Genomic DNA, 72,089 nt, shown 5'->3' on the forward strand with positions numbered 1-72,089 from the left:
TCTAAATCAAATTTAGATATAACTTTAATTAATTAAGCCAGCAGAACGAGTTCAAATAATTCAATTATTACATGATAAAGTCCTAAGTCTATCCGGACATAAACATGCTTTAGCTACGTACAGACTCTTGTCACTTCGTGCGTACGTAGCACCCACAACTAATTGCACATAACAATAAATATCACCTAGGGGGTAGTTTCCCCCTCACAATGTTAGATAAGAGACTTACCTCGCTCCGAAGTTCCATAACCGGCTCCAACGCAATTCAAACACTTCAACCCGATGCCCGTCTCTTCAAAACTAGGTCAAACAACGTGCAAACCAATCAAAATATACCCCAATACATATAATTTAACAATTTATAATGATTCCCAGCTTCGCTCAAAAGCCAACAAAGTCAGCCCTCGGGCCCACACGCCCGAAAATAGCCTCGCATCTGCGGCCACCCCAGCTCAGTCTAATTGTTACTTCTGCGGCCCCAACGCCGCACCTTCGGGTTCGCACCTGTGGCCCTTTCCATGCAGGTGCGATTGCACCATATCCCCGTTGCCTCAGCCTTTCACTTCAGTCCAAACTCGATCCGTTTTCGATCCGATCCGCACCCAGGCCCCCCCGAGACCCCGTCCAAACATACCAACACATCCCAAAACATGACACGGACTTAGTCGAGGTTTTAAATCACACCAAACAACATCAAAACCACGAATCGATGATCTAATCCTTATTTAAACTTTTCAAACTTTCAAACTTCGACGAACGCATCCGATTTATATCAAAACATTCCGAAATGACCCCAAACTTTGCGCACAGGTCACAAATCATGATACGAACCTATTCCAAGGCTCAGAACTCCAAACAAATATTGATAACATAAAAATCCACTTCAAACCAAACTTATGAAATTTTAAAACTTCCAAATATGCCAACTTTTCATAATAAGCGCCGAAATGCTCTCGGGTGATCCGATACTCAACCCGTACATACTCCCAACTCTGAAATCATCATACAAACCTATTGGAACCTTCAAATCCTAATTCCGAGGTTGTTTACTCAAAATTCAAACCTTAGTCAATTCTTCCAACTTAAAGATTTCCAAATTAGAATTTTCTTTCCAAATCAACTCCGAACTTTCCGAAATTCAATTCCGACCACACGTACAAGTCATAATACCTGAAGTAAAGCTTTTTGAGGCCTCAAACCGCTAAACGATATGCTAGAGATCAAAACAACTGACCGGGTTGTTACAATTTCGTAGTAGCTTCTTGTGCCTATTCGTTAAAATCCTTCTTATTGTGTTTGGTCTGGTTGGTGAGAGCACTGAAAGCCCTTTTTATAGTGCCATTAGTGGCTTAGGGTTTCAAAAAAATTTCAAATTCAGTAGTAGAAGATGACGACTACTAGATGATGCAAGCATAGGCGAGTGAAAATCATAGTACAAATGGGGAAAATCGTTAGGGATTTTACCTGAGAGGAGGGAAGTTAACCGTTGAGGTATGAGAGACCACTGGTCAGAACCCTAATACCTAGAGGTCATTGCATTTGACCTCTGGGTGTCGAATATCAGCATTGAAACCATCTAGCATCTCAGGCTTGCTTTGATTTGAAAAGACAGAGGAGGAGGTCTGGCGAATTGAAATTTCACCTTTTTGGTCTGACTTCTTTGAATAGGGCTATTGAGATAAATGATGAAAATGGAAAGGGAGTGATGAGTTTCGTAGTACAGAGACAAAACGAATGGCCATGCATACCATGGATTTGAAAACCATAGATGATTTGAAGTTTCATCTTTTGGTTAGGTTTTTCGGATTTGGGGTTAAGAGTTTCAAAGGCAAAATGAGCAAAGATTCAGCGAGAGACAGGGGTAATAAGGCAGAAGTTACATTTTTTGGTCATGATTCATGACCTTGCACTAATTAGTGCAAGCTTTGGGTGATTGACGGGTCTGAGAGTTTGAGAGAGATGAGAGAAGAAGGGGAAAGGGGGCGGCTGAGTGTTTGGTATGAATGATTAGGTTTAAGGGTATTGAGGGTCATCTCTAGGTTTAAGAAAGAGAGATGGGATCTGGGCTGTTGGATCTATTGATCAACGATCCTGATAATTTGGGCATTAAAGAATTGAAATGTGAAAAAGTCATGGCCGTTGGATTGTTGGATTTGGACAGCTGAGATCAAGTCTAGTGGAGTACTAAAATATTTAAAAAAAATGGGGATAAAATGCGGGCCGTTGATCTGATAGATCAATGGTCCAGATTCATTGTGCTTTCTTTGTGAGTGAGAGAGGCGAGTGATGTGGCAGAATTCGATTGGCTTAGGGAGAGTGACCCGAATTGCCAAGATGGAAAGAGATGGGGTGTTTGGACTGGGTACTTTCTGGATTGGGCTTGTCTTTTGGGCTGAAATTGACTTAGATAATAACCACTTTTATTTTAATTAGGAATTACAATTGTAACCTTTTAGTTTTAACCCACTTTAAAATTAATTTAATTAAACTTAATTATTTTTAATAAAATATAGCAAAATTATAATTACCAAAAATACTACTAATTATTATAATTAATTATTTATGAAATACTTTGTCTTCTAAATTATAACACAAAATTTGAACATAATAATCATATTATTCAGAATTTGAGAAATAATTCATGAAATTAATTATAAAGCCCTGATGGTGTATTTTATAGATTTTCTCAATGATAAAAAGTAGTAAGTATATTTATAATTACATAATGTCAGTACTAGGTTATTAATTTCAAAACTAATTGTTAATCAATTTTGTAAAATAGGTATTTATTGATAGAAAATACTTTCAAAACATTCATTGTAAATTATTAAGTTTAAATAAATTAACTTTAAAAGGGAGGGTAAAGATTGGCCGTCAACAATAAACATTTTAAAAGAATATTGGGCAATGCATCCGTCATAATCTAGATGATGGTTCGTAACTCACTTACTTGATAGGATGCAAGTACGACCCTTAATTATCGTTCAAACATAAGAACTCTACTCCGGCCTTTATTTTATATTTGTCACCTATTTCCATTGGGATGCCCTGAACCCTTGTTAAGACGATAGAATTCAAACTCTAGAAAGTACCTTGCCACCAACTCATAAAAGAAGGATGTCTTACAAAATACCATTTATATACCTGTGTCTAGAAAGTAGTCTCAGACAGCACCGAAGCCCGATGCTCCATCGCACTCCTATCTTAGTGTTTACGACTAAACTTTGGACATATCTGTATCCTTTGGCTCTTACTACCAGACCAAAAATAGAAACCCATATTTGCACGACATAGTCTAACATGTGCACGACCGCACTAACGACACAGTGGCCGAGGCGACTCCACTCTACCTGTACTAACATGATCCTGACATTGATATTTGTGAGCCCTGCCTCGGCCTTACCTAAGAGCTCTGATAATGCACAAATTGTTGTCCAGACCTAGTCTGTCGCAAATTACCACCACTATGTACCCCTCTATAATCACTAACTTCCCTAGCCCTCTTAGTTCATTTAATAGCCTCATCGGGATCAAATCCTATAAATATTAATGGGAATCATTCCATGGACTCCAAAGGATGTGAACTTCCTGACCCTGCACCACTCTTCCCACATCCCGATCAAACAAAGCCGGTGGTGGAACATGTAAAGCTGATGATGCTGGAGCTTCCCTTATTCCCTTTAGTCCTGGCATAACCGAGGCTATCTAAGGATGTGACTCACTCTAGGCCTCAGACAGATCTGTCTCAATAGAGGGTGTACCTCTCACACCCTTGTCCAATCCTTCCTTATCATTCCCGCTAGTTGTAGCCCTTATGAAAAAAAACATCTTTGAACAACTTACGTTAACACATAAGTTAGACTCGACTTCCTATAATTCAGCTCTATTGCACGATCTAGAATATGAAAGGAAAGTAACCATCCTAAATGTCCCGCAACCTCCTGTTTATAAGTATGGTGCACAACACACCTATTAATAGGACTCTACTATACACGGCTTGCAGACTCCCTATGACAGACTTGCTTTGATACCAAGATTATCACACCCCAAAATGGAGGAGCAGGACAGGCACTCGGGCCTACCTCATCGAGCACAAACATAACGTACATCAATAACCATGCTATCATGCGTAAATGGGATGAAAACGCCACCATCAGATAATCTGATCAAAACATAAAAGAAAATTCGACAAAGGACGACCCAAAATGATATACAAGCTTATATATATAAGGCATACGGGCCTACAAGGCTGCCATGACCATCTGTACACATAACATCTGTCTACAAGCCTATAAGGAGTACATAAACATCATACGGTTGGGACATGACCCCGTCATACCTGTGAACATATATATAAGCATACAGACTCAAAGGCAACTCTGAAGCAAGTGGAGTGCACTGACATCTTCCACTAAGCTGATAACCTACTAAGGAGGATCGTCAACTTGTATATTTGGACTTACAGCACAATATACAACATCATATCTGAATGCCTCTAAGGGAGAATGATATGAAATGCATGATATTGACATCTTCCACTAAGCTGATAACCTACTAAGGAGGATCGTCAACTTGTATATTTGGACTTACAACACAATATACAACATCATATCTGAATGCCTCTAAGGGAGAATGATATGAAATACTATATATATATATATATATATATATATATATATATATATATATATATATATATATATATATATATATTATTAAAAACATGCGCTATGGGCATCATCATCATCATATAGTACCCGACCATAATAGGCTCGGTAAAAATATATCCGGCCATCATAAGGCTCGGTAGAATCGTATCCGGCCATGTGGAGCTCGGTAAAATCTAACTGATCAATGGTTGCATAATAAATGTCCCGCATACTATTATAAAGTATGCTGGACATATGGAATCACATTTTGAATCTCTCGGAGTGATGTAAGGCCGGTAACCTCCGAATACGTTATTAGAGCTAACTCGTCATCATGAATCTTACAAGAATCAGGATATACCAAAAATATTTGATAACAGAAGAATAAGAGAATCAACATCAGCATCAATAGATCTATAAGAAGGGAAACAATATAAGTACTGCTAGCTTTTGAGAGTGGAGTATCTTTGGAAGCTCGTTCGTTTACATTACGTACAATCAGAGTCGTGCAAAATAAAGAAAGGGATATGCTCACATACCTTTTTCATTTACTTAAAGACTCAACAAAACTTCCCATAGCACTTCAATCTACACCAACACAACATAACCTATGGTCAATGCCATAGACGAACTTAAAACGCATTTCTATGCTAGCAGCTCTCTTATAAAAAATTGGGCAGCACTTTTCATACATTTCCTTACTTTCCCGATTTCAAAACAACACCAAACAACAATAGTAACAATATCAATAACTAATCCCATCCATTCAGCCCCACAACAACGTAAGAACAATTCCAACAACTCAAGCAATAGTACAACAAGCGGCAAACTCGATTTACGATTAACAAAACTATGGATTGAAACCACTTTTCCTTCCAAAACATCTGAAAAACAGCAACCACAACATACTTAGTTTATTCCATAAATTTCCAGCCACAAACTATCATTAGGGGGCTTACAAAATAATTTCACACACAACAACAACAAAACTATGATTTTCAACCTTTATCTTACGGGTTTTCAATCATACGAGCTAGCCATAACTCCTACAAGATTAAATACATGTAGAGTTAGAGGTTCCTTACCTTCAAATAGATAGAACAACTCAAATTTGATATTACTTCACCATAAAGTATCCTTCCAATGTAGCCACAAGAACAAGGAAGAGAAACTATCAAGCACTTTGGGTTTCTTGGCACTAGAATCGCTTTGATGTACTTGAAATCACTTAGGGTTGATATGAAACCCTTGGGAGAGTATTTTTCAGAACCTATACCACTTACCCCCCCCCCCACGAGCTGGGACCACACAAAAATCAGCAACCACAAGAAAAATAAGAAACTCACTAGTACAACGGGATCTCCGACACTTAATTTGTGTTGTTTGTCCTTTGTTTGGGTCTTGGATCATGAGAGACCTTTGGGTGAAGGCTTGTAAGTGTCCAGGGTTTGGAGGGAGTGAAAACTAATGAGTGAAAATGAGCTGTAGGCGTCACACACACACACACACACACACACACACTTACACACACACACACACACACATACACACATATGTATATATATATCAAGATATTTCCACCACCTCAAGTGGGTCCCAACGGGGATGATTGTGTAGTCTCGCAAAAATACGAATATCTCTCTACTCCGATGTCGTATTGACGAACAGTTTAATGCGTTGAAAATTAGACTTTTAGACCTTATATTTCATAGATGGAACATCCTGTGAATCCAATTATATTGGGATAAATTCTCCGTGATATTAGACCCAAATTTCAGTAGAATTATAAAGGTAACTTGCGATAACATTTTTCGACTTTTATCATACAACTTGCTTGACTTCAAAATGTATGATACGAATATTATATAATTCAAATACCTTAAAACATGACCTCCTTAGCATATTAAGCACCCCTAGTTTTACCCCAAAAGTACGGGTTATAACATCTTTGATTTGTTTAACTTCCAACGCTCACGCTAATTCCTTAACACTTGTTTTAACCCGTCACTATCTTCGTAAAGGTCCTTAACCTTTCCGACTCATATTGATTCACATACGATGCATTCTAACATGAAATTATGGGGCTTAACACGAAGGGTGATTTAACATGGTATTCTCTTTTGTCTGAGCATTCGATTGACTCTTTTGAAATGCTTACAGATTCTTTCATTAAAGCTAATACTGGGGCAAGGAATGTCCATGCTAGGAACGCTGACATATTTAGAATCGCTCAAGGAGAATCTAAACTGTTACGAGAGTTTGTAATCTAATTTCAAAAGGAAACAATGTTTTTTCTGGTAGTACAGGATGAGTGGGCAGCTAAAACATTCACCAAAGGTCTCAATCCAATGAGCTCCGATGCCTCCAAGAAATTAAAGTAAAGCCTATTGGATTTTCAAGCAACCACACGGGCAAATGTCCACAATCATTATGAATCAAGAAACATAATTGAAGATGATCAACTGCATTCTTCAGTGTCATCCAAGGGTCACAATCGCGATTGGAATCAGGAAATATTCAAAACTGATTTAGATGCAGATCTAAGATCTTCCGAGAGTCGTTTACAGCCTTATGAAATAGATGATGGCGTGGATATAAAGGATTTCAATCATCAGATAGGTTTGTAATAGATAGAAGGACGGATCGAGATCGGAGTAGCAGAGTTTTGCAGGAGAATGAGCCATCGGGATCCAGGGATTCAGGACATCCTCGGTTGTCCGATTACAACTTCAATATTAGCTTGGTAGAATTGGTTTCTTCTTTGAGAAACATCAAGGAGGCTAGATTTTTTAAGCCAATTTGGTTGGATCCTAATCAAAGGGATCCTAATCTATGGTGTGAATTTCATGGAACGCATGGTCACCGAACTAGAGACTGCCGGCATCTTCGTGAAGAGGTAGAAACACTGTTAAAGAACAGTCATCTTAGAGAATTTTTGAGTAATTGGGCCATAAACAACTATGGGAGGAATCGAGATGCTACTGAACCAGCCAATTCGATTGCACGGTCACCTCATCTAACAATAAACATGATTATTGGTGGATTTGAAGTAAATTAGGTAACGTTTTTCGAAGGAAAGAAGACAAAGATATCGGTAACTCATGGCAAAAGACTCCGTGGAGTTTCAGAAAATGAGGAAATTACCTTTATGGAAGAAGATGCTGATGGCCTTATTTTACCGAACGACGACGCTCTAGTAATATCACTTATTATTTTAGATTTTAAAATTAAATATGTGTTGGTTGATCCAGGTAGTTCAGCCAATATAATCTAGTTGAGGGTTCTGGAATACGCAAAGTTAACCGAAAACATAGTTTCGGCAACAAAGCTGATATTTAGCTTAAAGGATAGATATTTATATGTATATCGCCTCGTGTTTTACTCGTGTTACGTGGATTTTAGATGTAAAATGTAATTTATGTTAATTTGTGGTATTTTTATATGTAGAAATCATCCAGAGGCAATATGGGGCGAGAGGTGCGAGATTAGAACCAAAACAGAGAAAAATGGGAAAATGTTGAATTCCAGCGCCACAGGTAGTGCCCCACACCACCTGTGGCGCCGTTTATAGAATGTTTAGGTGGCCAGGGCCAGGACCAGTGCCCCACGCTGCCCTGGACGCTGGTGACGGGAATTTCTTCAACTTTTCCCGGGATAAGGTTATTTCGGCCCTAAACCTACCCAACACGTATAAAAGCAAGACTAAGCCTATTTTGAGGAGGGAGACGCCACTTTGAAGGAAATATACACACGAGAAACATCGGAGAGCGAGGATATCTCAGTTTTCTTCATCCTTTCTTAGTATTTTCAATTATCCAACACTTGTGAAATTGTTGATATTATCATGAGTGGCTAAAACCCATAGTTCTGGGGTTGTGATTTAGCCATGAATATTGTTGTTTAACGTTGACTTAACCTTAATTATAATTCACCAATATATGGTTGTTTCTTTAATTCTGTGATTAATTGCTTAATTTTTTGGCCAGCAGTTAGGTTCTATTTATTATCTATGCTATGCTTGGGAAAGCCATATTTAGATTAGAAAAGAATTGAAGATAGCATGATCTTAACTCCGAGGGAGGCGGATTTTTTGTTAGGATAGAAATATACCTAGTCACCATGCTTAATTAAATATCGTAATCTTAATGCGTTCTTAATAGATTAATTTCATAGGAATATAGGCGTTAATTTATTTTGAATAGACGAGTAATATTTTGGGAGAAGGCTACGAGAGCAATTGTTCGATTAATTAGCAACCATGAGTGAATTGTATGAAAGGGAGAGTTAACTAGAACACAATAGGATTGGTTAATCGATCACAATCCTAGAATATTCGTCTCTACTGAATACACAACAACTTATTTGCTGCTTGGTAATTTAGTTACTAGTTAGAATTATTGCTTAGTATAATCACACTTTTGAACTCTGAAATACTTGACTGAATAATAATTTTGGTGAAACTAGTGGGTAGTTAATACAAGTCTCTGTGGGTTCGACACTCGAATTATCAATTTATTACTTGTATGACCACGTATACTTGCGTGTGCGTTTGGGAGCAACAAGTTTTTGACACCGTTGCCGGGGAGTTAAAAATTGACAACTTTCTAATTTTAGCTTTAATTGTTTATTTCGTCAAGTCTAACGTTACTTGACTGTTGCTCTGCTCTCGGGGACCTTGATTGAATGTGAAGGGTTAGAAGCCAGGACTGTCACGATCTAATTTTCCTATAAGCCGTAATGGTGCCCAGCGTCGCCGCTAGGCAAGCCAACTGTGAACTAACCATGTACCTATTCTTTTAACATTTTTGAAATAGTTGATTTTTAATTATTAAATAAGTGAGAGATGAGAAATCTAATAAAATAAAGCGTAACCATTTATAAGATCAAGTGTGGTGAAATGAATACTCAAAAATTATTAAGTGTCTACTAGCAAACATTCCAAGACCTGGTGTCACAAGTGTATGAGCTACAAGTAGAATACACAAAACACTAAGCTACTGTCTGAAATAAAGTAGACAGAAAGTAAATATAAAAGAAAGACTTCGGGTGCTGCGGAACGGGCTCGGAAGGCAGCTCGCCTCTAAGTCTCGGGGTATCAAGAGTACGTATCGGGATGATATCCAGATGAACCTGCCTCAGATCCTGTACGGTTAGTGCAGAAGTGTAGAATGAGTACATAAACAACATGTACCCAGTAAGTATCTAGTCTAACCTCGAAGAAGTAGTGACGAGGGGTCAACTTCGACACTTACTATGGGCTAACAATAAAATACCAAAATTCTAACTAAGCAAGAGTTATGTAAATAACCATAAAACTCAGTAAACGAGCAGTGAATAAATAATCCTTTCACTAATAGTAAATCCCAAGTCGATTTCCATCATAAAATAATTGTAATCTCTCAAGCCAATAAAAACCATATCAAGAAAAATTAGGCTCCAAGTATTATTATGCACGATTTATGCCGAGGTCGTACGACCCAATCCCAAAATATTTATATATCGTGTGCACTGCCAAGGGTCGAATGGCATGATTCATAGATGCATCTATTAACCTGCCGAGGCGAACGACCCCCTCCCATGACAGTAGAGAAATTTACCTCGCTCGCGGAAATACTTGCAATGCGAGTGAACATAGATTTCTCAAAGTTATTATAAAATTGTTCAATTCTTCCCAAACATATGAAATCCAAACTGGGGATTTTAAATCTGAAAAATCATTAATCTCGGTTCTATTTAAGACAATTAATAGCGTAATCAACATAATAGTGCAAACAAAGCATGGTGTAAATCTAAGACTACCCGGACATCACATGAAATATAGCTACGCACGGACTCTCGTCATTTAGTGCGTACGTAGCTCCCCACCCAAGTAATTTAAAATAAAAGTACACCTAACGGGATGAGTTCCCTTTTACAAGGTTAGGTAATAGACTTACCTCATTCTCAAGCTCACTTTCGATCCATAAATATGCTTTAAATCCTCAACTCGGTGCCAAACAACCCGAAACTAGTCAGATGTTATATTAATTTATCAATATATGTTCAAAAGTTCACAATTTAACTATTAGAGTAATCACCCAACCCAAATTAGAATATTCCTAAAATTCACCCCCGGGCCCCACGTGCCCGGATTTCAGAAATTTTCAAAGATAAATGTTACCCATAACCTCACGAACTCAAATATACAATTTTCACTCAAACCCACAACCATTTTCGTGGTTAAATCCCATTTTTATCAAAACCTAGGTTTCTTCATCTAAACCCATAATTTTCACAATTTTACATGTTAAAATCTACCCATAATCTATATATTTAACTTACATTGGATAGAAATTACTTACCTCCAATAGCTGTGTGAAAAACCCTCTCTAAGAAGCTCCAAAATCGCCCAAGAAGTGAAAGAAATGAGTCAAAAAATGGCCTAAGTCCCGTAATAAATGAACCTTTCTGCCTCCAGGATTTCCACTTCTGCGGCTCCATGGCCGCATATGCGGAAAAAGCCTTGCAGATGCAGCTCCCCCTCAGTTGGCCTCTTCCACATCTGTGGGCCTCAGGCCCGCTTCTGCGGGTCTGCTGCTGCGGTTCGTGTGCTGCACCTGCGGTTTCTGCCGCTTCTGCGGTTGCTTCCATCGAACCTGCGCGTTTGTAGGTGCGCACGCTCACCCGCATCTGCGATTCCCGGGATGCCTACGCTTGGACACTTGTGCGGCTGCTAGCTCGCTTCTGCAAGCTCGCACATGCAGCTGGCCCTCCGCAGGTGCGATTGTACCAGAAGCTTGATGCTTCACTGTTCTTCCAAGGCCAAACGCCTTCCGCGCATCGTCCGAATGGCATCCGGGGCCTCCGAGTCCCCGTCAAAACATACCAACAAGTTTGTAAACATAAAATGGACTCGCTCGCACCCTCGAAATGCGAAAAACAACTTTAAACTAAGAATCGCAACCCAAAACCAATGGGATCAACTTATGAACTTCAAATTCTGCCAACTTACTCCGAACGTGCCAATTCATACTTAAACTACTCGGAATGACACCAAATTTTGCGTGCAAGTCTTAAATCACCATACAGAACTATTCCCAGGCTCGAAATCACAAACAGACCTCAATAACACCAAATCCTACCCTAAACCTAATTTAAAGAACTTTTAAACTTTCAATGCGCCAACTTTCAACTTTATGCGCCGAAACGCTCCCGGTTCATCCAAAACCCGATACGAACATATGCCCAAGTCCAAAATCATCATACGAACCTATTAGGACCGTCAAATCCCGATTCCGGGGTTGTATACTAGAAATGTTTACCCAAGTCAAACTTAACCCTTTAAAGCCAATAATGAGGAACTAAGTGTTCCGATTTCAACCCGAACCCTTCTAAATCCCGAACTAACCATCCCCGCAAGTCATAAAATAATAAAAGTACATACCGGGAGTCTTATTTAGGGGAACGGGGATCAAGAAAGAAAAATGACCGGTCGGGTTGTTACATTCTCTACCTCTTAAACAAACGTTCGTCCTAAACGGGTCTAGAATCATACCTTGAGTGCTAAATAGGTGTGGATATCTGCTTTGCATATCCTCCTCGGCCTCCCAAGTTGCCTCCTCGACTGGTTGGCCCCTCCACTAAACTTGTACCACAGAAATCTTCTTGGATCTCAATTGGCGAACCTGCCTGTCAATAATGGCAATTGGCTCCTCCTCATAACCCAAGCTCTCATCTAGTTGTACCGTGTTGAAGTCTAACACATGCGACCTGTCGGCATGATACCTCCGGAGCATAGACACCTGAAAAACCGGATGAAATCCCGATAGACTGGGAAGCAAAGCAAGCTCATAAGCAACCTCCCCAACTCGCCTCAACACCTCAAATGGACCTATAAATCTTGGGCTCAACTTGGCCTTCTTTCCGAACCTCATGATTCCCTTCATCGGCGAGATCTTCAAGAGGACCTTCTCGCCCACCATAAATGATAAATCACGCGCCTTCTGATCTGCGTAACTCTTCTGTCTGGACTGTGCTGTATGTAGTCGCTCCTAAATCAACTTTACCTTTTCCAAGGCATCCTTCACTAAATCAGTACCATATAACTTAGCCTCGTCGGGCGAAAATCATCCGATGGGTGAACGACATTGCCGACCATATAAAGCCTCAAATGGAGCCATCTCGATGCTGGACTGATAACTGTTGTTGTAAGCAAACTCGGCCAAAGGTAAGAATCAATCCCACTGCCCTTCGAAGTCAATCACACATGCTATGAGCATATCTTCCAAGATCCGAACCGTTTGCTCTGACTGCCCGTCGGTCTACGGATGAAAGGTCGTGCTGAGCTCTACCCAGGCCCTAAACTCACTCTGTACTGCCCTCCAGAAGTACGAAGTAAACTAAGGGCCTTTATCTAATATAATGGAGACAGGCACACCATGCAACCGAACAATTTCCTAAATGTAAATCTAGGCCAACCTCTCTAAAGAGTACGTGGTCACCACAGGAATGACGTGTGCCGACTTGGTCAACCCATCGACAATGACCCAAACTGCATCAAACTTTCGCAAGGTCCGTGGCAACCCCACTACGAAATCCATAGTAATGCGCTCCCATTTCCACTAAGGTATAGTCATCTGCTGGAGTAGGCCACCCGGCCTCTGATGCTCGTACTTAACCTGCTGGCAATTAAGGCACCTTGCTACATACTCAACTATATCCTTCTTCATCCGCCACCACAAATAATGTTGCCTCAGGTCGCGATACATCTTTGTAGCGCCTGGATGAATAGATTACCGAGAACTGTGTGCCTCCTATAGAATCTTTTCCCTCAATCTATCAACATTAGGGACACGTAGGCGACCCTGGATTCGCAGAATAGCATCCTCGCCGATAGTAACCTCCTTGGAACCACCCTGTAGTACCTTATTTCTAAGAACCAACAAGTGCGGGTTGTCGTACTGGCGAGCCTTGATCTACTTGAATAGTTAGGACTGGGCAACGACGCATGCAAGAACTCGGCTGGGCTCTGAAATATTCTACCTCACAAGTCTGTTAGCTAAGGAATGAATGTCCAAAGCTAGTGGCCTCTCCTCTGCTGAATCGAATGCCAAACTACCCATAGTCTCAGCCTTTCTGCTCAAGGCATCCGCAACTATATTCGCCTTGCCCGGATGATAAAGGATGGTAATATCATAATCTTTTAGTAACTCAAGCCACCTACGCTGCCTCAAATTGAGATCTCTCTGCTTGAACAAATGTTGCAAGTTGCGATGATTGGTGTAAACCTCACAGGACACCCCATAAAGATAATGCCTCCAGATCTTGAGAGCATGAACAATCGCGGCTTCAGTTAACATGAAGCATATGAAATAACTCGCCCCTCCTACATCAATACGCAACCCAAACTAATGTGTGAAGCATCACAATACAGAGTATACATCCCTGAATCGGAAGGCAACACTAACACTCGTGCTGAAGTCAATGCGATCTTGAGCTTCCTAAAGCTTGCCTCAGAATCATCGGACCATCGGAACGGAGCACCCTTCTGGGTCAATCTAGTCAAAGGTGCTGCAATAGATGAGAAGCCCTCCACAAATCGGCGATAATAGCCTGCTAACCCCAAGAACCTCCTAATCTCAGTCGCTGTAATAGGACGAGGCCAACTCTAAACTGCCTCGATCTTCTTGGGATATACCTTAATACCCTCGCTTGATACAACATGTCCCAAGAATGCCACAGAATCAAGCCAGAACTCACACTTGGAGAACTTAGCATATAACTTTTGTTCCCGCAAGGTCTGAAGCACCACTCTCAAATGCTGCTCGTGCTCCTCCATGCTACGTGAGTAGATCAAAATATCATCAATGAAGACAATGATAAACGAATCAATATATGGCATGAACACCCCGTTCATTAAATCCATAAATGCTGCAGGGGCATTAGTCAAACTAAAGGACATCACTAGGAACTCATAATGGCCATATCTAGTCTAGAAGGCCATCTTCGGAACATCTGAATCCCGAATCCTTAACTGATGGTACCCCGATCTCAAGTCGATCTTAGAGAATACCCTAGCACCCTGCAATTGGTCAAACAAATCATCAATACGTGGCAACAGGTACTTGTTTTTAATGGTAACTTTGTTCAACTGGCGATAATCAATGCACATCCGATAGTCCCATCTTTCTTCTTCACAAATAACACTAGTGCACCCAAGATGACACACTCGGTCTGACAAACCCCTTTTCTAGCAACTCCTCAAGTTGTTCCATTAATTTCTTCAACTCTTTCGGAGCCATGCGGTACGGTGGACTAGAGATAGGTTGTGGGTACCTGGAGCCAAATCAATATAGAAATCAATATCACGATCTGGTGGCATGCCTGGAAGATCAGAAGGAAACACATCGGAGAACTCCCGGACCACGGGCACTGAATCATTCGCCAGAGTCTCTGCAGTAGTATCACGAACATAAGCTAGATAAGCCAAACACCCCTTCTCGACCATGTGTCGAGCCTTCAGAAAAAAAATAACCTGACTAGACGCACTGACGGACGAACCCCTCCACTCTAATCTAGGCAACTCTGGCATCACCAAGGTAACAGTCTTGGCATGGTAATCAAGGATGTCATGATATGGAACAACAAATCCATGCCCAGGATGACCTCAAAGTAGGTCATATCAAGCAACAGAAGATCCGCTCGGGTCTCATAAGCACATAAAGTAACAATATAGGACCGGTAGATCCGATCCACAACAACAGAATCGCCCACTGGTGTGGACACATAAACAGGAGTACCCAAGGACTCACGAGTAACACCTAGGAAATGAACAAACAGAGATGAAACATATGAATATGTATACCCTGGATCAAATAGTACCGAAGCATCCCTACCACAGACAGAAATAATACTTGTGATCACGGTATTTGAGGCAAGTGCAGCTGGTCTGGCCGAAAAAGCATAGAATTTAGCTGGAGCGCCACCTGACTGGCCTCCACCTGTCTGACCTCCACCTCTAGGACGGTCCCTACCCACCTGCCCTCCGCCTCTAGGCGGCCGGACAGCTGGTGCGGTAGTTGGTGCTGTAATCATAGGCTGATGACCCTACTGTACTGCCTTGCCTCGAAGTCTGGGACAAAACCTCTTCATGTGGCCAGGATCCCCTCACTCGTAACAACCCCTCGGAACGATGGACTGCTGACCGGAAGTCTGACCCTTATGCTCCGATTACCCACTGGAAGAACCCTGAATAGCTGGTGGTCGGTAGGAACTCTCTGGCATAGCATTGAAATAGGGCCTCACTGGAGAACCCCGAGGAGGTGACGATGCTGGATATGTGGGCATGCTAGGCTGCCCTCTCCCAAACTGACCTTTGCACCCAGACGGGGCACCACTGAACCCTGCAGAATAACGAAACCGCTTGTCCCGCGACATCTGCTCTCGGTTCCGCTGACGAACACCCTCAATCCTCTGAGCTATCTCCACAACTAGCTCGTAAGAAGTCCCCATCTCAACCTCTCGGGCCATGGTGGCATGAATACCAGAGTGCAAACCTGCAACAAACCTCTGCACTCTCTCTGCATCAGTAGGAAGTATCATAAATGCATGGCAAGACAACTTAGAGAACCTCGCCTCATAGTCGGTCACTGATATTTGACCCTGCTGGAGCTGCTTGAACTGAACCGCAACTCTTCCCTCTGAGAGGGTGGAATATATCCGTCCAAGAAGAGGAGTGTGTAATGATCCCAAGTCATGGGAGGAGAACCCACTGGTCTGCCAAGAAGATATATGACTGCCACCACCTATAGGCCCTACCCTCCAACTGGAAAGTAGTAAAATCCACCCCATGGGACTCCAATATCCTCATGTTGTGCAGTCTGTCCCTGCACCGATCAATAAAGTCTTGTGGGTCCTCATGTCGCTCGCCTCAAAAGATAGGAGGATGAAGCCTAGTCCATCTGTCCTATAGCTTCTGCGGCTCGCCGGCCGCAGCTGGTCTGGGCTCAGGTATAGTTGCTGCTACTGGTTGGGCTCTGCCCATGGGTAGTGCTCCCGGGGTATGATACACGGCAGCTGCATGCCATGGAGCCTGAGTGGTAGGGGTTTGTGCTCCCCCTCCCGCCTGAGATGTGGATGGGTCTGCTGGAAATATACTGGCCTGAGTCATAGAATCCATGAACTGCAACATACGGCCCATGACCTCCTGGAATCCTAGCGCGGACATGAAATCCGATGGGGCTGGCTCCGCTGCAGGCACCTCGCCCTGCTCCTCAATAATAGGATCCTCTACTGGATCTACTGGTGGCATAGCTAAGGCAACTCTGGGACGCCCTTGTCCTCTACCACGAGCTGGATCCCTCCCTCGGGCTCTAGCAACAGGGGGAGCAGCTCCTCCATGATCGGGTATCTTTGCCGCGCGTGTTATCACTATCTGTGAGAGAATAAGAGAAATATACTTAGCATAACATTAACTGCACGATAAGAGATGAAGAAAGAGTAGTTTCCTAACACCTTTTAGCCTCTCGAAGTTACGTACGGACGTCTCCGTACCAATCCACAAGACTCTAGTAGGACTGCTCATAACTTGTGAGACCTACATGAACCTAGTGCTCTGATACCATGTTGTCACGGCCCAATTTCCCTATAGGCTGTGATGGCGCCCAACGTCGCCGCTAGGCAAGCCAACGGTGAACTAACCATGTACCTATTCTTTTAACATTTTTGAAATAGTTAATTTTTAATTATTAAATAAGTAAAGATGAGAAATCTAATAAAATAAAGCGTAACCATTTATAAGATCAAGTGTTGTGAAATGAATACTCAAAAATCATTAAGTGTCTACTAGAAAATATTCCAAGACCGGGTGTCACAAGTGTATGAGCTACTAGTAGAATACACAAAACACTAAGCAACTGTCTGAAATAAAGTAGACATAAATTAAATATAAAAGAAAGACTTCGGGTGCTGCAGAACGGGCTCGGAAGGCAGCTCACCGCTAAGTCTCGGGGTATCAAGAGTGCGAGACAGGATGATATCCATATGCACTTGCCTCAGATCCTGCACGGTTAGTGCAGAAGTATAGCGTGAGTACATAAACAACATGTATCCGGTAAGTATCTAGTCTAATCTCAAAAAAGTAGTGACGAGGGTTCGACTTCGACACTTACTAAGTGCTAACAATAAAATACCAAAATTCTAACTAAGCAAGAGTTATGTAAATAACCATAAAACTCAATAACGAGCAGTGAATAAATAATCCTTTCACTAATAGTAAATCCCAAGTCGATTTCCATCATTAAATTATTGTAACCTATCAAGCCAATAAAAACCATATCAAGAACAATTAGGCTCCAAGTATTATTACCCACGATTTATGTCGAAGTCGTACGACCCGATCCCAAAAATATATATATACTGTGTTCACTGCCGAGGGTTGAACAACATGAACCATAGATGTATCTATTAACCTGTCGAGGTGAACGACCCTCTCCCATGGGAGTAGAGGAATTTACCTCGCTCGCGGAAATACTTGCGATGCGAGTGAACATAGATTTCTCGAAGTTATTATAAAATTGTTCAATTCTTCCCAAACATATGAAATCCAAACTGGGGATTTTAAATCTAAAAAATCCTTAATCTCGGTTATATTTAAGACAATTAATAGCATAATCAACATAATAGTGAAAACAAACTATGGTGTAAATCTAAGACTACCCGGACAACACATGGAATATAGCTACGTACAGATTCTCATCACCTAGTGCATACTACGTAGCTCCCCACACAAGTAATTTAAAACAAAAGTACACCTAAGGGAATGAGTTCCCTCTTACAAGGTTAGGCAAGAGACTTACCTCGTTCTCAAGCTCACTTCCGATCCACAAATATGCTTCAAATCCTCAACTCGGTGCCAAACGACCCGAAACTAGTCAAATGTTATATAAATTAATTAATATATGTTCAAAATTTCACAATTTAACTATTAGAGTAATCACCCAACCCAAATTGGAATATTCCTAAAATTCCCCCCGGCCCACGTGCTCGGATTCCAGAAATTTTCAAAGATAAATGTTACCCATAACCTCTTGAACTCAAATATACAATTTTCACTCAAACCCACAACCATTTTCGTGGTTAAATCCCATTTTTATCAAAACCTAGGTTTGTTCATCTAAACCCATAATTTTCACAATTTTACATGTTAAAATCTACCCATAATCTATGTATTTAACTTACATTGGATAAAAATTACTTACCTCCAATAGCTAGGTGAAAACCCCGCTCTAAGAAGCTCCAAAATTGCCCAAGAAGTGAAAGAAATGAGTCAAAAATGGCCTAAGTCCCGTAATAAATGAATCTTTCTGCCTCCAGGACTTCCGCTTCTACGGCTCCATAGCTACATCTGCGGCTCCGCATCTGCAGAAAAAGCCTCGCAGATGCATCTGCGACACGTGTGCCGTATCTGCGGTTTCTGCCGCTTCTGCGGTTGCTTCCATCGAACGTGCGCGTTCGCAGGTGCGCACCCTCACCCGCATCTACGATTCCTGGGCGGCCTATGCTGGGCCGCTTTTGCGGCTGCTGGCTCGCTTCTGCGAGCTCGCATCTGCGGCTAGCCCTCCGCAGGCCAAACGACTTCCGTTCATCGTCCGAATGGCTTCCGGGGGCCCCGAGGCCCCATCCAAACATACCAACAAGTTTGTAAACATAAAACAGACTCGCTCGCACCCTCGAAACATGGAAAACAACTTTAAAATAAGAATCGCAAAACAAAACCAATGGGATCAACTTATGAACTTTAAATTCTTCCAACGTACTCCGAACGTGCCGATTCATACTTAAACTACTCGGAATGACACCAAATTTTGCGTGTAAGTCTTAAATCACCATACAAAACTATTCCCAGGCTAGGAATCACAAACGGACCTCGATAACACCAAAACCTACTCCAATCCTAATTTAAAGAACTTTTAAACTTTTAATGCGCCAACTTTAAACTTTATGCACCGAAACGCTCCTGGTTCATCCAAAACCCGATCCAAACATACGCCCAAGTCCAAAATCATCATATGAAAGTATTGGGACCATCAAATTTCGGTTCCGGGGTCGTTTACTAGAAATGTTGACCCAAGTCAAACTTAACCCTTTAAAGCCAATAATAAAGAACTAAGTGTTTCGATTTCAACCCGAACCCTTCCAAACCCGAACTAACCATCCCCGCAAGTCATAAAATAGTAAAATCACATATGAGGAGTCTTATTTAGGGGAACAGGGATCTATAAAGCAAAACGATTGTTCGGGTCGTTACAACGACAGACTTCAAGGCTTTGATCCCGAACCTGAGAGAACATTTCACAGGAGGTTGAGGGAAGCAAGGGACACAAATAATCTTCAGGAACTTGTTCAATTTCCTATGAACATGGCAGAGAAGCAACATATGGCTGTTCAGGAGGTGGCGATGCCCAGCATTGCTAATGTCACCTCCAACATTGTGAAGCCCAGAATCACTAGGTACTTTGAGCTGAAACAGAGCATGATCCAGCTACTACATGCGAATAGGCAGTTTATGGGTCTTCCACATGAGGATCCACAACAGCACATCCTGAAGTTATTGGAGATTAGTGATACATATATCACTAACGGAGTCACTCCAGACTATGTGAGGCTCACACTTTTCCCATTCTCTCTGTTGAGTGAAGCAAAGCGATGGTTGAAGGCGGAACCAACTAATTCTGGCGAGGAAACTTTTTGCAAGGTTCTTTCCTTCAAGAAAAACTGCAAAGATCAGAAGTGAGATAGTCACCTTTAAACAAAAGTCTGGGGAGTCTTTATATTCAGCTTAGGAAAGGTTCAAAGGGCTGCGCGGAGACTGTCCTCATCGCAATTAGAAAAATGAAGTGTTAGCTCACACTTTCATAGAAGGGCTACATCCAGAGACAAAGATTGTGGTGGACGCTGCAGCAGGAGGTCAAGTGTTGGAGAAAAGCTTCGATGAGATATATGCATTATTGAATAAATTCTCCAAAAGCAATCCTGATTGGCAAAGAGAGACGGGCAGACACACAGTGCAAAAATCTGCGGGCGTCCTCAAGTTAGCCATTGTTTCGGCATTATCAGTGTAGGTTGCCACATTGGCCAACCAAGTCAATCAAATAACCTTGGTTATTAACAAGCAACAAGCCCAGCCAGTGCAACAAGTTCAAATATTTTGTGAAGTCTGTGGAGAAGGTCACATGAGCAATCTATGCCTAGCAAGTCCAGAGTCTTTATATTTTGTGGGTAATGCGAATCGAGGCCAGGAAAATTAGTATGGGGACACTTACAATCCTAACTGGAGCAATCACCCAAACTTCTCTTGGGTTGGATACCAAGGTGCTTAGAATTAGTACATGCCACAAGCACCTCAACAACAATATAGACCACCTCAGCTTGAACAACCTACAAACCCGACGAGTCACCTTGAGGAGATAATGAAGAAATTAATGGCTGACCAGCAAGCTCAAGCAGCAGCCCACACTGCAGCGATTCGGAATTTGGAGAGACAAGTGCAGCAACTTGCCAGTGCTCAAAATACTCGACCAGCTGGGGCTCTTCCTAGTGATACCGATCCTAATCCTAAAGCTCAAGTCAATGCAGTTACCTTGAGAAATGGAAGAGTGTTAGAAGAAGTTCCAAATAAAAAGAAGTATACAACTAATCTTGAAGGAGAATTAGTTCCCAAGCAAGTTGAGGAGAATGAGAAAGAGAACAAAGGATCAGAGCCAATAATTGTGACATGGCCACCACCTCTGTTTCCACAAAGACTGCAGAAGCAAAAGGATGATGCTAAGTATAAGAAATTCTTAGATATTTTGCGCCAAGTGCATGTGAATTTGCCTTTGGTGGAAATTTTGCAGGAAGTGCCTAACTATGCAAGGTATCTCAGAGATATTGTGGCAAACAAGAAAATACACACAGAGTTTGAAACAGTTGCACTTACTGAAGAGTGCAGTGCTAGAGTTCAGAGTAAACTTCCTCCTAAGTTGAAGGATCCTGGGAGTTTCACAATTCCTCTATCTCTTGGAAAATAAGAAGTTGGTAGATCCCTGTATGATTTAGGGGCTAGTATAAATTTGATGACATACTCTTTGTTCAAGCAACTCGGATTGAGGGTGCTTAGACCTACTACAATTACTTTATAGTTAGCAGATAGGTCACTAGTTATGCCAGAAGGAATTATTGAGGATGTGTTAGTTCGAGTGGGAAAGTTTATTCTTCCAGTTGATTTTATTGTTCTTGATTACGAGGCAGATGAGGAAGTGCCCATTATTTTGGGGCAACCATTCTTAGCTACTGGTGGAGCGATTATTGATGTGAGGGAAGGGAAGTTGAAGATGAGAGTTGACGATTAAGAAGTCACTTTTAATGTGTACAAGGCACTTAAGCTCCCTAAGTATTATGAGGACTTGTGCATGATTATTGTGGTCGAATTGAAGGGGATAAAGCAGAATTCTTATGTGAATTGTAGTGATCCAGATGGGACAACTGAGTTAAAGGAGGTGGTGTTGCAAGCTGAGTGTATAAAGATGATTGAGAAAAGAGCCAGAAATGAAAGAGGAGATCTTTTGAGAGCGTGCCAAAAGGCTAGACTTCATGGGAGAAAGAAGAAGAGAAAGCGCCCAGCCTGAGCAGAGTAGCTGAGTCATTCCATGACTGTAAATAAGGCGCTTGTTGGGAGGTAACTCAGCCTATATTTTATTATTTTATTTATTTTTTATAGTGTCAAGTTTTGTGTTGTTTTTGTTTTGCAGAGTAGAGGAAGTCTGAGTACCCGAAGTTGAAGCTGAGGAGCATGTTTGAGCTTAAGTGTGGGGTAGTCCCGACCCTTAATATTGAGGATCATGTCCGAGCTAGGCCCGAGATGGTGTCAGAGAGTATTTCTCATCCTTGTTTTAATATTTTTCTCTGTGATCATGCACCGAGGACTATGCATAAAATAAGTGTGGGGTGGGGAGACTACATTATAAAGTGTAGTTTTATAAAACTATCTTTTATTAGTTTTTCTTTTAGAACTCGTAGTAGACATAGTCTAGGTTCTCAAAAAAAAAAAATAGAAAACAAATATCAGAAAAAGCTCGGACTTTTCCCGACGATGGATCTTTTGGATAATTTTCTTGAGGGATTAAAGTTCGATTAAAAATACACCAAAAAGATTTCTTTTTAGGATAGTTAGATAGTATCCCTTGGTTTTTATTTGGACGCCGGTTCTTTTGCAAGGGTGTAGCTCGAACCGGGTACTTTATTTTTTTTAGGAGTAGGTTAGGAAGAAACCGAGTTTCTCTAAGATACCTATTGACGTGTTTGGTACTGGCACATTAGGCTATGGCATGCACTCTGTCTTCCTGTATATTTGATTTGAACTGTGATATCTAAGTAAAATAAATAGCCTACTCTGTGACGCCTTTTATCAGTTGTTTGACTTGTATGTCACATCATGCAATATTTCTTAAAGTTTCTCAACTATATATGCTTGCTTGACTTGGGAGTTTAACATAACCGTCTCAATTGAGTCATGTGCAATGTGTGTGTAAGGAATTATGATTTTTTGTGCTATCCTGTGTAGTCTAGAACTTGCCCTGTGTATTAATCGAAGTGAAATCATTAATTTGTGCTAGTCTAGGAGACGACATAAGCGCTTCTTGCTTGATCATAGATGTGCTTGTCACTTAAAGATATAATTTTCCGTTGCTAGCCCCTTTGAGCCTATAGACCTTTCCTTTGGCACCCGCATTACAAGCCGTACCCCAATTTTGTTCTTAATTTGAGATTGTTGAACCTTAACCTTCTAAGGCACTTAATAGATAAAAGAAGTAAGGTGAGAGATTGGGGAGTAGCTTTCGAGTGAAACCATGGAAAGGCCCTTAAGGTGCACTAAAGTTGTGAAAAAGGTCACTAGCCGATGAACCTTAATGTATGGAGTGTGTGTAGATAAAAAAAAAGAGAAAAAGAAAACTATTGCGAGGAAAAAAAAATGATAGTCAAATAATGTAGAAAAACACGCACCTTCTAATCTTACTAATTTGTGCTAGTGGGAGTATAGAAGTGCTTAATAAAAAAAGGGCTATGTTGTATATGGGTTGTAGCGAGAGAATTGGTTGAGAAGAATATGTGCTCGATTCATGAGTGTCGTGTATTAAAGTACTTAGGAGGGTTAGTCACTATTTCTAAATGTATCTTACCCGTCCCTTAGCCTAGATTACAACCTTAAAGTCCTAATTTATCTTAAATTTGGCTAGCTTAGATTGGTAGAGATGTACACTACGAGCAAGCTTATGGTACGACCACGGGATGCACATGAATTCTTTGTGAGAGTGAGTGAATTTTGTTCAATTGTGTGATGTCCTTAAATTATGTTCAAAGGCATACTTGAATGTGTGGACTATTCTATATTCACTCTTTTATTTGTTGGTGAGGGCACATGATCTCATGAAGGATTGGTAATATTGTAAACATCTCTTGTTGGGTGAGTGCGCGAGTTGAGGGTGCTTAGTGGTAACAAGTCGGCTCTTGAGGTAAGGTGGTTACGGATAGGTTGTTTGAATTGATTATATTGAAATGATATACTTGGGCATGTTTAAAACGGGAAGAATGTGAATTTTGTATGTTCATGCTTGATTGCCGGTATCGATCATAGTCAAGGGTAGCATGTAGGAAAAATAATTGAAGTGTTCCTCTCTACTTGATATTTGTACGTAGTTGGGGTATATTTGATAGTCCCATTGATCGAGGATGAGCAAGAGTCTAAGTGTGAGGTGTTGATATTTGGCTTAAAGGATATATATTTATATGTATATCGCCTGATGTTTTACTCGTGTTTCATGGATTTTGGATGTAAAATGTATTGATTTAAGTTAATTCGTGGTGTTTTTATATGTAGGAATCATCTGGAGGTAATATGGGATGAGAGGTGCGAGATTAGAGCCAAAACGGAGAAAACCGGGAAAATGTTGAATTCTAGCGCCATAGGCCGCACGCCACCTGTGGCGCCATTTACCGAATGTTTAGGAGGTCAGTGCCAGGGCCAACGCCCTATGCTGCCCTGGACGCTGGTGACGGGAATTTCTTCAACTTTTCCCGGGATAAGGTTATTTCGGCCCTAAACCTACCCAACACGTATAAAAGCAAGACTAAGCCTATTTTGAGGAGGGAGACGCCACTTTGAAGGAAATATACACACGAGAAACATCGGAGAGCGAGGATATCTCAGTTTTCTTCATCGTTTCTTAATATTTTCAATTATCCAACACTTGTGAAATTATTGATATTATCATGAGTGGCTAAAACCCATAGTTCTGGGGTTGTGATTTAGCCATGAATATTGTTGTTTAACGTTGACTTAACCTTAATTACAATTCACCAATATATGGTTGTTTCTTCAATTCTGTGATTAATTGCTTAATTGTCTGGCCAACAGTTAGATTCTATTTACTATCTATGCTATGCTTGGGAAAACCATGTTTATATTAGAGAAGAATTGGAGAGAGCATGATCTTAACTCTGAGGGGGGCGGATATGTGATTAGGATAGGAATATACCTAGTCACTGTGCTTAATTAAATATCGTAATCTTAATGCGTTCTTAATAGATTGATTTCATAGGAATATATGCATTAATCTAGTTTGAATAGGTGAGTAATACTTTGGGAGAAGGCTACGAGAGCAATTGTTCGATTAATTATCAACCATGAGTGAATTGTATAAAAGGGAGAGTTAACTAGAACACAATAGGATTGGTGAATCGATCACAACAATGGGATATTCGTCTCTACTGAATACACAACAACTAATTTGCTACTTGTAATTTAGTTACTAGTTAGAATTATTGCTTAGTATAATCACACTTTTGAATTCTTAAATACTTGGCTGAATAATAATTTTAGTGAAACTAGTGGGTAGTTCATACAAGTCTCTGTGGGTTCGACACTCGACTTATCATTTTATTACTTGTACGACCACGTATACTTGCATGTGTGTTTGGAAGCAATAAAAGCTCTTGTCCGAGTTTAACCTAATAAGTGTAACAACTCGAGGGGAGATTCTATTTCCCACACATGCCGAAGGCATGACGAAGAATACTTTGTTCGAGGTGGTGGATGGCAATATGGGATACAATGTGATCCTTGGAAGGGCATGGATTCATGAAATGAAGGATGTGCCATCGACTTACCATCAACTGCTGAAGTTTTCTACACCATAGGGGATCAAACCGATTAGAGGTTATCAACCAGCTGCGAGGAAAACGAATGCAGTTACCTTGTCCTATAGCAAGGCAGAAGGAACGAGCAAATAGCAACTAAAGGAACTGGTGCCCGCTTCCATTCTGATTGAAGTTGATGAGGGAAGAGGAGTCATCAGACTTTTATCAGGTACCTAGGTCTTTCCATGTACCGAAAGAAATGGATGTAATGAAGTCAACCGCAGAGGAGCTTGAACAAATTTATTTCTTCACAGAATTCTTGGAAAGGAAGTTCCATTTGGGAATGTGATTGGGCCCCCAACTAAGAATTAAGCTTATTGATTTTCTTAAAATTAATCTTTGTTGTTTTGAATGGTCTCATTCAGATATGACAAGTATTCCGTTGAAAGTAGATGCCCACAAGTAAAGTTTGGACCCTAACTTCCTTTTGATAAAGCAAAAGAAACGGCCGATAGTTGAGGTCAGGAATAGGTTTGTCAAAGAAGAGGTAAACTGATTAATGAATATAGGTTTAATTCGAGAGGTAAATTATCTTGATTGGTTAGCGAACCTAGTGGTTGTTCCTAAAAAGAATAATAAATTCATGATGAGTATAGATAATAAATATTTAAATAAGGCATATCCTAAAGATTTTTTCCCATTTCCAAACATCGACCAAATGATCGATGCGACGGCGGAGCATGAATTGATGAGTTTTCTTGATGCATATTCCGGGTATAATCAAATTAGGATGTACCCGAAAGATCAAAAAAAACTCGTTTATCACAAATTTTAGCATGTATTGCTATAATGTGATGCCTTTTGGGTTTAAGAATATCGGAGCCACTTATCAAAGGCTCGTTAATAAATATTCGAACGACAAATTGGTAAAATTATGGAAGTTTATATAGATGGTATGTTGTTTAAGTCTCTTAATACAGGGGATCATTTGGCTCATCTACAAGAAATATTTGATATTTTGAGAAAATACAACATAAAACTCAATCCTGAAAAATACGCTTTTGGAGTTGGTTAGGGGAAGTTTCTTGGCTTCCTGGTTTCACAACGAGGAATTGAAGTGAATCCCGACAAAATTAAAGCCATAGAAAATATCCCTGATCAATTAACAAGTGTAAAGGAAGTGCAAAGATTGACTGGCTAGTTGGTGGCCCTTAGTAGATTCATATCGAGATCTTCGGAGAAATGCCATCATTTCTTTTCACTCTTTAAAAAGAAGAATGATTTTTCGTGGATTCTGGAATGCCAAAAAGCGTTGAAATACCTAAATAGGTACTTGTCTAGTCCTCCGTTATTGTCAAAACCAAAGGAGGGTGAGCAATTATTAATCTATTTAGCAGTTTTAGAAGTTGTGGTGAGTGCAGTTCTGATCCGAGAGGAGGAAGGTACGCTATTTCTTGTTTATTATGTTAGTAAAGTTTTATCGGGAGTGGAGACACATTATTCGCACCAGAAAAATTTGGCTCTAGCTCTTATAGTCGCCTCTCGAAAGCTTAGACCTTACTTTCAATGTCATCTCGCAACCTTTGTGACGACTTTTCCCCTAAGGAGCGTCCTTCATAAGACTGAATTTTCGGGTCATTGGCTAAATGGGCGATCAAACTTAGTGAATTCGATATCGAATATAAACCCCATACTGCAATTATATCTCAGGTTTTGGCCAACTTTGTGGCTGATTTTAGTCCCGGTATGATGCCTTTAAATGTTAAGAAAGCATCTCTAGTATCGGAAACTAGTTCTGGTGTATGGACTTTATTTACAAATGGAGCCTCTAATATAAAAGGTTCTGGTCTCGGGATAGTACTAATCACTCCTTCGGTAGAGATCCGGAGATAGGCCATTAGAACCGTTCCTTTGACTAAAAATGAAGCCGAGTATGAGGCTTTGGTTGCAAGACTTGAATTAGCTCGAGGACTAGGCTCCGAGGTGATTGAAGTAAAATGCGACTCCTAGCTGGCAGTAAACCATATATACAGAGTCTTTGACACCAAAGAAGATCGCATGCAGTAGTACTTGAATACAGTTCAAGTTTTACTTTCCCGATTCAGGGAGTGGTTGATAATTCATATCCCGAGGGAAGAGAACGTGGAGGCAGATGCGTTGGTCAATTTAGGGTCATCCACAGAAATGAAAGGAGCTGATTCCGTTGCAGTTTTTCAATTATTTCACTCGGTACTGGACGTGGATGAGTATTGCGAAGTTAACTCAACCAACTTGATTTGGGATTGGAGAAATGAGTTTATAGAGTATTCGGTAAAGGGTCAATATTGTCCCTGTACTATCAAATATTGTTTAAAATTTTCCTCCGTTATACTATTTGGTCAATTGTGTCCCTACCATTTTACTTTTGTTCGAATCTAGCCCAAATTTAGACGTCTTACCACGTGTCACTCTCAAATTCAATTGGCACATCCCCAATTTAAAATACCCGATTCATCTCTTATCCGCCCCGTTACCCGACCCTAAACCCTTCCACCTCCAAAATAACCCACGAGACATGACCCCAGCCCCACTTTCTCACCTCTCTTCCCTCTTCTCTTCTCTTCTCTTTCCTCACATCACACCAAAACCGCCGTAAATGGCAGTTCACCGAAATATTCCTCCAGGCAGCACTAACCTCTATTGTACTGTCCCCCTCTTTATCTCACTTCTTCTTCTTCATGTTTCATCATCCAAACAGTAACCTCATTCCACCAAACCAACAAATGGAACCAGCGAAAGTCGTCGGAAAAATCACAAGGCCACCACCATCGTCTACCTCTACTCTCTCTCACTGTTTTCCCTCTTTATTTTTTCAACCACCATGAAAACCTGCAAGATCCATTATAGATCATGACCATAAATTGCCAAAATACCACTGCCTCACCCCCCTTCTCCTTCATTTTTTTCTAGTCATTTTTGTTACACCCTATATTTTTGTACGTAAAAATGCGTCGTAAGCAAACTAATGTAGGACCAAAAATGAGATAATATTTAAAAGTATATAAAGTAAGTTAATCATGTTACCTCTGAGGTTACAAATATTGAAGATCATGAACAACAAGTACAAAGAGGGTTGGATAGTTTAGAAGCTAAAGCAATTAAATAAAATAATGTTTCGTCGAAAGTCGACAAGTTGGGAATGTTATAACATGTACCTTTGGGGTGAGACTAGGGTGATTAACATGATAAGGAGATTATGTTATGATTTATATTAATCGTATGACATCCGTGTGTTATGTTTTAATGTCAAGCGAGTTGTGGAACAAAAGTTGATGAAAGTCATCACAAGTTACACTCATAAGTTTTACTGAAATTTTGGGTCAAATGTAACTGCGATTTTCTCCCAATATACTTAGAGTTATAGGGTTTTCCACCCATCAAATTAAAGATCTATGAGTCTATTTTCCAACGCATTAAACCGTTTGTCAATACGACATTGGAGTAGAAAGATATGGGCATTTGTGCGATACTGCGCAAGCTGCTAGGTGACAAGTAGGTGTGTCACCTACTTGCTTAAATGAAAGCCCAAAAATGGGCAATTTCGGGTCGTCCAAAGAGGCCTTTTAAGGGCCTATTTTCTTCATATATTAGACTTAAAATAGAGCATAATAACCAGACATAAGCTCTGCAAAGAATCCTCCCAAAAATTTCCCACAAACCCTAATTGATTTTCTCTCCCTTTCAAGTTCCAATTGGAGGTAAAACCTAGAGTTTGAAGAACCAAGATAAGAGCTGAGTTATTCAACAAATAAGGTGAGTTTACTTCTCTCTTTCATCCAATTTTTCTTCTGTAAATTCATGGTAAGTCGTTCTATACTTGTAAGAACTCACGGGACGGTGATCGGAAGCCGTGAGTTCGAGTTATTCACTTGTAGCGGACTGTTTTGTGGACTGTTTTGTGTTGCTGTTGGGCTGCGTGTTTTACTACTATTTTGTGGAGTTTTGGAGGAGGAAGGGGGTTTATAAACACCATATAAATGTAGGGTGGTTGGCTGGTCGTTCGTCATAATATTTTCGGGTCGTTTGACACTACTACGGTGGTCGTTTTGTGTACGAAGAGATTGGGGTGTGTTGGGCTGTTTTGTAGTATTTGATGGTGTATATAGGGCTGGAAAATGATGTATATATGTTGTCATTGTTCTGTTCTTGTATTGTTGGTGTTATCTTGAATTTGGAGGAAGTAAGGATTATAGGGGAGATGCTGCCCGTTTTAATACAAAATAAGTTTGTCGTTCGTTGTGCGATAGTTGTAACTTTCGTAACTTAACAATAGTATTATTATCATTCTTGTAGATTAAGGTGCGAAGAGGTGAGTTCAACTTGGTGATTGGAAAGATTGTGATAAGGTATGTTAAGGCTAAGCCTTCCTTCATTTTGGCATGATCTCGTAGCTACATGTGTTAGTAATGAGACAAAAAGAGAAGTTCATATTCATGAATTTATTCACACTATTCTAGTCTCATAAGTTACAATATTATTCCTTATCGAGATTCTATATTCAATTTAGTATTGTCTTCTTCCAGTCAAGAGAGCAGCAAGCCTATATATACAGTATTACAGTATTTTCATTACCATCGAGCTATAATCGATGGGCAGGCCCCTATTGGGCAACCTCTGATCAGATGGAAAGTTATATACCGAGCCTACTGTGGCCGAGCGCCTATGAGCGAGCCCAGAATGGTCGAGATACATAGCCTAGTATGGCCGAGCGCCTATGAGCGAGCCTACTACGGCAGAGCAGTTATATATACCGAGCCTTATAAGGCCGTACAATTATTTTACTTACTACATTGAAGGAGTTGAGTCAGTATCAGCAGGTAAGTATATCTCCAGATCATCTTTGACTCCCAGTTACTTCCAGTTATTATATTATCAGTTCAGTTTCGATTTTCAGTTATATTATTGCCTTACATACTCGGTACATTATTTCGTACTGACGTCCCTTTTCCGGGGACGCTGCATTTCATGCATGCAGGTTCAGATAGACAGACGAGTAGATCTCCTCAGTAGGTGTTTCCCGAGTTCAGCCTGATCGGTAAGCTCCATGCCTTTCGGAGTTGCCAGGTCTAGAGTGTTGTGTACATCTTATGTATATCTGTATATATGTTATGGGTAGGTCGGGGCCCTGTTCCGATCATAGTACATCTATCAGTAGAGGCTTGTAGACATATCCTGTTGGTTAGTGCAGTATGTTGGGTTTGTAGGCCTGGTATGTATAATTTGGTGGTTTGTCAGCTGTAGTAGCTATGACGGCCTTTTCAGCCTAGCTTTATATTGATGTTTAGTTAGCGCTAGTTTCCATTCAGTTTTATATTTTGCTTCGCAAATTGTCTTGCAAGGTGGCCCCATGGCCAAAGTATGACATTATGTGTTCAGAGTCCCTTAGTCGCAATTTTGTACGCCAGGTTAGGTGAGGCACCGGGTGCTTGTCTCGCTCCTAGGTTCGGGGCGTGACAAACTTAGTATCAGAGCAGTTCTATCCTAGGGAGTCTACAAGCCGTGTCTAGTAGAGTCTTGTTTATAGATGTGTTGTGCACCACATTATATAAGCAGGGCACTACAGGGCATTTAGGAGTTGGTTACCCTTCTTTGAAATCTAAATCGTGCTATAGAACTGAGTTATAGGAAATTTGAATTAAACTTATGTGTTGGTGTTTGCATGCACAGATGACGGTGACTAGGAAGACTACGGCTAGCCAGAGGAGAGATACAGTAGTAGGTGAGGGGACCAGCAGGGTACCCCCAGTAGATGGGGCCCAGTCTGAGGCTCAAGGTGAGACCCCTACTCAGCCATTACCGGCTCCTCCACCAACTACGGAGATTCCTAGGGAAACCGCACATCCAGTTCCCCCTCCACTTCCATCAGATCGGGACTTAAGGAGTGCGGTGCATTTGTTGACACGGTTGGTAGCTACCCAGCAACAGGCTAGGGCATCAGCTAGTGCAGGAACTTCTGAGGGGTCTGGAAGTTAAAGGGTCCGAGAGTTTATTGCTTTGAGTCCCCCAGAGTTCACGGGGACAGATCAGAGGGAGGACCCACAGGATTTCATAGATCAGCTTCACAGGATCTTTCGTGTTATGCATGCCACGGAGAAAGAGGCAGTTGAGCTAGCAACTTTTCGACTCCGAGATATAGCCATCCTTTGGTATGAGGGATGGGAGAGGTCCAGGGGACGTGATGCACCTCCAGCTATTTGGGAGAATTTTTCAGATGCCTTCCTTGACCAGTACTTACCACGGGAGATCCGACAGGCTTGAGTCGATCAGTTTCTAGCCCTCAAGCAGGGTAATATGAGTGTTCGAGAGTATAGTCTCCATTTTGACTCATTGGCCAGATATGCACCATCCATAGTTGCTACTATGCGGGACAGGATTCACAGGTTTATAGCAGGGTTAGCCCCAGAGTAAACTGAGGCATGTGCCACCGCTGCATTGCAGGATAGTATGGATATCTCCCGGATTCAGGCATTCGCCCAGAATATAGAAAGGGGTAGGCGTCGGCAGCAGGGTATAGAGAGGGCTGAGCAAGGGCAACGTAAGAGGATGAGATTTCCCAGGTCTCAGGAGCAATATCAGGGTAGTTATAGGACCCAGTACTTCGGACGGCCACCTAGGCCTCTGCTACCTCAGTTACAGGGTTACAGGTATGACCGTTATACTAAGTCAGGACCAGGTGAGAGCTCACGGGTGTCGGGTTTGCAGCGACAGCGAGGATCTGCGCAGACATGGTCATTTCCTCCACGGTGTGACATCTATGGTAGAGGACACTTGGGCCAATGCCGAGCAAGTTCTGATGCTTGTTATACATGTGGGCGTCCAGGGCATATGATGCGAGATTGCCCAAATAGATATTCGGGGGGAATGGCACAACCAGCGAGTTCAGCAACAGGATCATCTATGTCAGTGCATCCTTCAGGGCGCGAGTCTCAGTCTTCGGCTGGTAGAGGTTGGGGCAGAGGTAGAGGTTCCAGTTCAAGTGGTAATCAGAACCGTATCTATGCTTTAGCGGGTCGACAGGACCAGGAGTCTTCACCAGACGTTGTGACAGGTATATTAACCATTTGCTCTCACGATGCTTATGCTTTGATAGACCCAGGATCTACTTTATTGTATATTACCCCATTTGTCGCGAGGAAGTTTGGTATAGTGCCTGAAATACTAAGTGATCCTTTTGCGGTATCTACATCGGTCGGAGAATCGATTATTGCTAGACGGGTTTACCGAGGTTGTACGGTGACAATTTGTAGTCGTCAGACCTCAGCTAACCTAGTTGAGCTAGAGATGATGGATTTTGATGCTATCATGGGCATGGACTGGTTGGCAGCTTGCTATGCCACAGTTGATTGCCGAGCAAAGGCAGCCAGATTTCATTTTCCGGGTGAGCCAGTCCTTGAATGGGTAGGTAATACACCAACACCCAGAGGTAGGTTTATTTCCTATCTGAAGGCGAGGAAAATGATCGCAAAAGGGTGCATTTATCATATTGTGCGAGTTAGAGATGCAGATGCTGAGATACCTACACTTCAGTCTATTCCCGTAGTCAAAGAGTATGCAGATGTGTTTCCAGATGAGCTTCCAGGTATTCCTCCAGAGCGAGAGATTGATTTTAGCATCGATTTGCTTCCAGGAACTCAAACAATATCCATCCCTCCGTATAGAATGGCACATGCCGAATTGAAGGAGTTGAAGGAGCAGTTAAAAGATTTGCTGGAGAAAGGTTACATCAGGCCCAGTACCTCACCTTGGGGTGCACCGGTACTATTTGTGCGGAAGAAAGACGGCTCGCTGAGGATGTGTATCGATTATAGGCAGCTGAACAAGGTAACTATTAAGAATAAGTATCCACTTCCAAGGATCGATGACTTGTTTGATCAGTTGCAGGGGGCTAGATGCTTTTCAAAGATAGATTTGAGGTCGGGGTACCACCAGGTCAGAGTTCGGGAAAAAGATATTCCAAAGATAGCCTTCAGGACCCGATATGGCCACTTCGAGTTCCTTGTCATGTCCTTCGGGTTGACTAATGCACCCACCATATTTATGGACTTGATGAATAGCCTATTCCGGCCATTTTTAGATCTGTTCGTGATAGTATTTATTGATGATATTCTGGTTTATTCCCGTTCAGAGGATGAGCATGCGGACCACTTGCGAGCGGTACTCCAAACCCTCCGTGATCGTAAGTTGTATGCTAAGTTTTCTAAATGTGAGTTCTGGTTGAAGTCTGTAGCATTCTTGGGGCATATTGTATCAGATGAAGGGATAAAGGTGGACACTCAGAAGATTGAGGCCGTGAAATCTTGGCCTAGACCTACCACTCTGACAGAGGTTCGTAGCTTTCTAGGCTTAGCAGGATACTATCGGAGGTTCGTAGAGGGTTTTTCTTCCCTTTCAGCACCATTGACGAAGTTGACACAGAAAGAAACTAAGTTTCAATGGACAGAGGCTTGCGAGCGGAGTTTCCAAGAGCTTAAGAACAGGTTGACCTCAGCTCCAGTTCTAACACTTCTAGAGGGTCTAGAGGGTTATGCCGTGTATTGTGATGCATCAGGTGTCGGGTTAGGATGTGTCCTGATACAACATGGGAAGGTAATTGCGTATGCTTCAAGGCAGTTGAGGAAGCACGAGAGGAATTATCCGACCCACGACCTCGAGTTAGCTGCGGTTGTCCATGCACTTAAGATATGGCGGCATTATTTATATGGTGTTCATGTTGATGTATTTACTGATCATAAAATCCTACAATATATCTTCAAGCAGAAAGAGTTGAATTTGCGACAGAGGCGATGGCTTGAGTTATTGAAAGATTACAATGTTAACATTCTCTACCATCCAGGGAAATCTAATGTTGTAGCAGATGCCTTAAGTCGCCGATCTATGGGTAGCTTAGCACATGTAGAGCCCGAGAAAAGACAATTAGCTAGAGAGATTCATCAATTGGCTTCATTGGGGGTTCGGTTAGTAGATTCTGAGGATGGTGGAGTTGTACTCCAAAACACTGCAAAATCATCCCTCATAACTGAAGTCAAGGAAAGGCAATACGAGGACCCAGAGTTGGTCGAGTTGAGAGAGCGAGTTCCGCAGCAGAAGAAGCCATTGTTAGAGCTCAAGGGAGATGGGGTTCTCAGATACAGGGGTCGTTCATGTGTTCCAGATGTAGCAGGGCTACGAGACAGGATTATGTCAGAGGCACATTATTCATGGTATTCCATCCATCCTGGATCGACGAAGATGTATCATGACATTAAGGATGTGTACTGGTGGAACGATATGAAGAAGAACATTACTGAGTTTGTCGCCCAATGTACTAGTTGCCAGCAAGTGAAGGTAGAGCACCAGAAGCCCGGAGGGCTAATGCAGACTATAGAGATCCCGACATGGAAATGAGAGGCGATAAACATGGACTTTATCACGGGTTTACCTCATTCTAATCGTAAGTTCGATTCCATATGGGTGATAGTCGATAGGCTCACGAAATCAGCTCACTTCCTACCGGTCAGATCTACATATACAACAAAAGATTATGCAAAGTTATATATTAAGGAGATAGTGCGGCTACACGGAGTACCGGTTTCTATTATATCTGATCGTGGGGCTCAGTTTACAGCACATTTTTGGAGGTCATTTCAGAGAGGTCTAGGGGCTCAGGTGAATCTCAGCACAGCTTTTCATCCACAGACTGATGGACAAGCCGAGCGCACAATTCAGACGCTTGAGGATATGTTACGAGTATGTGTGTTGGATTTTAAAAGAAGTTGGGATGAACATCTACCTCTTATCGAGTTTGCATATAATAACAGTTACCACTCCAGTATCCAGATGGCTCCGTACGAGGCTTTGTATGGGCGTAAGTGCAGATCTCCTATAGGGTGGTTTGATGTTGGAGAATCTGGGTTACATGGGCCAGACCTGGTTCAGCAGGCCATAGAGAAAGTAAAGCTTATCCGGGAGCGACTGTTGACAGCTCAGAGTCATCAGAAGTCATATTCTGACGTGCGGCGATGAGACTTAGAGTTCAGGATTAATGACTGGGTATTCTTAAAGGTATCACCTATGAAGGGCGTGATGAGGTTTGGCAAGAAAGGCAAGCTTATCCCACGGTATATTGGGCCTTATAGGATCATTCGGAGAGTGGGCCAAGTAGCTTATGAGTTAGAGTTGCCCTCAGAATTGGAGTCTGTCCATCCGGTTTTTCACGTATCTATGCTACGGAAGTGCATTGGCGATCCTACCCGAGTGGTTGCCCACAGATGATGTACAGATTACAGAGGACTTGTCATACGAGGAAATTCCAGTTGCCATCCTAGACCGACAAATCCGCAAGCTACGAAATAAGGAGGTAGCTTCCGTGAAGGTTTTATGGAGGAGCAAGAATGTAGAAGAGATGACGTGGGAATCGGAGGAAGAAATAAAGTCTAAATACCCCCATCTATTTCAAACTGAAGATATGGTTCGAGATGGGACGCTACAACATAGCTCTATGTAGGCTAGCAGGTCATCAGGTAAGCTTTTATTTTTCACTTTCAATATTTATGATTTACGGTCGGTGAGGCAAATTGTTGCTATTTATAAAGATTGGCCATGTGTGGCATGCATAGTATGTTTTCTGGCTGCATGCAGGTTGGTTTTAACCTAGTGTACGAAGGATACTCTGACAAATTTTTCCAAAGTCTCTAAGAGTAAACATTCGAGGACGAATGTTCCCAAGGGGGAGTGATGTTACACCCTATATTTTTGTACGTAAAAATGCGTCGTAAGCAAACTAATGTAGGACCAAAAATGAGATAATATTTAAAAGTATATAAAGTAAGTTAATCATGTTACCTCTGAGGTTACAAATATTGAAGATCATGAACAACAAGTACAAAGAGGGTTGGACAGTTCAGAAGCTAAAGCAATTAAATAAAATAATGTTTCGTCGAAAGTCGACAAGTTGGGAATGTTATAACATGTACCTTTGGGGTGAGACTAGGGTGATTAACATGATAAGGAGATTATGTTATGATTTATATTAATCGTATGACATCCGTGTGTTATGTTTTAATGTCAAGCGAGTTGTGGAACAAAAGTCGATGAAAGTCATCACAAGTTACACTCATAAGTTTTACTGAAATTTTGGGTCAAATGTAACTGCGATTTTCTCCCAATATACTTAGATTTATGGGGTGTTCCACCCATCAAATTAAAGATCTATGAGTCTATTTTCCAACGCATTAAACCGTTTGTCAATACGACATTGGAGTAGAAAGATATGGGCATTTGTGCGATACTGCGCAAGCTGCTAGGTGACAAGTAGGTGTGTCACCTACTTGCTTAAATGAAAGCCCAAAAATGGGCCATTTCGGGTCGTCCAAAGAGGCCTTTTAAGGGCCTATTTTCTTCATATATTAGACTTAAAATAGAGCATAATAACCAGACATAAACTCTGCAAAGAATCCTCCCAAAAATTTCCCACAAACCCTAATTGATTTTCTCTCCCTTTCAAGTTCCAATTGGAGGTAAAACCTAGAGTTTGAAGAACCAAGATAAGAGCTGAGTTATCCAACAAATAAGGTGAGTTTACTTCTCTCTTTCATCCAATTTTTCTTCTGTAAATTCATGGTAAGTCGTTCTATACTTGTAAGAACTCACAGGACGGTGATCGGAAGCCGTGAGTTCGAGTTATTCACTTGTAGCGGACTGTTTTGTGGACTGTTTTGTGTTGCTGTTGGGCTGCGTGTTTTACTACTATTTTGTGGAGTTTTGAAGGAGGAAGGGGGTTTATAAACACCATATAAATGTAGGGTGATTTGCTGGTCATTCGTCATAACATTTTTGGGTCGTTTGACACTACTACGGTGGTCGTTTTGTGTAAGAAGAGATTGGGGTGTGTTGGGCTGTTTTGTAGTATTTGATGGTGTATATAGGGCTGGAAAATGATGTATATATGTTGTCATTGTTCTGTTCTTGTATTGTTGGTGTTATCTTGAATTTGGAGGAAGTAAGGATTATAGGGGAGATGCTGCCCGTTTTAATACAAAATAAGTTTGTCGTTCGTTGTGCGATAGTTTTAACTTTCGTAACTTAACAATAGTATTATTATCATTCTTGTAGATTAAGGTGCGAAGAGGTGAGTTCAACTTGGTGATTGGAAAGATTGTGATAAGGTATGTTAAGGCTAAGCCTTCCTTCATTTTGGCATGATCTCGTAGCTACATGTGTTAGTAATGAGACTAAAAGAGAAGTTCATATTCATGAATTTATTCACACTATTCTAGTCTCATAAGTTACAATATTATTCCTTATCGAGATTCTATATTCAATTTAGTATTGTCTTCTTTCAGTCAAGAGAGCAGCAAGCCTATATATACAGTATTACAGTATTTTCATTACCATCGAGCTATAATCGATGGGCAGGCCCCTATTGGGCAACCTCTAATCAGATGGAAAGTTATATACCGAGCCTACTGTGGCCGAGCGCCTATGAGCGAGCCCAGCATGGTCGAGATACATAGCCTAGTATGGCCGAGCGCCTATGAGCGAGCCTACTACGGCAGAGCAGTTATATATACCGAGCCTTATAAGGCCGTACAATTATTTTACTTACTACATTGAAGGAGTTGAGTCAGTATCAGCAGGTAAGTATATCTCCAGATCATCTTTGACTCCCAGTTACTTCCAGTTATTATATTATCAGTTCAGTTTCGATTTTCAGTTATGTTATTGCCTTACATACTCGGTACATTATTTCGTACTGACGTCCCTTTTCCGGGGACGCTGCATTTCATGCATGCAGGTTCAGATAGACAGACGAGTAGATCTCCTCAGTAGGTGTTTCCCGAGTTCAGCCTGATCGGTAAGCTCCACACCTTTCGGAGTTGCCAGGTCTAGAGTGTTGTGTACATCTTATGTATATCTGTATATATGTTATGGGTAGGTCGGGGCCCTGTTCCGATCATAGTACATCTATCAGTAGAGGCTTGTAGACATATCCTGTTGGTTAGTGCAGTATGTTGGGTTTGTAGGCCTGGTATGTATAATTTGGTGGTTTGTCAGCTGTAGTAGCTATGACGGCCTTTTCAGCCTAGCTTTATATTGATGTTTAGTTAGCGCTAGTTTCCATTCAGTTTTATATTTTGCTTTGCAAATTGTCTTGCAAGGTGGCCCCATGGCCAAAGTATGACATTATGTGTTCAGAGTCCCTTAGTCGCAATTTGGTACGCCAGGTTAGGTGAGGCACCGGGTGCTTGTCTCGCTCCTAGGTTCGGGGCGTGACAATTTTCTCTTTCTTCTTTGCATTTTGTTAGATCTAACAACGTAGGAGGTTCCAGAACTTTTTGAACTTAGTAGGAAAATGGATCCTCGCCAGATCCCATTGAAAATCCTCGGATCTGCTCGTTATTTTTGGTTTGTCGGTGACCTATAGATATCTACTCGTGTTAATAAACATCTTTTCCGGTGACTTTTAAAAATTTTGCTCTTGTTAATAGAATTCTTTTCGGCCACTGTGCAAACATTTGCTTCAAACTTTAGCTAATAAGGAAGCACAATCACGTGATGAACTTTCTATTCAATTGTCCTCTCAACTTAATCTCATTTTCATTCATTTTCTCTAACTTCTACTTAAAAAAAAGATGACTTCAAATAATAATTGCTAGGAACAACGCGAAAAATTTATTTTAGTGATTGCTTTGGAACAACGTCGGAACCTGCTCGTATTTATTGGAGTTATTTTAGGTGGGGGGTTTTAGGCTCGGATAGTAGGACGGGTAAGAGAGGAATCATGTATATTAAATTGGGAATGGGCGAATTGAATTTGAGAGTGACACGTGGCCATCCGTTTGAATTAGGGGTAGATCCGAACAAAAGTATAATGGTGGGGTCACAATTGACCAAATAGTATAACGGAAGGAAATTTTAAACAATATTCGATATTACAGGGACAATATTTACTTGTTGATGGTCAATTATATCGAATGTCTTTTCAAGGACCATTGGCTCGGTGTTTTGGCGGAAATCATTTTGGTGCGGCCTCGTTGGGTACTTAAATTGATAAGGGTTGGTTACTATTGGCCTTGGATGGAGCAGGACGTGAAAGCATTTATACAAAAATGTGATAAGTGTCAACGTCATGCACAATTAGTGTATCAGCCGGTAGAGTTTCTGCATTCAGTGGTATCACCATGGCCATTCATGAAATGGGGGATGGACATAGTTGGTCCTTTGCCTCAAGGGCCCGGGCAGGTAAAATTCCTTTTTGTTTTAACTGACTATTTCACTAAATGGGTTAAAATATGTCAAAAAAATTGGAGAGCGAGAAGTGATTGATTTAATTTGGGATCATATCATTTTTTGATTTGCAGTACCAAAAGAAATTTTCTGTGACAATGGGCCACAATTTATAGGTTCCAAAGTCACAATGTTTCTGGAAGGATTGAAAATTAAAAGGATTACATCTTCTCTATATCACCCAAGTGCTAATGGACAAGCGGAGTAAACCAAGAAGGTGATAATTCAGAAGATCAAATAGAAATTAGAGGATGCTAAAGGCAATTGGCTAGAAGAGCTACCCGGAGTGTTATGGGCATATTGAACAATGATGAAGTCAAGCACGGGTGAAACATCCTTTTCACTTGTGTACGGTGCGGAAGCTTTAATTCCGGTGGAGATTGGGGAACCGACTATAAGGTATTCCTGGGTAAACAAGGAGGCAAATAATGAAGCAATGCAGATTAAGCTGTATTTGCTTGAAGAGCATCAAAATTTAGCATATGTGAGGACGACGGCACAAAAGCAAAAGATGGAAAGATATTATAATCGCAGAGTAAATCTTTGATATTTCAAATTCAAAGATTTAGTTTTTCAGAAGGTGACTCAAAGTACACGAGAGGTTAATACCGGGAAGCTAAGACTAACATGGGAAGGACCTTACTAGATTTTTGTTGTAACAGGTAAAGGTTCATATCAGCTGAAAATCAAGATTGAGTAAAATTACCAAGCAATTGGAATGTGACTCATCTAAAAAGGTATTACTGTTGAAGATCTTAATCGATACTAAAAGTATGTGCTGCACTCTTTTTCCCTTCGCCTAGTTTTTCACTTCCCCTTTTTATAGATACTGTTGTATAGGGATTTTCAGTATACTCGTGTAGAGCTTGTGACTTAGTATCACCAGACTTTGGGAGTTTTGTTCTGTTGAGTTGCACAGTCCTTTTATGATAGTTGTTGAGTAATTTGAAAGTTTTTATCATTTTCTCAGCTAAATTCTGCATGTATGTTAGGCTTACCTAGTCTTAGAGACTAGGTGCCAGCACGACATCCTACGGAGGGAAAATTGGGGTCATGACAAGTTGGTATCAGAGCTCTAGGTTCATAGGTGTTACGAGTCACAAGCAAGTTTAGTATATTCTCACGTATTAGTACAGAGACGTCTGTACTTATCTTCGAGAGGCTATGGAAATGTTAGGAAAACTTCACTTCTTTGATTCCTTATCGTGCGAATTTGTTGACTTCAGAATTCAGAATCTTTTTCTTTCTATTCTCTCACAGATGGTGAGGACACGCACCGCTGGATCCGACGATCAGACTCCCTTGCCCCCTGCTAGATCTGCCATAGGCCGGGGAGGAGCAAAGACTCCCGCAGCCCGTACCCCAGAGCAATAGGTCCAAGTTGACCAGGTCCCTGAAGTTATACCAGTACAACCGGTTGTCCCAGTTCAGCTCGAGGTTAAGGCAACAATTCTGAGGAGGAGGAGCTTAGACTCGAGACGTATAAGAAGTACCATCCTCCTACTTTCAGCGTCCTAGCTAAAGAGGACGCACATGGCTTTCTGGAGAAGGGCCATTGCATTCTCCGTACCATGGGTATAGTGGAGATGAGCGAGATTGCTTTCACTACTTTCCAGTTGTCAAGACCAGCATGTTTGATATCGGCCGAGGGCCTGATTGTGAGGATGCGTGTTGATCGGGGCTACCCACCTGCAACATACTTTATTATTATAGCACGTTAGTTGTCTGTGCAACACGTGAGTTGTCCGTGCAGATTATTAGTGCTTGGGCTGAAGGAGCCCCTCCGGAGTCTGTACACAACCCTAGTGAGCGCAGGTACCTACTGAGTGCGAGTGCCGAGTGCTGAGTGACTGGGAGGCATAAGTGATTGTGAGGTATTCCCGAGTGGCAAGAGTGATTGTGAGGTATGCCCGAGTGGCATGAGTGACAATGAGGTTTGCCCGAGGGGCTATATATGAGTGATGTTTTGCCCGAGGGGCTGTTTATGATTTTATCATTTTTTTTTTCACCTTTGCATTGAGCCTTTGTTTGAGAAACTGTTTAAACTAGATGATTTGATTCAAACACTGATTTTTAAAGCATGTTGTACTTTACTGAGATTTCATGATATGAGTGTTATATGCTTTATTGCTCGTCACTACTGCTCGGTCTTTATTTATTGTTGTTACTTACTGAGTTGGCGTACTCACGTTACTCCCTGCACCTTGTGTACAGATTCAGGTGTAGCTGGACACGGTAGCGGTTATTGAGTATTCTGGTTGCAAAGTTTCTTGGAGATAACAAGGTAGCTGTTTGGCGATCGCAGACCCTGCTCTTCTCCCTCTTATCTTCCTCTAGTTGTATTTAGCTATTTTTCCAGGCTGAGTTAGCCTTGATATTGTTAGACAGATTGTAGTAGATGCTTATGACTAGTGACACCCTGATGTCGGATTTTCCTTCTGCACTTTTATTTTGATTTGAACTCCTTTACGAAGATTTTTATGTTAAATAACATTGAAATTATCTTTGAAATGAAAATATCATTTTGTTTGGAAATGAGTCAGCTTGCCTAGTTCCACGATAGGCACCATCACGACAGGGGTTAGTTTGGGTCAGGACAGATAACCACTAATGATCCGATTCTGCAGGTTCTGCAAAGGATCAAGTAGATTGGACGGCTTAACTCACAGGTAGATGCGCTACTGGCCGAGGCAGAAGAATTTAAAAAGTGTGTGGATATCCTTGCCTAAAAAAAGGAAGTCGTTCATGCTCAGTTGGAGTTGTCTGATGCCCAACTCCGATCTGCGAAAGAAAATGCTTCGGGGCTGATCGAAAAGATTAAAGAGCTTCAGCATCGGTTGGATTTGGCCACTTCAGATAAAGCAGATTTGGCTAAAGAACTTGAAGTGGCCAGATCTGAGGTGAGCGAGGCCAATAAAAGAGCTGATGCCAAAGTGGCTCTGTTCAGGATCGATGTTGAGGTTAACCAAGCCAAAGCTAAGAGCATGGTATAACATGCAAAATGTCAAGCTCGGAGAGAAGCTCTCGAGGTGGTCAAAGCTCAGGGCTTCGATATTGGGGCCGAGATTGAAGTCGCCAGGGCGGAGGAGAAAAAAGCTCGAAGGTTGGCCTTTCCTGAGGAGGACTCCGATGATTCGGGTGAGTCTGAAGATGAGGAAGATGCCGATAATACGGCCTCCAATGAAGATTGAGTCATCTAGGGCCTTAGGTAGTTTGTTGCATTCTTTTGATACCGCTTTCGATCTTTGTATAAAGAACTTCCTTTTGGCTGAGTTGCCTTTGTACAAAAATTTGTAAATATAAATCTTTCTTCCTTTTGAAGCAAAATAGCTTTTTAAGCTAAATAGATAGTTTGAATTTTAAATATTGTTGCCTTCGGGCCTTGTGGGTAGTCCCATTTGCTTTATCGGGCTCGAACAACCGTCAGCCTTAAATAGTCGAGTGTTCGTTTGAACTCGAAATAATGAGTAACTTACTCGAAGTAATGTAGCCCGTAGGTATTGATTGGTCGAGTGGGTGATTCACCTGAACTCGAAGTAATAGTTAGCATGTAGGCTTAGTAGTCCAGTGAATGATTCGAACTCGAAGTAATATAGCCCGTAGGTGTGATGGTCAAGTGAGTGAATGATTTGAACTCGAAATAAAAGTATCCCGTAGGCGTAATGGTCGAGTGAGTGCTTGCTCGAACTCGAAATAAAAGTAGCCCGTAGGCTTAGTGGTCGAGTGAATGTTTCGAACTAGAAATAAAAGTAGCCCGTAGGCTTAGTGGTCGAGTGAGTGTTTCGAACTCGAAGTAATGTAGCCCGTAGGCATGATGGTCGAGTAAGTGCTTTCTCGAACTCGAAATAAAAGTAGCCTGTAGGTGTGATGGTCGAGTGAGTGCTTGCTCGAACTCGAAATAAAAGTAGCCCTTAGGCTTAGTGGTCGAGTGAATATTTCGAACTCGAAATAAAAGTAGCCCGTAGGCTTAGTGGTCGAGTGAATGTTTCGAACTAGAAATAAAAGTAGCCCGTAGGCTTAGTGGTCGAGTGAGTGTTTCGAACTCGAAGTAATGTAGCCCGTAGGCATGATGGTCGAGTAAGTGCTTTCTCGAACTCGAAATAAAAGTAGCCTGTAGGTGTGATGGTCGAGTGAGTACTTGCTCGAACTCGAAATAAAAGTAGCCCTTAGGCTTAGTGGTCGAGTGAATTTTTTCGAACTCGAAATAAAAGTAGCCCGTAGGCTTAGTGGTCGAGTGAATGTTTTGAACTTGAAGTAATGTAGCCCGTAGGTATGATGGTCGAGTGAGTGCTTGCTCGAACTCGAAATAAAAGTAGCTCGTAGGCGTAGTAGTCGAGTGAATGATTCAAACTCAAAGTAATGTAGCCCGTAGGCATAATGGTCGAGTGAGTGCTTGCTCAAACTCGAAATAAAAGTATCCCGTAGGCGTGATGGTCGAGTGAGTGCTTGCTCGAACTCGAAATAAAAGTAGCCCTTAGGATTAGTGATCGAGTGAATGTTTCGAACTCGAAGTAATGTAGCCCGTAGGCGTGATGGTCGAGTGAGTGCTTGCTCGAACTCGAAATAAAAGTAGCCCGTAGGCTTAGTAGTCGAGTGAATGATTCGAACTCGAAATAATGTAGTCCGTTGGCGTAATGGTCGGGTGAGTGCTTGCTCGAACTCAAAATAGGAGTAGCCCATAGGCTTAGTAGTCGAGTGAATGATTCGAACTCGAAGTATTGTAGCCCGTAGGCATAATGGTCGAGTGAGTGCTTGCTCAAACTCGAAATAAAAGTAGCACGTAGACGTGATGGTCGAGTGAGTGCTTGCTCGAACTCGAAATAGGAGTAGCATATAGGCTTAGTAGATAGTCCCCGAGTGAGAATGATTGCTCGAACTCGAGTTGGGGTAGCCTTTAGGCTTGGTATAATAGATCTCTAAAATAGAGGATTTTTTCCTTGGATATAAGATATCGATAATGAAGAAATTTTTCTTTGTAAGTCATTATACATGTGTTCATGTTTTGTGTCAGGGCTCGGGCCAACTACATGGGCATGGCTCGTTTGACCATTTGGCCCATACAATTTTTCCTGTCGAGACATTGTTGCCATGAAATAACAAAGTAACTTCCTTTGCACCGAACTTGATAATCATCGCAGATATGTTCAATGACAATGCCCCCAGTATTCGAGGTTGATTGTAACGAGGCCTCTGATACTGTTGAATTTTTCTAAGTTAGCACGATCAATGGTTGCCTCGTTAAAAAATCTTGCCGAAAAACCCATTTGGGACAAAAACCATGCTCTCTGGCCTAAAGACTTCGAGTTGAATAATCCGTCCATCTTTGGTCGAACACTTGCAAGGGTTAGTTTTGAAATATAATTGAACGGGGTAGGGGGGGTTATACCTTAGCAGTAGTATCGTTTTAGGCGTTACACGTTCCAATTTCTTGGTAGTTGATTCACATTTTATCAGACCGAGCTTGTAGGATTTCCGCTATATGGCCAGTATCGGTCTCCAAACCTTTTATTGGTAGTTCTTTTAGTAACGGACCTAGAAACCAACTGGTCATCTTCGACTCTTATTTTGGATTGATATCGATTGTGCACATCGGTCCAAGTAATAGCTGGGTACTAGATCAGATTACGCTTCAGCCGTCGTGAAGCCATCGAGCTTCGTTCGTTTAGACCTTGAGTGAAAGCTTGAACAGCCCAATCATCTGTGACTGGTGGCAGATCCATTCGTTCCATTTGAAAACGAGATACGAACTCCCTTAGCATCTCGTTATCCTTTTGTATTACCTTGAACAGGTCCAACTTTCTGATCTCGACCTTTATGGCCCCGGCATGTGCTTTTACGAAGCAATCTACAAGCATAGCAAAAGAATCAATAGAGTTAGATGGTAAATTATGATACCATATCATTCGTCCCTTTGACAGGGTTTCACCGAATTTTTTCAATACTATAGATTCGATCTCATCATCTCCTAGATCGTTTCCTTTAATGGCACATGTGTAAGAGGTGACATGTTCGTTGGGGTCGGTCGTCCCATTATACATAGCAATTTCGGGCATGTGAAACTTCTTTGGGATTGGTTTAGGGGCCTCGCTCGGGGGGAAAGGTTTCTGTACGAATTTTTTGGAATCTAAGCCTTTCAATATCGGGGGTGCCTCTGGGAGTTGATCAACCCTGGAGTTGTACGCTTCCACCTTTTTGTTGTTTTCTTCGATCCATTTTGTCAATTCTTTAAACATCTTACCAACTCCTGGATTAGTCCCCGATTCTTGCCCGTTTGACCTTGCTACAACTGGCTCCATTCTGTGGGTGATCTCTTGGGGTGGAGTGGGATCCGACCTGCTCGGTAGCTGGGTTTGGCTCTGCAACTGAGCTATTGCTGCCTGTTGAGCTTGCAATATTTCAAAAATGATACGCAAGCTCACGCCGTTTTCCTTGATGTTATGGGTATCTCGAGCTGCAGACCGAGTGCCACCATGAGTGCTATTTTCATGTTCAGAATGTAGGTTCGCCTCAATGGCCACATGCGAATTGATATCTATCGGCACTTGGATTCGAGCTCCAATGGCGTTGACAAGTGGTCTTTCGGTACTGGGTATCAAGTTGTTGTTCTAATCTTGAAGACCGGCTTTGTTGCCGATAGGTGAGGCCATTTGATTGGTAGTTAGTCGTTGCTAATCCGAAATCCAAGATACTTTCGGAAATAAGCGCAAAATGGTATATTTTTGCAGATTCGTATTAAATAACCACTGTTATCCTTAGCCTCACAGTGGGCGCCAAAATGTTTACCCTAAAAATGGATAGAGTTGAATTTGTACATAGTTCTAAGGATATGTGATATAACTTGATACAAATCGTAGGGATAAATAGTAATACCAAATATGGATTGCAAATAATGCAAAGTAAACAAGGTTGGAAAGAAGATGATTTTTAGGACTAAGCAAAATGAATCAATTATTGAGGCCTAAAAGAAAAATCCTTCAATATAGGAGAATATGGTGCTTGAATTACAATGTAAGCCAAAAAACTGCCTTCTACAGAAATGTAGCCATCCTCTTTATAGTGGAGGATCCTACTTTAGATATAATTAAAAATACATAATGGAGAATCCATGATAAATCAGTTTTTCCCTAATTTCCGCCGAGATTCTCTCCCTCAGTGTGTTTGTAACGGCTATTGTCTGTGAGCTCGAGCTCGATCGGCCTCGGTGCTGGTCGATGTTGCTTCTAGAGCCCGAGGTGAACTCTGAATCAGGTGATGATTCGGGCTCGGTATCGGTTGGTCTCTTCCCCTTAAGCTCGAAATCATCTCATTATAGTTCGATTCGGACCCGAGCTCGATAATAACTTCGAACTCGGTGTTTGACCTATACCCGAAATCTGAAGCTCGTTCATACCATCTTCGGAACACATCTCGATATTACGAAGTCTTTTTTCAATCCATTATGTTTCGACCTCGATCAATCGTACGAAGGCCGAAATCTATTTCGACCGTATACACAAGGCAAGACCATGAGATTTTTCTGTGGGTTATGTGAACAATACATGTATTTTTCTGTGGGTTATGTGAACAATACATGTAGAACGATTTCTGTATAAGGGAAATATGGTCAATGTTGGAAGTTTTGCTGTTATTAGATTTCTATATGAAGTAACGACGATCCTCTTAAAACTATTAATTGCCGAATAGCTAAAATCTTGTTTCTCAATTTCTCTGTTTGGGTGCCAAAACTTGGTAATTTGGTATCTTGGGTCGAAACTAGTGGGGTATCCGAAGCATGGCTGCAAAACCAACTTACGTTAGGTTTAAAATATGACAATACGTATGTAGGAGTAATTTTTCATAGATTTTTACATGAAGCTCGCATTCATTATTATTACTATAATAAGGGAAGGAGAAATAAGTGCATATCATCTATCTATCTATCTCCCTCTTTCTCTCTCTATATATATATATATTATAAAAACACGATTAATTTATGCTAAATGTTATATGACAAAAATATTCATGAAATATTAACGAACTTTTATGCCACTCAATATCCCTTAACATTTAAAATACCATACACCATTTAATGTACGAAGACGTAAAAGGCATATTTCGTTAATTAGAGTCCAAATAAAATTATTAACATATGTTGGTGTCCGCATTTGCTTGAACCAACTTACGTGGTATTATAACTATTGTAGGAAACAAATTCGAATTTCATTATAACTAGATTCATGATAATTAATAGTCCTACTCAACTAAAACAATAGCTATTGCTTCGAATCCAATACTCCTTATTATAGTCATCTTATCTTCGTTAAGGTTTAATTTTTTTTTATTTAAAAAAGGTTTAATTTGTGGTATGTGAGCATAGTTTTGATTCCAGCGAGAGATTTTCATTGCAAAACATAGAGGCTAAGTTGAATTCAAGGAAAATTTGAACCGAGCCAAAAAGAGAATTTTTGGTTATAAGTATATTTTGCTCATCGTAAGATAAGAATTATATAGGCAAAGTAATTGGAGGACGCTCTTCTTCTTTTTTAAATCAAACGCCACTTGCTGGTGGGGGCAGACAGATCTAAAATTTGAAGTTTATGGGTTCATAATTTCAAATTAATACTATGTAATAAAAACTGTGTTCACAGTTAGATAATTCTTATAAATATTTAGTGAATTTCTTATTATAAATCAGTACTAGAAAACTGCAAAATTTCTTCCAAGGCATTACCGACATTGGTCGGAAAGAAATACTGACCGAAATCGGTCGGAAACAAAGTAAAATGGTCGAAAAAATCAAATAAAAAATTATAAATAAGAATATCGACCGATGTCGGTTGGTATATGTGGTCCCAATAAAAAGAAAGTTTGCTTTATCTGATACAGTTGAAAGTTTTGACCGATTTCGGTCAAAAAATGGTCAATCTTTGACCAAAGACTGGTCAGACTTGCATACTATCTACAAAAGAAATGATTAATTAAAATAATTATAGAATAAGAATTTATAATTTAATTTTTTTCCGCCCTACGTCGATTGTTTTTTTTTTTTGATAATAAACAATTATTTATCATACAATTATAAAATTTCCGACCGATATCGGTCGGAAATACTAAATTTTATATATATACACACACACACACACATATATATACATATAATTTGTACAATTAAGTTATTAAAAAATATGAATTTAAATTATAATAAAAACACATTATATATATATATATATATATATATATATATATATATATTCAAATTGCTGTGTGATTTGACCGAATATATGTTTTTATTGCTACAACTTATGTTTTAATATAACACTACATCTTATAGCACTATACATTTTATTTTTAAATAAGTTACCGACCAAAATCGGTCGGTATTAGTGTTCATATCCGTATACATATAATAGATTACAATAGTGTATGATTTTATTTCAGATATGATAATTTACACTTATATATATATGACAAGCGTTGATGATTTATTCTCAACTGTTCATTACATCGCTCGAATGCTTGATCGGTGAATAAATAAGAAAATAAATCTTGATGTTTAAGTGACTAGATGCTCCGGTATAATGAGTGACTAGATGCTCCAAGATGTTTACAATCGACAGAGTCTTGAATATTTTATTCTCAAGCCTTAAAAATCTTATTTTTACCCTTTTCGATTTACGTGCGCAGTCCGGGTATTGGCCCGGAAGGTTTTTATGTTAAAACAAAACTGATAAAAATAAGAATTTTTACCTTAAAACTTCAGTTGAGTTGACTTCGGTTAAATTTTTAGTAAACGGGCCCAGATCCATATTTTGACGGTCTCGGTGGGTCCATATCGACTTATGGGACCTGGGCATATGCCCGGAATCGAATTCGGAGGTCCCTAGCTCGAGTTATGAATTTTTGATGAAAATTAAAAGTCTGAAAATATTGTTGTTTTAAGAATTGGTTGATGTTTGGCCTTGTTGATATCGGGTCCGTATTTTAATTTCGGAGCCCGATATAGGTCCAATATAATATTTATGACTTATCTGTAAAATTTGGTGAGAAACGGAGTTGATTTGACGTGATTCGGACGTTCGGTTGTGGAAATAGAAATTTTAAAGCTTTCTTGAAAATTTCATTCGATTTGGTGCTAAATTCGTAGTTCTAGGTGTTATTTTGGCAGTTTGATCGCGCAAGCAAGTTCGTATGATGTTGTTAGACTTGTGTGCATGTTTGATTTGGAGCACTGAGGGCTCGGGTGAGTTTCGGATAGGCTACGGGATGTTTGGACTTTGGAAAATCTGGTTTTCTGCAGATTTTGATGCCTTCGGGTTTCCTTCTTTGCGTTCGCAAAGGCACTCTCGCGAACGCGAAGTAGAAACTGGAATGGCTGATTTTTACTCTTCGCGAACGCGAAGGCCTGGTCACGAACGCGAAATGATGGGGGATTTACCCTTCGCGAACGCGAAGCATTTGGGACCTGGGGGAGGGTTGGTCTTTCCTTCATCGCTAAGGCCCGGGGGAGAAACCATCGCGAATGCAAGCAAGGTCTCGCGAACGCAAAGGATTGACAACCTATACTCTTCGCGAACGCGACAGTATCTTCGCGAACGCGATGAACACTGTCGCCCAGCACTTAAAACAGAATCAAAACGGGACTTAAGCCATAAATTCATTTTTTTTCAAAAACCAAGTGGGCTAGAGGCGATTTCCAAGAGATAATTTCTTCCCCAAATTGTTGGTAAGTGATTCTAAACCATTTTCTTTCAATTACCCATTACATTTCATGAATTATCAACCAAAAATCTAGAGTTTTCATGGTAAAATTTGGGGTTTTGGGTAGAAACTAGAAATTTCGGAAATTTGGGGATTTAGACCTCAAATTGAGGTCAGATTCCAAAACCAATTATATATCCTGGCTCGGGGGGTGAATGGGTAAATGAATTTTTGTCCGAACTTCGAGCTTTGACCAAGTGAGCCCGGGGTCGATTTTTGACTTTTGGAGAAAAATTTGGAAAATCTAAATTTATGCAATATAATTAATTCCTTTAGCAATAATTGATATTATTGAGGTGTTTTTGAATAGATACGGGTGGTTTGGAGGTGGATTCAAAAGGGAAAGCGGTGATTGAGTATTGAGTGGCTTGTGGAGCGAGGTAAGTATCGTGGTTAACCCTGACTTGAGCGAGTTAGGAACCTCAGATTATTTGCTATGTAAAATTCATGTGAGCGGTGTATAAGTGAGGTGACGAGTACTTATGCGCCGCCAATTTACCTGTTTTCCCCTGTTTTCTCCCGTATTTCTCATATTATCTCTTTCTTATTCCTAATTACTACGTGTTTAGACTAGTGTTGTTAAATTGATCGTTCTTATCATGTTTATGGATCTTCTGGTAATAATTGAGTATTTATATCAAAGTTGAAATTGATATTGTGAAATCAAATATTAAAGTAAGGCTTGTACATGTTATTCTATCTCCCTGTTGTCAATTGTTCATTGCATTATGGTAAGGGAGAGTGTTAATACACGAAGGGTGATGCTGTGCCATATTGTGAGTGTTAATGCACGAAGGGTGATGTCGTGCCATGGTATGAGAGTTAATGCACGAAGGGTGATGCCGTTCCGTTTCTATTGATTTTATGGTGAGGTTTAGAGTAAAAGCACGAAGGGTGATGTCGTGCATTTTTTCTTTACTATATTCACTATTCATGTTGATCCATAGTATATTGATTGTTCCAGTTATCATTCTGCTGTAGTTCTTTATCTCGTATTTCCCCTCAGCATGTTTCCCCCTCCCGATATTACCTGCATAGCTTTTATTGTTGTTATTTGTATATACATTGTTAAATTGTACAGGTTGATTTGTAGGTGTCTTGTCTTAGCCTCGTCACTACTTCGTCGAGGTTAGGCTCGACACTTACTATCACGATCAAAAATTCCTTGAAAGGTCGTGATGGCGTTGGACACTACTGTCAGGCAAGCCAACACCAATAATTAGTAAATTCACATTTTAATATTTTTGAAATCATAGTTATTCCCCTCAATTAAATAGCAGAAGATGGAGTTTACAAAATACGTCATAATATCTTTACAAGAATTTCAAAAACAGTGCAACCCATAATCATCCCAAAACCCGGTGTCACAAGTGCATGAGCATTTACTAAGAATGTAAAATAAAATACAACCGCAATCCGGAATACAATTGAACAGGAAAAATGTAAGTACTCTGAAGGAGACTCTGTTGGCTGCGGAACGTCGTATAGAATGCAGCTCACCTAAGTCCCCGCCATAATCTCGCCTCTGCGCCCACAAGGCCGCTAAACATACGTGTACCTGCACAAAAATGTGCAGCAAGTGTAGCATGAGTACGTAAATCAGCGCGTACCCAGTAAGTATCCCGCCTAACTTCGAAGAAGTAGTGACGAGGGATCGACTCGGACACTTACTATGGGCTATAGTCAATATACCAATGATATGATAAATTATGAATTTTTATGAGGCAACGGTAAACACAATAACATGAGACAGGTAAATAATTCTCTTGTTAATAGGGGATTTTCAAATTTATCTTTATCTTTTAACAATTCATATCTCTAGTCAATGAGGCCACATCAATTATCAATAATTCCAAACAATCAATTAAGTCATGCGCAAATCATGCCGAGGTCGTATGACCCGATCCAACAAATATTTAAATTGTGCACTACTAGAGGGTCGAATGGTGCGAACCATAGATGCATCTATAAATTTCCCCGCTCGCGAATCTTACATGCGACGCGGTCCCCGCTCGCGAATCATACATGCGACGTGGTCAAATATAAATTTAACAAAATACCCCGCTCGCGAATCATACTTGCGACGCGGCCAAATATAAGTTTAACATTTAAATCATATCTCTTTCTTGATTCTTTTCAAAAATAAGGGAAATTTAGCTTGTAACTTTTTAACAAAATTACCCCGCTCGCGAATCATACATGCGATGCGGTTACACATAGATTCTTCAGCTATTATATTATTCCTCAATTCTTTTCGAAATTACGATGTTCAAATGAAAGCTTTTAAATCTTAAGTTCTTCAATTTCAACTCCTTTTAAAATATTTAATAAGCAGACTCAATCTCGCTCCCTTTCAAGGCAAACAATAAACATAAATCAATAACAATATCAACAAGGCATGATGTGAGCCTAAAACTACCCGGACATAGGCATAGCTAGTAGCTATGTATGGACTCTTGTCACCTCGTGCGTACGTAGCCCACATAAATAGAAGCACATAATAATTTAGTTCACCTATGGGGTTAATTCCCTCTTACAAGGTTATAAAGGAGACTTACCTTGTTCCGAAATTCCATAACCGACTCCAAGGCCGATCCGATAATTCAAAATGATGCCCGTCGCTCCAAAACTAGTCAAATATGACTCAACCGAATCATAATATACTCTAATACTCATAATTAATTATTTTATAACAATTTTCAACTCCGTTCGAAATGTTGATAAAATCACCCTCGGGCCCACGTGTCCGGATTCCGAAAATATTCGAAGATAAACATTACCCATAACCCCACGAACTCAAATATATAATTTATTCTCCATTTGGATGCCCAAATTCGTGATCAAAATCCAAGAATACCAATTTTTAGGTTTTCCTTCAAAATCCCAAATTTCTACAAATTTTTATGTCTATATCCATATATAATCCAAGTATTTAACTTGCAATAGGTGGGAATCACTTAACTTGACATAGTTGATGAAGATGGAGCTCCAAAATCGCTCCAAGACCGGTTCCCATGGAGAAAATGAAGTGAAAATGGCCAAAAATCCCGTTTTAAAACAACTCACTACCCAATCCGACCCTACTTCGCGAACGCGGAAATCCCATCGCGTTCACGAAGGCCAAACCTGAACGACCTTCAATTTTCCTCTTCGCATTCGCGAAGATCCAGGCTCAGGCCCCTCTTTCTTTCTACGCGTTCGCGATTGGCCCCTCGCATTCGCGTAAGTTCCTCGGCACCTCTCCGCATTCGCGAAGGCCAAATCCAGCACCCCCAAAATTTCTTCTTCGCAAACGCTGGACTTCCTTCACGTTCGCGAAGAAGGAAACCAGACACCAGAATCAGCTGTTCCAAAACAGCTCCAAATGATCCGAAACACACCCGAGGCCCCCGGGACCTCGTCCAAATATACCAACTTGTCCCAAAACACGACATGAACTTAGTCGAGCCTCCAAATCACATCAAAAAACGTCGAATTCATGGATTGCACCTCATTCCAAGCTTAATGAACTTTAGAATTTCAACCTTATACATTCGATGTCGAAACCTATCAAATCACGTCCGATTGACCTCAAATTTTGCACACAAGTCACATTTGACATTATATACCTACTTCGACTTCCAAAATCGGAATCCGACCCCGATATCAAAAAGTCCACTTCCGGTCAAACTTCTCAAAACCTTCAAATTTCTAACTTTCGCCAAATAGCCCCAAAATGACCTACGGGCCTCCAAATCCACTTCCGGACGCGCTCCCAATACCAGAATCACCATACGGAGCTATTCCCAGACTCAGAATCCCAAACGGACATTGATAACATTGAAATGCGCTTCGACCCAAATTTATGAAATTCTTCCAAAATGTCAACTTCCACAATAGGCGCCGAAACGCTCCCGGGTCATCCAAAACCCAATCCGGACATACGCCCAAGTCTGAATTCATCATACCAACCTGTTGGAACCTTCAAATCCCGATTCTGAGATTATTTACTCAAAAATCCAACCTTAGTCAATTCTTCCAACTTAAAGCTTCCGAAATGAGAATTTGCTTTTCAAATCCACTCTAAAATTTCGAAATTTTAATTCCGACTACGCATACCAGTCATAATACCTGAAGTGAAGTTGCTCATGGCCTCAAACTGTTGAACGACGCGCTAGAGCTCAAAACGACCGGTCGGGTCATTACATTCTCTCCCACTTAAACATACGTTCATCCTCAAACGTGCTAAGAACTGCTTTGGGTTGTCCGAAATCACTGTTTAATACCTTGTGCACTTACCAGTGCTGCCACAACTCAGTTGAGCACACTAGCTCGAGCCAGTCCGAAGATTCTCCCTTTTGTTTAGCCAAATAAGCCTTAGAGCCAAATTTCAACATCCGAAATCTTTTGCCAGGCCTGTTTCCAACATACGATCATCGTGTCAATCACCACACGATGTACCAAAACATGACTGCATACCTTTGCTGAATTCACGTGACCATAATAACATCCTATGATAATAATTGCCGAAATTCCACGAACCTGATGTCCATAACACACCTCATGCCATACACATGTCCTGCTCCAACTCTTGTAATTCTGCTGCAGTGGAAACGATGCGTAGAAATTTACAACCAACTGCCGAGTCAACCATTCATTGAGTTTCTCCCCTTGACAAGAACCATTACCTCATTCTGGACTGAATACCGATATTTACTCTTTAACTATGCCTCATACCATTCTGATCACACTGACCCCAGGTCCAATAATCCCGTCTCTCCCAGTATAAGCTGCCAAGGCAATAAGCCATCTTAGACTCTGCCAAAAATCTTATATGATGCCACACCGTGCCGACGAACTACAAACTTGAATGTGATACATAAGGAAAACGAACTCTGGAAAGAACTACTCAACCCACATAACTAATTAAACAACCGAAAAGGCGTTATGAACCTTCCCCAGAAAATGAGAAACAAAACACACAAGAATAGATATAGGGAATTGTACTCCACATCACACTGTTGCGGCGTGCAACCCGATCCAAACATAAAATCTATATAAGGAGATACTTACCGAGCTAGAATGCTTATTATTACAAAATACCCGAATATCGGCCACAAGCACGCTAAGTGCATAATACCATCCTTGGGGAGACAGATAGCGCTATACGCTACAAAACGCGAGCACAACTAAGTGCGATATATGATCTGAATCTCGAGAGCCATCCCGCTCACACAACATCATCGCTACGCGGAACCTCAACATATAGGAAATTTATCAAGCCGTTCCAGAACTCACATGGCAAAATATAGTATTACATGAAATAGCTGACGACGAAATAACATCCAACGACCGAATACTCCTCCATAAGGAGCGCTATGCCAAAATGAACACATCCGGCCTGACATATAGCCCATATTCACTTTTAAATCCATCCACATACCTCAAGCCGATTCTGATCGCACCGTACTAGGCTAATAACCTTTCAAGGGTCCATAATAACCCTTTTTTCCCATAACACACGAGAACAACCATCATAACCAGAACAAACTTCCACAGTCCACAACCAAGTGAACCGAGCGCCCTCCAGACATAAATTCTCACATGAATAATAGTACTGCAATCTCCATACTTGGTTCCAATATTCGATCAATCAAGTGACTACATGTCACACTTATTCAATCTTCCCGTGGGACACGCTTCCCCGACCTTCTGCACCAGACAATGACTCTGCACATTCATACTACTGACCGCACCAACACTGCAAAGCAATTCAAAAATCCAAAATCACTACTCAAAGCCTCTTACACAAGACACCGATCTCAAGTGATGCTAAAGACAATACCAGCTTACTCTAACCATCTGAATCCTTTCCCGCTCATCCGAGCTTTTTGACATTCTTGTCGACACCAAACTGCAACCTTGATCCTCAACTTCTAAATCCCATGCTGATCACTGCACTTAATCATGCCATTGCGCAAGAGCACAAAAATTTTGTCTTAACTTCTGAACTACTAATAGGGTGAATGCCTCATCACATAAAAACCTTTTACTTAACTCATTCCAAGAGAACCATTGCAACACGCGACTGAATCCTCATATCCGCAGAAACTACCAACCTCAAGTAGTGGTCTAAACCACCATAACCCTTCCGGGATCCATCTGCACATAACAGGCCATAATACTCAAAAGCCTCCAAATAAGATTAGTTACGGCGGCCGTCAAACCTCGCACGTACAGCCACAAATCACATGCACATCTCAACACGCTGAAGGAGCTGATCATTTTCATCATCATGCCAACTCAACCATTACTAACCACACCCGACTTCTCCTAATTTACTCTGAATCTTCCTTAGAAATAACAACAACTCCTTTATCAATAATCCGCTATAAAAGCTCGATGTTCAACCATACCATGGACTCGAAATCCTTAGACACCACACCTTAACTTTGAATCTACTAGGACCGTTGTTGAGAGTCACCCACTCTGACTTGGTCCCGAATATAATCAAACTTCCAGGCTCCACTAGAACATGAACACCCTCTCAAGAAGCACCCGGCTGAATCATTTTCCTTGTAACTCGCCTCTACACGAAGCAAAAATCCTTAGTCTTCCCAAAGCCTGAGCATGAATCGGTAAGGCCAACTATAGCACACATTCCTCAAATCTCTTGCTCAATTTACCACTGATGTTCTCTTTCCTTAGTCGTAATAACCCATCAATATGTCGATAGCCAGAAATCTTACAAATAGACGACCATACAATCCAACTGTAGGCAGTGGGACTCTCCCACTTAGCTTGAAGCTACTATTGCATAAACGTGGAACCCACCAAGATTCTTCCTTCATCGACATGATCCAGCACAATCAACCCGCCAAATTCCTCGAAATCCTTCTATTAACCTTTAATAAACACTTCGAACCACTAGCCACATTTACATATCAAATCTCTTACCGGGTAGCCAGTAGAATTCTTCGCAGAAGCTTCGTCAATCACCACGCGACCGCTAACCTGCTCACAGGAGATAACCCACCTATGGAAATTACATGCCGGCATATTCCAATATCGCTGCATTGGGTATAATTACTACGAAATCAGTAGACCATCCTGAGTCAGAGCTCATTTACCAACTGCACCAGTTCGTTCACTCCTCATGGACGTGAACTAAAAGTGAGACAATACATTCCAATCATAAGTCATGTGGTATCCTTCTTCATATCATGCAACTCCTTTATGTTGTATCCAATCTCCCGCCACATAATAACCAATATTTCAACTTAAGTCCATAGACCTAGTCAATGGCCACCATGAATCCCAAATTACTCTAAACTTTCCTCAAGGCGTGTAGCTATCCTAACACAGAACTCACATGCTACTCTGCTACTCTCCCACTTTGGTCAAACTCAATCCTTTAAGCAACTACTCGACTTCTGTTTCCTTACACTTAACCTTCTAGAAGTTTAACCGCCGCATGCCACCTCCCACATGTCCTTCCTCATCCTTCGCTGCCCAGTTGTTGCCTTAACTCAAAATTCATCTCTGTAGCACCCGAACCAACAGATCACCGCCAACTCTAAACCTCCCCGAAGATCATCTTCCTTGAGCTATCAACATTAGGATTACCGATTCAATTCTGAACCACTGCACACTGCGATTTCTGACGCTTCCCTGGCACTATTTCACACAACCCTGCCCCGAAGTCAAATTGATGAAGACCGTAACATCGGCGAACTTAACACATTATAACCAATCAAGGACGATGACGCCACATCACAGGCAAAGATTCCACCACGCTCGAAAATATCGAGTCCCGCTACTCCATCAACCCAAGTCTAAACATTCTTAGTTCGATTGCCTTTCCTCCGTCGGAAGTAAAATACCGAATCTCTGAATCATGCACTAAGTAAACCTCCTTTCAAGTCATTCACTGCCCCGAGACATAGCAATAATCATTCATTGTGCGATAACCACTCATAAGCATCATAGCAACCTGTGCATAGCCTCAAAACTCTCAGAAGTACAGCTACTGAGCTGAAATGACAGAATATCCTTCCACAAGGTGACGACAATAGCCCAATCAACTACGCATGGAGAAACATCCCGCACCACATCTGTAGTACAATTACAATTCCTCAATTCTCAATCGATAGCAAGCGCTTCAAGTCGCATAAGATTGAATGGGACAGAAATGAAGGCATAAGCCTCAAAGGAATCGAACCGCACAATGAGGAATCAAGAAGGGAGGTGCTCCTAACAGTCCTGTAGCCTCTAAGATAAGTACAGACGTCTCTGTACCGATCCGCAAGACTCTACTAGACTCGATCATGACTCGTGAGACCTAAGTGAACCTAGTGCTCTGATACCATATTGTCACGACCTAAAAATCCGTGAAAGGTCGTGATGGTACCGGACACTACTTTCAGGCAAGCCAATACCAATAATTAGTAAATTCTCATTTTAATATTTTTGAAATCATAGTTATTCTCCTCAATTAAATAGCAGAAGATGGAGTTTAGAAAATACGTCATAATATCTTTAAAAGAATTTCCAAAATAGTGGAACCCATAATCATCCCAAAACCCGGTGCCACAAATGCATGAGCATTTACTAAGAATGTAAAATAAAATACAACAGTTGTCCGGAATACAATTGGACAGGAAAAATGTAATTATTCTAAAGGAGACTCTGTTGACTGCGGAACGTCTTATAGAATGCAGCTCACCTAAGTCCCCGCCATAATCTCGCCTCTGCGCCCACAAGGCCGCTAAACATACGTGTACCTGCACAAAACTGTGCAGCAAGTGTAGCATGAGTACGTAAATCAACGCGTACCTAGTAAGTATCCCGCCTAACCTCGAAGAACTAGTGACGAGGGGTCGACTCGGACACTTACTATGGGCTATAGTCAATATACCAATGATATGATAAATTATGGATTTTTATGAGGCAACGGTAAACACAATAACATGAGACAGGTAAATAATACTCTTGTTAATAGGGGATTTCCAAATTTATCTTCATCTTTTAACAATTTATATCTCCGGCCAATGAGTCCATATCAATTATCAATAATTCCAAACAATTATTTAAGTCATGCGCAAATCATGCCGAGGTCGTACGGCCCGATCCAACAAATATTTAAATTGTGCACTTCCAGAGGGTCGAATGGTGCGAACCATAGATGCATCTATAAATTTCCCCGCTCGCGAATCTTACCTGTGACGCGGTCCCCGCTCGCGAATCATACATGCGATGCGGTCAAATATAAATTTAACAAAATACCCCGCTCACGAATCATACCTACGACGCAGCCAAATATAAGTTTAACATCTAAATCATATCTCTTTCTTGATTCTTTTCAAAAATAAGGGAAATTCAGCTTGTAGCTTTTTAATAAAATTACCCCGCTCGCGAATCATACATGCGATGCGGTTACACATAGATTCTTCAGCTATTATATTATTCCTCAATTCTTTTCGAAATTACGATGTTCAAAGGAAACCTTTTAAATCTTAAGTTCTTCAATTTCAACTCTTTTCAAAACATTCAATAAGCAGACTCAATCTCGCTCCCTCTCAAGGCAAACAATAAACATAAATCAATAACAATATCAACAAGGCATGATGTGAGCCTAAAACTACCCGGACATAGGCATAACTAGTAGCTACGTACGGACTCTCATCACTTCGTGCGTACGTAACCCCCACAAATAGAAGCACATAATAATTTAGTTCATCTATGGGGTTAATTCCCTCTTACAAGGTTAGAAAAGAGACTTACCTTGCTCCGAAATTCCATAACCGGCTCCAAGGCCGCTCCGACAATTCAAACCGATGCCCATCGCTCCAAAACTAGTAAAATATGACGCAACTGAATCAAAATATACTCTAATACTCATAATTAATCATTTTATAACAATTTCCAACTTCGTTTGAAAAGTTGATAAAATCACCCTCTAGCCCACGTGCTCGGATTGCGAAGATTTTCGAAGATAAACATTACCCATAACCCCACGAACTCAAATATATAATTTATTCTCCATTTCATGCCCAAATTCGTGATCAAAATCCAAGAATACCAATTTCTAGGTTTTCCTTCAAAATCCCAAATTTCTACAAATTTTCATGTCTAAATCCACATATAATCCAAGTATTTAACTTGCAATAGGTGGGAATCACTTACCTTTACATAGAAGATGAAGATGGAACTCCAAAATCGCTCCAAGACCGGCTCCCGTGGAGGAAATGAAGTGAAAATGGTCAAAAATCCCGTTTTAAAACAACTCACTGCCTAGTCCAACCCTCCTTCGTGAACGTGGAAATCCCCTTGCGTTCGCGAAGGCCAAACCTGAACGGCCTTTAATTTTTCTCTTCGCATTCGCGATCCAAGCCTCGCGTTCATGAAGATCCAGGCTCCACTTCTTCGCATTCGCGGTTGGAGCTCCGCGTTCGCGAAGGCTAAATGGCTCCAGGCCCAAGCCCCTCTTTCCTTCTACGCATTCACGAGCCGTCATTCGCGTTCGCGAAGGCCAAATTCAGCACCCCCAAAAATTTTTCTTCGCGAACATGGGACTTCCTTCGCGTTCGCGAAGAAAGAAACCAGACACCAGAATCAACTGTTCCATAACAACTCCAAATGATCTGAAACTACCCCGCAACTTACCCGAGGCCACTGGGACCTCGTCCAAATATACCAACCTGTCCCAAAACATGATACAAACTTAGTCGAGCCTTTAAATCACATCAAACAACGTCGAATTCATGGATTGCACATCATTCCAAGATTAATGAACTTTAGAATTTTAACTTTCTACATTCGATACCGAAACCTATCAAATCACGTCCGATTGACCTCAAATTTTGCACACAAGTCACATTTGACATTACGGACCTGCTCCGACTTCCGGAATCGGAATCCGACCCCGATATCAAAAATTCCACTTCCGGTCAAATTTCGCAAAACCTTCAAATTTCTAACTTTCGCCAAATAGCCCTAAAATGACATACGGACCTCCGAATCCACTTCCAGACGCGCTCCTAATACCAGAATCACCATACGGAGCTATTCCTAGACTCGGAATCCCAAACGGACATTGATAACATTGAAATGTACTTCAACCCAAATTTATGAAATTCTTCCAAAATGCCAACTTCCATAATAGGCGCCGAAACGCCCCTGGATCATCCAAAACCCGATACGGACATATACCCAAGTCCACATTCATCATCCGAACCTGTTGGAACCTTCAAATCCTGATTCCGAGATCGTTTACTCAAAAATCCAACCTTAGTCAATTCTTCCAACTTAAAGCTTCCGAAATGAGAATTTTCTTTTCAAATTAACTCTGAACTTCCGAAATTTCGATTCCGACTACGTGTACCAGTCATAATACCTGAAGTGAAGTTGCTCATGGCCTCAAACTGCTGAACGACGTGCTAGAGCTCAAAATGACCGGTCAGGTCATTACACTAACCAGTATATGAGGTCGGTTATACTGATACTGCACTCTGCACTTTCTGTGCAGCTTTTGGTACCGACTCGAGTTGATCGATATTTTAGCTGTTGGACCCGCTATCCGGAGACTCAAGGTAAATATGTCGGCATTCACAGACCTTGAAGTCCCCCGTCTATATTTTCTGTTTTACTATTTCTTTCATTCAAACAGTTGTATTTCTCTCAGACTATTATTTGTAGTAAATTCTAGAATGCTCGTGAATTGTGACTCCAGATCCGGGTGGTAGTAGTTAATACAATCTTGATGTTATTTCGCACTCACTATATTTCATCTTAGCTAAATTTGTTGTTAATTACTGAATGGAATAAGGATTGGTTTAATGATTCTCTAACGTTGGCTTGCCTAGCAAATGAAATGTTAGGCGCCATCACGGTCCCGACGGTAGGAATTCCTGGTCGTGACATATAATGAGTGACAAGATACTCCAAGATGTGTACAATCGACATAATCTTAAATATTTTATTCTCGATCACCTTATCAGTACTTTGCTCAGATACTTCATCAGTGGATCAATTGAAAATTCAATTATATTCGATTAAAACTTAATATAACACATTTAAAAACAAAGTGTATTGTTCTATAAGATGTAGTGCTATATTAATATTTAAGTTGTAAAAACAACAATATATATATATATATATATATATATATATATATATATATATATATATACACGTGTATATATGTATATTAATACTTAAGTTGTAGCAACAACAACATATGTATTCATATTAATGCTATATTAACATATGCTATATTAATATAAGTATACATATATTATTGTTGCTACAACTTAAGTATTAATATAGCACTACATCTTATAGAACTATACACTTTATTTTTAAATGTGTTATAGTAAGTTTTATTCGAATATAATTGAATTTTCAATTGATCCACTGATGAAGTATCCGAGCAAAGTACTAATAAGGTGATCGAGAATAAAATATTCAAGACTATGTCGATTGTACACATCTTGGAGCATCTTGTCACTCATTATACCGGAGCATGTAGTCACTTAAAATGTTTAAAATGTTTACTTAAACTTCAAGATTTATTTTCTTATTTATTCAGCGATCAAGCATTCGAGCGATGTAATGAACAGTTCGAATATAGCTTATATATATATATATATATATATATATATATATATATATATATATATATATATATATATATATATATATATATATATATATAAGTGTAACAATGAATAAAATTATACACTCTATTATAATCTATTACACGTATACGAATATGAAGTGTAATTTATATGAAAGCACACAGATGATAAATATTATATATATAATTGATCGAGTGTAATTGATATAGTCGTTGTATCCAATATGCTATGACACACTTAGTGTCTTAGTAAATAGATTATAAAGTGTATCATTGATGTAATGCTATGGTAAAACTTAAGATGTAGTGTTGTATATAAATCTAATTATATATTATTTTATTACAATCTATAAATACAAAATCGACCGATATGTGGTGCAAGTTAATTAAAAACAATTATTAAGGTACAAATTAAGAAAGAAAGCATATATTAAGTGTGCAAAATGCTAAGAACAAAAACCTTTGATAAGTAATTAATAAAAGAATATTATTAAACTTTTTATAATTAAGATGTAGTGCTATATATAAATATAATTATATATTATTTTACTACAATCTTTAAACACAAAATCGACCGGTATGTGGTGCAAGTTAATTAAAAGAATTTGATTAAGGTACAAATTAAGAAACAAAGCATATATTAAGTGTGCAAAATGCTAAGAACAAAAATATTTGATAAGTAATTAAAAAAATAATATTATTAAACTTTTTATAATTTAATTTCCGACTGATCTCGGTCGGTATTTGTGAGGTCAAACATATTTTTAACAATACCGACCGAAATCGATCGAAAATCTATTAATTAGACCAGACCAGACGGGTTTCTTCCATAATTTTATCTTTTCACTCTCTCTCTTCTATCTCTCATCCATCTCCCTTCCCCACGGATTTTTGGCCTAATCCCACCCAAAATCAAGTCGCCCACCCCCAAAATCGAAGCCCCACCTCTTCTCTCTCACGCCTGCGCCCCCAGCCGCCGCCGCCACTGTTCTGCACCTCCATCACCACCACTGCGCGCCACCACCACCATCACTGTCATTTTGCCTCCTCGGCGGCACCACCATTGCCATTGTTGTTCAAGGTTAGTAATCTACCTTATTTGCTTTTTAATTTTTAATTTTCGGAATATAATTTTATGTAATTTTTTAGGGTATTTGTCTATTTAGAATTTCTGTGACTAAATAGGGTTTTTGAACTATATTAGATTTAGATTTAGAATTGAACTACCTAAAATTATAATTTTTAGGGTTTTTGGTTTGAACTACATTAGATTTAGAATTAAGGTATAAATTATGAACTTAAGGTATAAATTATGAACTACTTTAAATTATGAACTTATGGTTCTTAATATAACTCAAATGAATGCATTTAATTTAATTAATGTATAAATTAATTTAAGGTATAAATTATGAACTTAAGGTATAAATTATGAACTAATTTAAATTATGAACTTATGGTTATTAATAGAACTCAAATTAATACATTTAAATTATTTAATGTGTAAATTAATTTAAGGTATAAATTATGAACTTAAGGTATAAATAACGAACTACATTAAATTATAAACTTATGGTTCTTAATAGAACTCATATTAATGCATTTAAGTTATTTAATATATAAATTAATTTAAGGTATAAATTATGAACTACAATATCAATTAATCTAATTGAGTTAGTCTAATTGAATGGCTTAACTAATTCATGTCTAGCGAGTCTAATTATATGATTAATGAGATGGTTAGAACAATAAATTGCAAGAATAAATCAATCTTATTATATGGACTTTTAAATAAATTATATCAAACTTACAATAAATTACAAGGATATATTAAGCTAGTTCTCAATCTAATACTAAGTGTAATGATACAATCAAAGCTAATTGAATTCATTTATGAATATATATGAACTTTTAAATGACTTATTATAATTGAATTTTAAAAGAACTTATTTAGGGATATATGTGAACTTTCAAATTACTTCTTATAATTGAATTTTAAAAGAACTTATTTAGGGATATATGTGAACTTTCAAATTAATATAACATGCAATTTATTTGTTCTCTGTGTAGATGGAATATCGTAGTTGGATGTATAATAGGAATTATCCTAATCGTCAATTTTTGAGAGAGGAATTTATAGAAGGGGTTGATGAATTTATTAGGCATGCAATGTCACTTGAACCATTTCAAATAAGAGGGATGATTAGGTGTCCTTGTGTGAAGTGCAAGTGTTTGCATTTTTTTGGATCGGAGTATGTTAAGACTCTTCTTTATAAAAAAAGGGTTTATGAATAATTATTTTGTGTGGACTAGTCATGGAGAGGTTGATGGAAGTGATGGGGTATTTCATAACATAATTGTTGGTGAAAGTAGTAGGTCGGTGGGGAATAACGTTCAACATCCTAGATACCATAAAATGGTTACGGATGCTTTCGGGATACACTTCGAGTTTGAACCCCATGAAAGTGTTGAACAAGCTCCTAACGAAGAGACAAAACATTTTTGTGAACAGTTAGAGGCCGCTAGTCATCCACTAAGTGAAGGGAGTATTGGCACGACCCCAAATTTCCCACCGTAGGATGTCGTGATGGAACCTAGTCTCTAAGACTAGGTAAGCCTATCAATGCGGAACAATAATAATATCTGAAATAGATAAACTACAATTCAAATAATTTCAACTCCCAAAACCCAGTAGAAATAAATCACAAGCTTCTAAGAATTTATTCTCAATGTCTCTATAAGTCAAGGTCTAAATAAAATATAAGGAAGCAACATAAAATGATAGAAGGGGACTCCGGAGTCTGCGGACGCTGGCAGATATACCTCGAAGTCTCCGTGCGCAGGTAACTCACTGACATCTACGCTGGTAAAATATACCTGGATCTGCACAAAAAGATGTACAGAAGTGTAGTATGAGTACACCACAGCGGTACCTAGTAAGTGCCAAGCCTAACCTCGGTAGAGTAGTAACGAGGTCATGTGAGGCCCTACTGGAATATAATAATGGCATGGTAAAATGTTTATCAATATAGTAAAATAAAATGACATTGGAAATGAATCAAATAGTATGTCACATTTAATGACACCAAATAATTGCAAATAATATCTCGTGGAATCAAAACAGAATTTCCTTCAACTTTAGGAAAATCACAACAATTAATCGAAAGCAACTATGGCCATAAATCAATATCAACAAGGGCACTACCGAGGTACCGCCTCGTAGTCCCAAATTATAAATAATTTTATAATATCTCATTTTCTTATATCACCGCGGGAGTCTTCACAATTTATTTAAAGAAACAATTTTTTTCCCCAAAATAACATCCCGCGTTTTAGCCAATCTTATCACACCGCATGACTTCTAGTAGTCACCCCTACTAGCCACATGTATCAAGCCACCCTTATCTCACCGCATGCGTTTCAACACCCAGACCTTATACCACTGCATGCGTATCAATATCACAATATATCACAATTTGCACCTCAAGTGCCCAATATTTCAATTTTTCACAAAAAAATCAACAATATTTTTCAATAATAAAGAGCTCACGGCTCATGCCAGAATAATCCAAAAAAAAAAATCTTACGAAAGTATTCAAGAATAAATAATTCGAAAAAATAATATTTCAAATTTTTAATACGTTGCTTCAATATCAAATTTAAAAATGTCAAATACTTCATATTAATAATATTTAATTTAAAGAAAATCAACCTTCAATAATGCACAGTATAAAAGAAACCAAGTTTCAATTAAACAGGTAAAACAATTAGCAGGGAAAAAGGTAAGAAAAAGGCAAACAAATTTAAAATATATATCACAGATCAATGATGAAGAATATAACAAGATAAAATAATTTAATAAATACGCAACAATGATCTACACAATTTAAAAATATAATCTTTCACATTTAGCCCGTGTACACACTCGTCACCTCATGTACACGACTTTCAATACATTTCAATAATCACATTAATATCAATTCTAGGAAAAATTTCCCCCACACAAGGTTAGACAAGTCACTTACTTCGACTTGCTCCAATTTAATCAAGAATTATGCTTTTTCCTCGATTTTCCGACTCCGATCGACTCGTATCTAGTCATAATCAATTCGATACAGTCAACAAAAATTATAGCAATCAATTTCATAAGAAAATATTATATTTTTCAATAAAATATGAGATTAACTCAAAATTTGAGTTGCCAGCGAAAGTTACGAAATATGAACGCCCATTCAACCACGAGTCTAACCATACCAAAATGACTAAATCCCAATAACGATTTGACCCTCAAATCCACTTATCTATCCAAGAGAGTTTTCAAATATTTCCAACTTAAATCACCAATTAAATGTTAAAAATCATGCTAGATTCGGGTAATCTAATCAATTAAATGTTAAAAATCGTGCTGGATTCTGGTAATCTAATCAATTAAATGTTAAAATTTTCCTTGAAGATATATCAAAAATCGCCTCTGCTCAAGCTCTAAGTTGTTAAAAATGGCGAATGGGACGAAGCCCCCCTGATTTTATATTTTACAGATCTTCCCAGGGTGACCTCGATTAGGGGGTCCGATCCTGGACCTCGATCATAGGAGTCCGATCATGGGGAATCCGATCATGGGGAGTCCGATCATGGTCCTCGATCATGGACCTCGGTCATGGCCTTCGACCATAGCTTCGATCTTGGCCCTCGACCCTCGGGCTCGATCATAGCCATCAATCCTGGCTATCGATCGTGGCTTCCATCTTTATGGCCTTCGATCACTGGCCTTGGTCATAGCTCTCGACCCTGGGCCTTGGATCACTGGCATTCGAGCTTGTCTTCGATCACTGGATCTCGAGCCTGCCTTCGATCCTCGGCTCGATTTCTGAGAGCTCGATTTCACAGCAGAAGAGAATTTGCAGCAGCTTTTGCAGCAGCTATTTAAGTCCCATTTTGATCCGTTAACCATCTGAAACTCACCCGAGGCCCTCGGGACCTCAACCCAATACACCAACAAGTCGTAAAACATCATACGAACTTATTTAAAACCTCAAATCACAACAAACAACGCTAAAATCACGAATCACACATAGGTTCAAGCCTAATGAACTTTGAAACTTTCAATTTCTACAAACAACACCGGAACCTATCAAATCAAGTCCGATTGACCTCAAATTTTGAACGCAAGTCATAAATGACATAACGGAGCTACAAAAATTTTCAGAATCGGATTTCGACCCCGATATCAAAAAGACAACCCCCCGGTCAAACTTCCCAAAAATTCAACTTTCGGCATTTCAAGCCTAATTCCACTACGGACTTCCAAATAAAATTCTGATCATGCTCCTAAGTCCAAAATCACCATAGGAGCTGTTAGAATCATCAAAATTCTATTCCGGGGTCATTTGCACATAATTCGACATTCGGTCACTATTTGAACTTAAACTTTAAATTTTTCATCAAAATTCCATATCTCGGGCTAGCGACCTCGGAATTTGATTCCGGGCATACGCCCAAGTCCCAATTCACGATACGGACCTACCGGAACTGTCAAAACACTAATCCGAGTCCGTTTACTCAAAATGTTTACCAAAGTCAACTCAGTTGTGTTTTAAACATCTAATTCATATTTTAATCCATTTTCCTGAAAACTTTCCGGAAAACTTTTACGGACTGCACACGCAAGTCGAGTAATGATAAATAGTGCTTAGATCACATAATTAATCATTAAATTTAAAGATGACATTTTGGGTCATCACATTCTCCACCTCTAAAACAAACGTTCGTCCTCGAACGGAGTTAGAAAAAAAGTACCTGAGCTGGTGAATAAGTATGGATAACAGCGGCGTATATCATGCTCGACCTCCCAAGTCGCCTCCTCGACCGGATGACCCCTCCACTGAACCTTCACGGAAGTAATGTTCTTTGACCTCAGCTTTCGAACCTGCCTATCTAAAATAGCCATTGGTTCCTCAACATAAGATAGATCCTTGTCCAACTGAACCGAACTGAAGTCTAACACATGAGACGGATCACCGTGATATTTTCGAAGCATAGAAACATGGAATACCGGATGAACCGTAGAAAGACTAGGTGGTAGTGCAAGTCTATAAGCCACCTCTCCAACTCTATTAAGAATCTCAAAAGGCCCAATATACCTAGGGCTAAACTTGCCCTTCTTCTCGAATCTCATCACACCCTTCATAGGTGAAACCCGGAGCAATACCCGCTCACCAACCATGAATGCAACATCACGAACCTTCCGATCCGCATAACTCTTCTATCTAGATTGGGCTGTACGAAGTCGATCCTGAATCAACTTAACCTTTTCCAAGGCATCCTGAACCAAGTCTGTACCCAAAAGTCTAGCCTCGCCTGGTTTGAACCAACTCACTGGAGACCGACACTGCCTACCATACAAGGCCTCATACGGAGCCATCTGAATACTTGACTGGTAACTATTGTTGTAAGCAAACTCTGCAAGTGGTAAGAACTGATCCCAAGCACCCCCAAAATCTATCACACACGTACGAAGCATATCCTCCAGTATCTGAATAGTGCGTTCGGACTGCCCGTCTGTCTGAGGGTGAAATGTTGTACTCAACTCTACCCGAGTACCCAACTCACGCGGTACTACCCTCCAAAATCGTGAGGTAAACTGTGTACCCTGGTCAGAGATGATAGATACCGGTACACCGTGACGTCTGACAATCTCGCGAATATATACCTGAGCAAATTGTTCTGAAGAGTAAGTAGTAATCACAGGAATGAAATGAGCTGATTTGGTCAGCCTATCCACAATCACCCAAATTGCATCAAACTTTCGTTGAGTCTGTGGGAGCCCAACAATGAAATCCATAGTGATCCGCTCCCATTTCCATTCTGGAATCTCTATCTTCTGAAGTAATCCACTCGGTCGTTGATGCTCATATTTCACCTGTTGATAATTTAGACACCGAGATACATACCCCACTATGTCTTTCTTCATCCGCCTCCACCAATAGTGTTGTCTCAAGTCCTGATACATCTTTGCAGCACCCGGATGAATGGAGTACCGCGAACTGAGAGCCTCCTGGAGAATCAACTCACGCAAGCCATCCATATTAGGCACACATAACTTGCCCCGCATCCATAATACATCGTCATCTCGAATAGTGACTTCCTTGACATTACCGTGCTGAACTGTATCCTTAAGGACAAGCAGATAAGGGACATCACATTGGCGTTCCCTGATACGATCATAAAGAGAAGACTGAGAAACCACGCAAGCTAAAACTCGACTCGGCTCGGAAACATCCAATCTAACAAACTGGTTGGCCAAGGCCTGAACATCCAAGGCCAAAGGCCTCTCTGCTACCGGTAAATATGCTAAGCTGCCCAAACTCTCCGCCTTACGACTCAATGCCACATTGGCCTTCCCAGGATGATAGAGAATGGTGATATCATAATCCTTAAGCAACTCCAACCACCTCCGCTACCGCAAGTTAAGATCCTTTATGTTTAAACAGATGTTGTAGACTCCAGTGATCGGTGTAGATCTCACAATGGACACCGTACAAATAATGCCGCCAAATTTTTAAGGCATGAACAATAGCTGCTAACTCCAGGTCATGTACAGGATAATTCTTCTCATGCACCTTTAACTGTCTGGACGCGTAGGCAATCACCCTACCGTCTTGCATCAACACTGCGCCGAGACCAATACGCGACGCGTCACAATACACAGTATAAGATCCTATACTTGTAGGTAATACCAATACTGGGGCTGTAGTCAAAGCTGTCTTGAGCTTTTGGAAGCTGTCCTCACATTCCTCGGTTCACCTGAACGGAGCACCCTTCTGGGTCAATTTGGTCATAGATGCAACAATAGAAGAGAAACCCCTCACAAATCGGTGATAATACCCAGCCAAACCAAGGAAACTCCGGATTTTCATAACTGAGGACGGTCTGGACCAACTCTGCACTGCTTTAATTTTCTTTGGATCTACCTTGATCCCCTCACACGAAACTATATGACCCAAAAATCCCACCGAATCAAGCCAGAATTCACACTTTGAAATTTTTGCATATAACTTCCTTTCTCTCAAAATCTTAAGCAAAGTCCTCAGGTGTTGTTCATGATCTTCCCGACTTTGGGAATATACCAGAATGTCGTCAATAAACACAATGACGAAGGAATCAAGATAGGAATGAAATACACTATTCATTAAGTGCATAAATGTTGTTGGGGTGTTGGTCAGCCTAAAAGACATCACAAGGAACTCGTAATGACCGTACCGGGTCCTGAAAGCAGTCTTCGGAATATCTGGCTCCCGAATCTTCAACTGATGATAGCCTGAACGCAAGTCAATTTTAGAGAATACCTTAGCACCCTGAAGCTGATCAAATAAGTCATCAATACGTGGCGACGGATACATGTTCTTCACTGTAACCTTGTTCAACTGGCGATAATCAATACACATCCGCATAGAACCATCCTTCTTCTTTACAAATAAGACAGGAGCACCCCACGGCGATACACTAGGCCGAATGAAACCCTTATCAAGCAATTCTTGTAACTATTCTTTTAATTCTTTCAACTCTGCTGGGGCCATACAGTATGGTGGAATAGAAGTAGGCTGAGTACCCGGTAATAGATCAATACCAAAATC

Source organism: Nicotiana tabacum, chromosome 23, assembly GCF_000715075.1.
Source record: "Nicotiana tabacum cultivar K326 chromosome 23, ASM71507v2, whole genome shotgun sequence".
Taxonomy (NCBI): Eukaryota; Viridiplantae; Streptophyta; class Magnoliopsida; order Solanales; family Solanaceae; genus Nicotiana; species Nicotiana tabacum.